Genomic DNA, 72,089 nt, shown 5'->3' with positions numbered 1-72,089 from the left:
AATTACTATAAATAAGAGGCTTGGGCTCTCATATTTCTTGCACCATTCTCTTGATTCAAGAGTCTTTCTCTCCTTATCCCCCGAGCATTTCGGTCCCTCGTGATTCGACTTCTCTTTCTGTAGTTTTAGTATAGTAAGGTGAGCGCTGAAGCGTTGCACGAATCTTTCTTAGAAAGATTCAGCGACGAAGTTCTGCCCCTACAGAGCCCGACTCCTAGCTAAAATCCCTTGTAAGTAAGTTATGCTTACCCTATTTTAAATATAGTTTATATTTAAAATTAGTATTGTTATTATAAATTTATAATAAATATTTGAGCTATTATTATGACTTATATAAGTGTCGTTATAATATCTTTTTAACTACTCGCGGTACGGAGAATTTGGTTTAAAGGGCCGCATAGGGTTGTTGGATTTCAGAAGTGCTATATGCCAAAATGGTCCTGCCCTCCGGTGTTTTATGTCTGGCCCCTGTCTGTACATAGTGGTTGGAAAGTATTGTTTAAACGCTTATATAATAATAATAATAATAATAATAATAATAAGACTAATAATTAGTCACGGTAAATATTAGACTAAAATCTAGTGGTAATAATACTAGGTTTCGTCGAAGGAAATTATTTTAAAGTAAACGAAGCGCTGTCCGAGTACCGAGTCACCACCTTCTCAAGTGAGTGCATAGTTACTTTCATCTTACACATAGATATGAAGTATTTAATATATATTACATGTTGTGAGTGCATAGTTACTTTCATCTTACACATAGATATGAATTATTTAATATATATTACGTGTTGTGAGTGCATAGTCCCTTTCATCTTACACATAGATATGAAGTATTTTATATAAACTACGTGCTATGTGTGCACATTATCTGAATACTTGCTGTCTATGCTGGTTGAACGTTTTATACATGTTTTAAAGGACTTAAACTGTATACATATTTTATATATACGAAAATGTTGGGTATGAGATGGGTAGATGAATGACGAGAGATAGAAGATGACGTGAGTATACATTGGCAGCTACAGATTTAGTGCCTATGGGACAAACACAGGTAGCTATGGACTTAGTACCTTTTAGACGTTGGTAGCTATGGATTTAGTACCTGTTTTGAATTGGTAGCTATGGACTTAGTACCTATTAGTTAGACGCTGGTAGCTAAGGATTTAGTACCTGTAGGAATTGGTAGCTATGGACTTAGTACCTGTTGAACATTGGTAGCTATGGACTTAGTACCTATTAGATAAAGACTGGTAGCTATGGATTTAGTACCCGAAGAATAGACTATAGCAGCTATGGAATTAGTGCTTTATGAACAAACATTGGCAGCTATGGATTTAGTGCCAGTCCCATAACCCTGGAAGTAAGGGACTTCGGAATAAACGAATGCAGGATAGATGACTCTTAGGTTAAATCCTTAAAGAGTAAAGAAGATAATGGGGATGGGTAATTGGGTTGATTGTTTGATTGAACATAATAATTATATTATTGTGGGTTGAAAACCCTATGTACTCACCAGGTTTCCCAACCTGACCCACTCAGTTTATGTATATCACAGGTGACGAAGTGAAGTGACATTACACTGAGAGATTTAAAAGAGATGTAGATCACTAGTGTAAATCATTGTAAGTCTGTTTATGCTTATGTTTCGGTATTAACGATGACATCCCAAACATTTTAAAATGAAATAAATACGTTTCTTCGAAAATGTTTTAATAACGTATTTACCATGTTTTTCTGGGAACAAATTCCGCAACCTTTTTATAAAATGAAGTACTCTGATTTTTATAAAGCATAAACAAAATCGGTCTTTTCTGGCCGTGATTTTGGGGATGTCACATTATTGCTACATAACAATCAAGGTAATATCTTAAACCCATTATTATGTTAATATGATTACTTGTATGCTAGAATTAGGGTTTATAGCCTTGGATAACTTGCATGTACAATAGAGAAACCTAGATCCAAGCATTAGGCCTAGGGTTTGTATGAGCACATAGGATGTTCTTATGGCCAAAACCCATCAATTACATCCCTTAAATAAATGGATTTTCATCTATTGTATTCTCATATAGTCTTGCATTAGGGTTAAACCCTAATGTGTGGCATGACCATATTTGTGACTGCTTTGTGCAACTATTCTCTTTGTGAAAACATTTTTCTTAGTGAAAAACCATCTTTATGATCATTGTTGTTCTTTTGTTCTGTTGTTCTTCTATATCATCTTTTCTTGTGTTTATACTTGTTCGTATCCGTTCAAGTGAACCTTTAACTGGTATCAAAGCAGGTTCTTCAATACATTCAGGTTATCATTTCTTCCTCATATTATCCTAAATCCTCTACCGCTTCCCAAGTTCCACCATTTGATGAAGATGATTTTTCTATGAGAAAATCAAAGGCTAAAGACGTTCTCGAAATCATGGACTATGGCATGTTTTTTGTTTTTAATAAGGGTCCTATAGCTTCCATGCGCCATTCTGGAAGCGATGATGTATCCTCCGGTGGACTAAAGGATAAATATGTGCCTGGCTATGACAAGAAAGAGAAAAAAATCTTAAATCTAGACATGAAGGCAAGCCTTGATGTAGGGAAATCTCTTCCCTATCATTTTTATCGATTGGTTAAAGACTACACATATGTTCAAGAGATGATGATTACATTAACAACAATCGATGACAAGGAAAAGATTTCTAATGATGAGTTCCATAAAGGTAAATGTCTTTTGGCTCGAATTGATGATCTTCACACTGAAGAGTTTAGCAGAAGCATCAACACATTTGACACTGATCTTTCTCGAGCAGCAAAGGATTCAAATTCACAATACTGGGATTCATCCTCAATGTATGAGGTAAAGAATTACATAAATTATTCTTCTAAAGAAAAGGCTAATATGTTTTATTATTTACATTTCAATCTCTCTAACTCTAATCAAGAAAAATTCTCTCTCAAAGATGAATTGAAGTCCTTAAAAGAAAATCCCTTTGCCACTGAGAACTCTCTTTCCCTAATGAGGAAAGAGATTTCTAGTCTCTCGCCGACTAAAAATTTATTCTTTGTAAAAAAGAAAAATCTGATGAATGTGCCAATAACATACAACTTATCATAAATAATTAGGCACAATCTCATTTTAACATCACTAAGTTAATCAACTCTCAAATTCCTGATCAGTGCGAGAAAGTTCTTGGTTGTGATATTGATGATGCTGTCTCTTTATTTAAAAAGATCAAAACTGAACAAATTTTTATAATGCTTATGATCTTGAAAAAGACTTTAAAACTAGATTTTTTTGTACCCATTACATAAATCAAACCTTAATTGATAAAAATTGCATGACTGAATCAAATGGTAATACTAAATGTATGTCTCATTTATCTGCTCTTGATCCTTCTCAACAACCTCATCTCCGTGAATTTGTGTTTCCTTTAACTAAAACCTTGCTAAAATTTCCCATCTCCAATGGTGAAGTTCACTATGTGAATGAAATTCTTAGCAAGCTCCCTGATGGTTCCATCAGTAACATTGACTTAGGATGTCATTCGAAATCCTCTCTCACTGATGTATCCGCTAACTCCTCATAGTGCACTGACTATGTAACCGTCGATAAATCACCTTGGTCTAGAACTAAAGAAAGGGTTTTCAATTTAAAAGAACAAAATTCCTCCAATTCAAATGTTAAGAGTAATCAATGTTCAAACTTTAAAAGAAGGAATCGTGGAACTAGGATATGTTATCGTTTTGGAGATTCATCTCACAAAGTCAGTATCTGCACTTTTGAAGTGAGTTCTAATCGTGCTGATAATATTATTGCTCGAAATAACAAATGGATTAAAAAAGGAAAAATCTTTAAACTGTCTCCCTGAAAATTGTTATGATATTTTTTCTAAGTTACCTATTGCAAAATAGGTCAGTGTGTACTAACTATATATCTTAGCACTTCAGGGTAAATAACATATTTGGTATTTAGACAGCGGTTATCCAAGGCACGTGACTGGATTCAAGTCTCTTATGGATGATTTCATTTGAAAATATGGACCTACCGTTACATATGGATACAATGGGAATGGAGCTACAGAAGGCTATGGCACCATCAAGTGTAAATCTGATGTGTTTAAGAATGTGTCCTATGTCAAAGGCCTCCAACACAAACTCATTTTAATTCGTAACAACCCAAAAAAAAACAATGATAAACTTTTTATTTTTTAAACCAATAGTTTCATTTACCAAATATCTCCAAGTAAATCACCAAATACAATATCAAAATATCAGAGTACAAATATCCAAAAAGTGTGGAAATCGTGAGGGGAATATGTTGTGCCATCACACTGGGCCCTTCCATTTCGTTCCAGATGTATATGAAACCATAAACATAAACTATAAGCACAAGGCTTAGTGAGTTCCCCAAATTACCACATACCAAACATACAACTGAGCCTAGCCCTAAGGTATATTCTAACCCAATATGAAAATATGGGCCTAGCCATGGGGTTTCTTCCAACCTATCATATACTCATTGGCTCACCCTGGGTCTATTTCAACCCAATCATGCAATAATTGGCCTAGCCCTCGGGTCCATCCTTGGGGGCTATTTCAACCTAAACATATAAACATGTAAAGTGAATGGATCCGCCAAACCTGAACATGAGACAACGCAGGTGGCTGGACATAGTCAAGGATTATGACTGCGAGATCCTTTACCATCCTGGTAAAGCGAATGTGGTTGCAGAAACTCTGAGCCAAAAGTCATGTTGATCTTCTATACCAGCGGCATGTATAAGGATATCAGTGGATTCTCCACTTGTAAGCTTGATCAGGGAAGCTCAGGCTGAGGGTGTGCGACACGAGAATTAGAAGCTGGAGAGGATTAGGGGCGAGATCACCAGATTCGAGCAGGATAGTCGGGGATTGCTAAATCGTTGTGGTTAGGTATGGGTTCCGATGTGTGGTGGGGTTAGACAGATTGTACTGGAGGAGGCTCATAAGTCTCTCTTCTCTATTCACTTGGGGGCCACCAAGATGTACTGATATATGAGACTGGGTTACTGGTGGCCGTGTGTGAAGAGGGAGATCACGTGGTATGTTGAGAGGTTCTTGACCTGCAGGATGGTCAAGTCCGAGCATCAGAGGCCGCATGGCAAGCTTCAACCTCTAGAGGTTCCCATGTGGAAATGGGAGCAGATCACAATGAACTTCATCACCAAATTGTCGAGAACGGAAAAGGGCTTCGAAGCTATTTGGGTCATCGTGGATCAATTAACCAAGAATGCCCATTTTCTGCCCATTCGGGAGAGATCATCAGCCGAGAAGTTGGCTGATATGTATATCCGCGAGAACGTTGCTCGCCACGGGGTAGATATCTCTATTTTCTCAGACCGGGATGTTCAATTCATCTCCCATTTCTGGCAGAAGTTCCATAAGGAACTGGGCACACGGCTGCATTTCAGTACAACTTATCATCCGTAGATAGACAGCCGAACTGAGCGGACCATATAGACCCTCGAGGATATGTTACGGTCCTGCGTTATTGACTTTTATGGGAGCTGGGACTCCTACCTACCTCTTGCAGAGTTCTCCTACAAAAACAATTTTCATTCCAATATTGGTGCTCCACCATTTGAGCTGTTGTATGGAAGGATATGTTGCGCCCTAATCTGTTGGGGTGAGATTGGTCACAAGGTGATGGATCGGAAAAAGGTAGTTCTGCAGACTACCGAGAGGATTCAGCAGATCAGGAAACGGCTGCAGACTACTCATAGTCGATAGAAGAGTTATGCCGACCAACGCCGATCTAAGTTAGAGTTTTAGGTTGGTGACATGGTATTACTGAAGGTCTCACCCTGGAAGGGTGTGATTCACTTCGGAAAGAGGGGAAAGTTGGGTCCCCGATACATTGGACCCTTTTGGGTTATTTCCAGGGTTGGCAAGGTGGCAAACGGATTGGATCTTCCGGAGGAGCTCAGTCAGATTCACAACACTTTTCATTTGTCTCAATTGCGGAAGTGCATATTAGATGAGGAGGTAGTGGTGTCATTATATGATATTCAGGTTGATGAGCGCCTAAATTACGTGGAGAGGCCAGTAGCTGTTCTGGATAGAAGAAAGTGAAGGTTCTACGAAACAAGGAGGTACCTTTGGTATAGGTACAATGGGAGCATCGGAGGGGATCCGAGTCGAATTGGGAGCCGGAGGCTGAGATGCGGGAGGATTATCCGAAGTTGTTCACCGCAGCAAACATCGAGGATGAAGCCTAGTTCAAGTGGGGGAGAGTTGTACATTTTCAGGTATAAATTTCAAGAAATTTTATACATCATTTAAGACCTACTTGACGAGTTGGAGGCCCCAACTCGTCATGTAGAAACTGATCAGGCCACATGGTTTATGGAACCTACTCGACGATTTGAGGTTGTGCATGAAAACCCTAATTTTTAGGGTTTGCACCCTATTTAAAGGACCTTAAGTCCCTTCACCGGCCTCCCTTATCACTTTACAGTACAAAGAAACCCTAGTTCTAGCCTTATACCTTCTTGGGTATGTGTGAGAGCCTTGGAGAGTGATTTTGGTGTGGTTGTGAAGGAACTTGGAGTTTGAAGAGGTTGAAGCAAAAGGAGAAGTAGTAGATCCAACATCTACTCTGTGTTAGCAACCATTTGGAGGTAAAAAGTCTTTACCTTGACTTTCTATTTCTTAGATCTCCTGTTATGAAAGTATATGGTCATTTTTGGTGCAAAATGGAGTCATTCTCGGATTTGAGCTTGTCCAGAGGATGTGGTTTCAGATCTGGACACCTCTAGGCTTCCATGAACATAAAGTTTCCCACTTTGTCTAGTCTTGGCCCTCCTCCATGCCCTAAACCTCTTATTAAGCTTAGTTTTAGTGTTTTGATCCCTTTGAGGCCTTACATGCACGTAAAGTTAGCAACTTTACGTGGTATCTCAGTCCTAAGAGGCTAGATCTGTAGTTTGGGGCCTTGGAGTCGTCTGGAAAGGACTGAACACGTTAAGATAGGAAAACTCGACGAGTTTCTTAGCCAATTCGACGAGTTGGATAGGGTTTACCTGCCTTTTGGATACTGAGTGAACTCGGCGAGTCGTCAAGGGTTTTCTTGGTTTTCTAAGCACTAAAGAAGTCGACGAGTTACTCAGGTAACTCAGTGATTTATCTCAAAATTTTTTTGATCTTCTGAGATATGAAGGAACTCGACAAGTTAGTAGATAAACTCGACGAGTTGGGTCAACATGGACTGTTGACCTTGACCGTTGACTTTGAATTTGACCATGGTTGACCAATTTTGACTAATGAGGTTATTTTGGTAATTTGGGATTCTAATGGAATTAGTCATATGGTTGTTACAGGTAGTTGAGTTTGGAGCTGTGAGTGAGGATTCGATATATCGGTTCAACACTACTTGTGAGGTGAGTTTTTCCTCACTATACTAACGGGGTTGAAGGCACCAATGTCGGCCCTTTTGGATTGTTATCCTGGTTATCGCATGATGATATGCTTAGTGATCTGCTAGATTTGTATCCTTGTATATAGGATGATGTTATGTTTAGTGACTTGTTAAGTCGGTATCCTGGTATATAGGATGATGTTATGATTAGTGATATGTTAGATTTATCTGACTGTTTATACATGCTAGCTAGCATTTGATGTCTATGTGTTGATTGTATATATGTGGGGTGGGTTGAGGCGGTATTGCTTTGTGCTATAGGCCAACATACCCAGGGCAACCCGGATAGATTGAAGGCCCAATGGGGCGTACCATTCAGGACAAAGGCCCGGAGAACGGTCCATATAGGCTGAAGGCCTGGTAGGGCGGACCAGACATGTTGAAGGTTCTGAGAGTGGGCCAGACATACTGAAGGTTCGGTGAGGGCGGTCCAGTCATACTGCAGACTCTATATGCTTGCTATTTGTTATGATATTGTTCTGGTTTGTATGGCGTTGGTATTTTGGGGGAACTCACTAAGCTTCGGGCTTACAGTTTTGGATTTTGTTTCAGGTACTTCAGATGATCGCGGTAAGGCGAAAGCTTGATTGTTCACCTCCTTACATTTTATGATTTTGATTTATGGGATACTCTGATATGAAACTATCTTGAAAACATTTTGTAACAAGTAATGGTTCTTGGGTGCTTGAAAATTTTTAAATTTTTATGAATTTTATGGATGTTACACATTACTCAACCATGTGGCCATGGAGGTTCATATGAAGTGACTTCGGGCCTGAGACATAACATCATGTTTGCAGCGAGGGATTAGTCGGTGCGCAAAAGATAGACAAAACCCTCGTTAGGGGAGATATTCTTGAAATTCTTACTAATCAAATTTAGATGAATCAGCGTGGGTTTATTCACTTGAAGAAAGAACACCGAAATTCATTTTTAGTTTTCAAAATTTTGTAGGTACAAGAATTACAGACCCAACTTCAATAATAGAAGACACATTCAACGAACAATGAAAGAGTGTGTTTATAAAGAATGTGCAGGGTCATGACTATATAAAACCATTGGATCCCACCCGCTGAGCCATGTAACTATACAAAACTTAAGATAATTATGTAAAATGTCTACAATTTTTTATTTAAACCTCACTTAAAATAGTACCTTCCGTTTATAAAGACCCATATAATTTTTCTTTGTATAAGCCAAAAAATGTAGGATGGGATATGACAAACAAAGAAATATATATATATATATATATATATATATATATATATATATATATATATATATATATATATATATATATATATATAACAACCTATCCTCCATCTCACAAAATAAACAAGACCTCCTCTCTATAAATTAGGAAGCTACAACACCTTAGTCACATGAACATATATCTCGTATCTTCCATTATTTTTTCAATGATTATTGTGAGATATCAAATATTTATTTATTAGTTGTTTGTTAACCAATAATATGAGGTTTGCTTCATTGTTACCCTAGAACCATTGCTAGAATGTGAAGAGTTCGATGAAATCTGACGAAAAAGAACGTTTAGAGTCTGAAGGCCATCTCTAAAATTCACGCAAGGCAACTCATGACACTACTCATTTGGGTGTTGGAATTAGTTGGAGCAAATATATGCTTATTAAAGTCTAAAATTAGTGAACAAACAAATGATTTTTCTTGTTGTGGAATATAGTGAGCATATGGCATATCATAAAACTTACTATTAAAAAGAAACAAATGTTTACAGGTTGGAGTAAATGTTTTGCTTTCTACCGCATTACATGATGATAAAATAACAACTTAGGGGATATTTTTTTTACCTCTTAATTGCAAAATTAAGAGGCAATATGTTAAAATTTCAGATTCAGAGCGTTTGTTTGCGTATTATTTTTTACCTCTTAAAATTAAAAATGCCTCTTATTTTTTCATATATTAAACAAGGTCTGAAAAATAAAACAAGAGACGCACTCGTTTCTATTTGCCCTAAAGGATCGACCACTTCCTTTCTTTTCTTCCTTTCGTGTTTGCTTGCTTCACATCTTCTTCTCTTCTGTTCCGACGATGCCAGCGACACCGCCTTCCTCCGCCGCTGCAAGGTCTTCCATCTCCAAGTCATTCTTCCGCTGACCGCAGCAGGTATTATTCTGTTTCTTCCTTCTTTCCCCTCGAATTCATTGGTGTTCTTCTGTTTCTTCCTTCTTTCCACTCAAACTTGAAAATAAAAAATAGAAGTTGTTATGCTGTCAGTTTCTGATTTGTTCAATCAAAATCAATATTTGATGTTATGCTCGATTTTGATGTTATATGCTCGATTTTGATGTTATATGATCGAATTCGAATGTGTTCAATGGATATGCTCAAATGTTGATGTTATGTTTGGTTTTTTATACTCAATTTTTTATGTTTAATGTTTTTATATTTGAGTATTATGCTGAAATGTTGTTGCTGGCATAATATTTGTGTTTGATGTTATAGTGAAATCATATATGTTCTTGCTGTTATCATGAAATATCCATTAGTTTTGTTGAATTCTGCATTTGTTTTGTTGAAATGGTTGCTGAAAATGTGCCTTTATATTACTTAAATTGTTGTTGAAAATGTGTATTTGCAATGCTTAACTTGTTGCTAAAACATACATTTTTTGTTGAATTGATCAAAGAAATGGGAGAAAAGAAGAATAGGATTAGTTGAAAGGTTGAAGGTATAGAGAAAACGTTTCTAGAAGCTTGTTTACGTGAAGTTACGATCAATAGACGGGAAAGGAGTAGTTTGAAAGCACTATCTTGGAGGAATGTAGCTGAAACATTAAAAATGGAACATAACTTTATTGCCGACCAAAAACAAATGAAGAACCGCTATGACTACTTAACTTCAAAGTTTGGTGCTTTTTTGAAGTTAAAAAACAAAACCGACAATGCGTACAATTCAACAGTCAACACCTTTAATCTTTCAAAAGAAGAATGGGAACTACAATCGAAGGTGTTTTATTAAGTTATAAAAAATATATTATCATGTTTAAATAATAAAATATTTTTTCCAAACAGTCAAACAAACATGTGGATTCTTTTAGATGCACGCCACTACCGTACCCTGACCTTTGCACATAGTTGTTTGAAGGGGCGACTGCGACAAGCATTCATAGTTGGGGGTCAACTTCTAGCCTTCCCCGTCCTACTCAAGATTCAAGCCACTATAGTTTGCATGAATTTGACGACATCGATTGCACTCAACAAGAAACTGCAGGTCTCAGTGACGAGTCCTCCGCTCAATCAAAAAAGCAAAAGACTACAGATACGACAAAGAGTCAAAATAAAAGTGAAGATAAGGGCAAAGATGCATCGAATTCAAGATTGCTTGAAATCGGGGAAGATATTACAACACTTGCTAAGATATTTGTGGAGAAGCATGCTTCTTCAAATTTGGGTACATGTATGGAAAAGTTGGAGAAGTTAGGATGAGGAATATTTAATCGAAGATACACTATTGATGTTGATCTTTTTGTTGAAGGTGCGGATAAGAGGCACGCGTGGTTAACCATTGATCCAACTATTTGTGAGAATTGGGTCAAGACTGTCGGAGCACATTATGGATTGTTTCGCTAAGTAGATGTTATGAATGATTTTATGGTTTTTTTTGGATAAGTTGATGTTTTGAATGACTTCATGTTTTGAATGATTTGATGTTTTTTTTTCTTTTGGATAACTAGATGTTTAGTCTTGATGTTTCGTATTACTTGATCTTTGGTTTGAACTATATTTTTATATGACATGAATGACTTGATTTTTTGGATGAATTTTTATTTTATATGTTGTTAATATAATTGTTATGTATTTTCAAAATAACAGATTGCATATGGATTTGGATGAAGAAATTGCATTTTTCATTTTACTATGTTGGTATTGGTTGAATCTAGCATCCAATAGAACTGGAAGGGCATTGATAACGATTCAGAAATGAGCGGTCATCAACATACACAAGAATTATTACATGGAACTTCTACACAATGTCATGAGTTGATGCATCTTTCACATGAAGCGAATGTACTTTTATGCAATCATTTTAGACGAAACAAGTGGTTGCAAAGTAGTAGGCATATAAGCGTTGAAGAAAAGATGACTATGTTCTTGACAACTATAGCAGAAAATAAACGGTTCAGGATTATCAAACGAAGGTTTCAACACTCCAAAAAAATTGTACATAGATGCTTTCATGAGGTGCTAAATGCAATGATACCTTTTTCAAGAGAAATTATAGTGCCAACGAATTCAAATGCAACCATGAATTCCTTAGAGAGACATCGTAGGCTGAAAGAAATATTTCCTGGAGAAATAGGTGCGTTAGATGGAACTCTTGTACATGTAGTTATGCCTGCTCATCAACAAACTCGCTACAAGGGAAGAGGAAAACGTGAATGCTTTCAAAATGTTTTAGGAATTTGTGATTTTGATATGATATTCACATTCGTATGGGCCGGTTGGGAGGGTATAACACTTGAATCACAAGTTTTGAAAGAAGTTGCATTTAACCCGACTTCAGGCTTTCCGTTTCCTCCTTTAGGTTTGTAATTCTTTTTTAATTTATTCTAAAATACGATTTTAATTTTTTATATATAATACTTCCTTCACTCATGTGTACATATATATATTACCTTTACGATGCTGCATACACCAACACTTGTGGATTTATGACTCCTTACCGCAACCCGATGTATTGGTTATCCGATTATCGACGACAACGTGCATTAACTAAGGAAGAAAAATTCAATCATGCACATGTGCAACTCAGAAATGTTATTGAACGTGCCTACGGTGTTTTGAAGGCGAGATTCCCACCCTTAAAGCGAATGGTTCCTTTTCCTTTTTCAGTGCAAAGAGATATAGTCGTTGCTTGTTTTGTAGTCCATAATTTCATAAGGAAATGTGATATTCATGATAAGTTATTTATGGCGTTCGAGGAGAACAATGGTCAAGCACATGGGGGAGAGAATGATGGCCAAAACGTACACGATATGGAATGGGGTTCACAAGGCAATGAATACATGAATAATTTGCGTGACTAGATTGTGAATCAATTATGGTCAAATTAAATTTGTAGGATTTTATTTGGATTTTAGTATGATTGTGTGGATTTAAAAATATATATGTTTGATTTGGATTTGTGTTTAATTTTGATTTATGCTAAATTTGGATTTTATATGGTGTTTATATATTTTTAATACGTATTTAAGAAATCTATTAAGTTATTTTCTAAACAAACACTTGAATTCAATAAAAAATAAAATAGAAGGGTAAAATGTTCATTTAATAATTCAGCACAAAAGTTGATAGGTCCCAACCAAACAACATGTTAAACATTCAACTTTTAAATTTCAGAACCTCTTAGAAATTCAGATCTCTTAAAAATTCAAATCTTAAAAATTCAGATTTTGCCAAACAGCCCCTTAAATAACCTAAAGACACATAATATTTAATATTTAAAAAAATAAAAAATTAATCAACAATACTTAACAAAATAATAAGGGATGGTGGATATCTACTTTGATAAAAAAAATAAGGTAAGAGAAAAGACATCTCATCACCCATACCTTTAAATCAATGAGAGAAGTATGACAAAATGATGGATAACTCATCTTTCCTGAATAGAAAGAAAGATAATGATCTTAATAGGTGTGTTGGATATGACAATAATAGGACAACTCATCCATAAGGTCATCCGTTATACTCACCACTAATCACTATAGTGGTGGGTGTCACATCATCACTACACTCCATACCACTAACCATAGGGTACCTACCACTAAACACACCACTCCACCTTATTTTTTTTATTTAAATTTAATTCAAAAATACATAAAAAATTCATATAATTTTTTTTAAATATTAGTTTTCATTAATTTAAAATACCAAATTTTATTAATTAAAATAAAAAAATAAAAATAACATTAGAAATAAAAATTACACTAATTAAAATAAAAAAATAAAAATAACATTAGAAATAAAAATTACATTAATTAAAATAAAAAATAAAAATAACATTAGAAATTAAAAAAAAAACTAAAATTACCAAGCTTAACTAAAAAAATGATCCCTTATTCTTACGTCGCACTCGAATGGACTCCTTCATTGCAAGCAATAGCTCCAAATCTTCACCTTCGAGGTTGTCCGCTTTCATTTTCAAGATTTCCATATCGGTTTTTGTTTGAATCACCGATTGTGTTTCTATCATTTTTTGTTCTACCCGATTCAACATCTCTGCCTTCGTTTCTTGAACATGCACATAACAATCAAATTTCTCTCGAATTGATCCATAAAACTAGATCCAGTAGCCGTTGAAGCCGTTTTTTTGCTTTATTTCTTCCAATGGGCCAACGAAGAGGTTGCTCGTCTTCAAGATCGAGGCGTTTTTCGTTGATGTCGAAATGTGTTCGGCCGTCTGATTGTTGAGACGTTCAGTCAGGGTTTCTTGAACGCTTTGAACCGAAAGATTGTGAACTTCCTTCTGTTTGCTCTTTCCATTTCTGAGCATCTTTCAACTTTAGCCAAAGTTTCACATACAGAAAAGTTTTGCGGGTTGCCTTTGTTTTTTTTTCAAATTTGGTCCAAAGCCGCCATGAAAACATCAAAATCATTTGACCAGCTTTTCGTATGTTTAGGAGGTTGTTGTAAATTCCTCCAAACTCGGTGCATTTGAGTCAAATATCGTGCCACTTGGAGCTAATTTCATTGGGATTTCGACTTTCACTTCCCGTTAACTCATAAAACACTGCATAGACTTTCTCCCAAAAACAACCGAATGTTTGACTATCACCTTCAATCGGGTCTTGGGAAGCCGAAATCCATGCCTCGACGAGCTTTTCCTCTTCGTCTTTTGTCCATGGGACCCGTTCTTGGGTGGTGTTGGGTCGTGCTGATTTTTTTTAGGTTGAGGTGGCGGTGAAGGTTGAGTTTTCGAAACAAAATTCGGCGAATGAGAGGGTTGTGATTATTGTGGTTGAAATTGCTGTTGTTGGAGTTGTTGGAAAGCTTGATATTGTTGAAGTTGTTGTTGTTGGAAGGCCGGGAAATGTTGATATTGTTGTTGGAAAAGTGTTGTTTGTTGGATACGGGAACCGGTTTGAAGCAAATTGACAAAACCACCTTGAGGTGATTCCATGGTCGGGAATTGGCGAGGGGTTGTGTCTAACGAAAAAACGTTATCGGGTTTGCGATTTCTAAAGTTTGGAGGGGGGTGTGTTTTGGTTGGGATCCATTTTTGATTGATATGAAATTGTTGTGTATGAAAGAAAAGAATGGTGTAAATATTGAGTGTAAAAATGTAGAATTTATAGATAAAAATAGAAGTCGTTTAAATTTTTATTTATTTATTTTTTAAATTAGCCGTTCAATGGCTAATTGTTTTCTCTTCCCCCATTGGTCATTATCCCACAACCAATAAGATTCTGTCGTTTCAATTCGTGATACATACCACAAGCGACCACGAGCACGAGCACGAAGGACCACGAAGGTTTGGGCTAGTGTGCACGAGCCACGGTCGTGGCCACCTAGACCACGGAACCCTTCGTGGTATACATACCGGAAGGTCTAATGTTGTAAAAACTAGGTTGTACATGTCACCTTACCGATTTGATGGTTCAAATGGTTTGAGATGTCAAAAAAACGGATGATGTCATTATTACATCATAATTAAATGAAAATTATAATAATTTAAAGTATACAATAAAAACCTCCAAAATTAAAATACTAATATATATATGAAACTTATATAAAAAAAACCCCGAGAAACAAGAAGGCTGCATAAGCATTTTAGAACGCCCACTGTTTATTTAATTAAGTAGTTACAAAAATAATTAATATAATTAGAAAAAAAAATTGGTCTTCGTCAATTTTATAGGGTGATTATGGTAGTGTCTTGATTTGCTTTAGTTCCTTTAGGTTCTTCTAGTTCTGGTTATGGTTTTTGTTCTTTTCTTTTTGGTATGATTTGGTAAATTTTGATTTTCAGCAAATAATTATTTTATTGTTGGTAAGTAAAAAGAGTAAAGATTGGATTGTAGCAATATGGGAGTTGGGGCCAAGAAAAAACAAAGGGAATGGACTTTAAGGGTGTTTGAAATTGTTTTTTAAAACAACTTTATTGATTTATTGGATTTTTGAAAACTCAATAAAAAAATGTGACAATCTCAAACGAAGCATTTTTCAATACAGTTCAAAAAGAAGATTTTCAAAAGTAATCTGACATTTCAAAACTGTTTTTGGCATTTTGATTTTAATTTACCAAACTACCATTCATTTACTTACCCATCTAATCTATCTAACCATTTTTTTAAAACCAAACCAAATACTTTTTTTAATAACAACTTTGACTTGTTGATTTTTACAACCATAAAAAATAATCTAAACATTTTCGTTTTAAAAACTCATTTTGTTCCTATTCAATAAAACCTTTTTTCCAAAAGCTCTTCTTTTCAAAAATTACTTATTTTTCTTTTCAAAAACTAAGTAAATCAATAAGTTGTTTTTGAAAAACCATCACAACCACCCTCTTACAAATATGAAACAAAGGTCAACCTTCCACATGGCCACACCCATAATTTTGGGTCGTAGACACATGGTGATATGTGTGTTGAGTCCAGTGGCAAGGCTATGTAATGTGAAGATGTGTCACTAGGGGTGAGCAAAGGCGGGTACCCGACCTAATTCTTTGGAACCGGAATCGGCGGTTCCGGTTTGGGTATCCGGTTCATAATTTTCTTTTTATAATTTAATAATTAAAAACCGTAAACTAACAATATATTATTAACTAATATTTATTAGTAAGTGTTTATTAATAAAAAAACTCTAACTTTCGTATTTCATAAAGACCCAAACTTTCATACTTGACAATATATTTACTTCAAAACATGCTACTTGCATATTCATAAAAACAATATTTTACATTGATAAAGAGGTTACAAACTACTGGATACAAACTGACTATTACAAAGTGTTATATATTACATAACTACCCAGGATATTGTAATTTATACAAACATAAACTGAAGTACAAAAGTACTATTACAAACTATTCTAAATCTTCGAACAATATACGATCATACTGATTACTTATCTTCTGCAATTGTTAAACATTGATAGGGTAAGTGGTGACGCTTAATGAGTTCAATAATAGATACAATATAATGTTATGTCACATATATACTTCAATATGGCAGAAGCAAAGAGAAACAAGGAACAACAAAAACATATGTGAATCATGTGTTAATCTTTCCATATCAATCAATGACTTGATTCAAGGTATATAATCAATGAGACATAACAATTTTCATACTTGATATACATCAATAAAGCTTCGGCCCAAATGACACAGAAGACATAAGATTTCTGATTAACATCTTGGTAGATTTCAGGCTTATAGCCCTGTCTAACCATTTGCCAATGCCATAGAATAGAAGTCATTCTCTTACGGAGACATGCTCTACATGGCCAGAGGCTACGTACCAGTACCAATGTGAATCTATGTCCTTTCACTGATCACATGGTCAAAGGTATTACTTTTGCTATAAAAATAGCGAATAAAATAACATGGGAAAATAACCCGGAATAATAATACTTAAAAGCACATGACACATATAACACATAACCGGGGGTCAAAATAATAATTTGTGCAGCATTTCGGCTTTAAATATGACTTTATTCGTTGAAAACTAAGAGATTTATTGAATCCGGGCTCTACGAAGGTAGGGCTTCAAAACCGGAAAGATAAATTTTTTAGGCTTCACGAGCACTGCGGGGCGTGTTTCGGGTGTTAGAAATGTTACCCGGGCTTCGGGGAAAGTGGAGATACTAAAAATATGGAAAAAGGGGCCAAAAATGGCAATTTCTTAAAAATAACCGGGAGATCTCGCATCTCCTATTTATAGGGTAAGAGAGCTCGGATCCAGAGGGGTGAGTCAGCAATGAAGCAGCTTGGTGGCAGCCAGATGCGAGGTCCAGCGAGGCTCGGCTCCGGATGCAAGGCAGTACGGTGGAGGGGCGAGGTTCGGACACGCGAATGGCATGCGACGTTCTCAGATTGGACCAGCGAGGCTCGGAAGGTGACACATGTCGCACCTCGGATGTGGCACATCTCGGTGATGTAGCTGCTTCATGCGAGGTGACGTAGCTGCTTCGTGGCCGGTACTATTCATGCGAAAATTCTCGGAAAATGTGTCCCAAACGTCTAAAATCCATTACTTTCGCATACGGGCTCCGTTTTTGACGTTCTTTATATGCACGCGTAGGCGAGAATAAATTCTACAACTTTCGTTTAGACTTCGTTGGCTAATTTTGACTTTATTTTTAATATTATTATTTTTAACAGACCGGGATTGAAAAATCCGTTAAAAATTCATAACTTCTTCATCCGACATCCATTTTCTTTAGACTTTTCACCGTTTTACTACAAATGAAAAGACCTTCGATTCTCGTTTAGGTTGTGTTGCTAAATATCGCTCAATCTAAAATTCGAGTTTTTAGCTGTCTACTTCTATTCCGAAACTTAGAAAAATCATAACTTCCTCATACGAAGTCAGATTTTGGCGTTCTTTTTATCGAACTTCTCGGTTTAACGAATACTAAGAATTTCATTTAGATCACTAAGGGTAAAAAGTAGTTTATCAAAAACTCACTTTTTACGTCATTCGGCGTCGTGCCGGTTTTGTTGTGGATCTTCGATTGGTCATAATTTCTTCGTTATAACTCGGATTTCGACGAGGTTTTTGCCTACAAGTTTCTAACGAGATTATCTACAATTTTCAATAATAAAATTTTACTTATTTCAAATTTTATATTTTCGTTGAATTTTACCATTGACATTTGATTGGAATCTCATAAGACTTCTAATACTTTCTGAATGACTTTAAGCATAGTTTTACTTCATTTTTAGTAAAAACCATCAGTTAGAACTCAACATTCAAATTCACATAGTATTTCACAATATTATTCCTTATAAAACACGATTTCAAAACGTGTATGTTACAATTAATAAACATTATAAATTACCTATCAATACGATTATCATTTTATATATATGTTTATTACCAAAAGTCGTTAATAATGTTAAAAATCAAAAGAAAATTATTAACAACTGCTTAATATTATCACAATTTATTCATCTAAGTCTCAATGTAGTAACACACATCAACATTAAGACATAATAATTACCATTTTATTAACGGACCATTTAAATTATTAATCATAGTGGGGTTTCTATGAATGAAAATGTCTTAACTCTTCAATGTCGAAAAGTTTAGCCAGAAACAAAGTAATAACACGTTTTAAATTATGTTAGAGTATTTAACATGCTAATATATATATATATATATATATATATATATATATATATATATACACACACACACACACACATCGGTGCCGGTAGATACCAACAGGCAGCGGTTCTGGTTTCGGAACCGGCGATTCCAAAGCGATTTCGGTTCCGAAAGCGGTTACCCAGTTTCTTCGCTCACCCCTATGTGTTACATGACCTACCTTTTTTTACTTGTATTTTAGATAGAAAAAAAATTAGGGCCTGCCGTATAGGATTGGACAAATAGAGTAAGAAAAAAATAAATAAAATAATACAATAGAATAAATATCATATTTGGTAGCATACAAAGAATCACACATTGACTCCATAAGAAGAAAGTAGTGGGAGAGTTTTCATCAAAAATAAGTGTTTTCTGTTACTCATTTTAACATCCTAGTCATAGTGACTTATTTCAAGGATAAACTGGTTTTAGTAAAAAAAAAAAAAAAAAAAAAAAAAAAAAAAAAAAAACTGATTTAGGCTCCGTCCTTTCACCATTGTTTTTTTTATACACATTGAAGCAATTATTTTTCCAATGAAACTTGATTTTCTCTTGAACAAATTTGGTTGAATCCGGTTAAAAAACTACATAGTTTTTACTATAGTGTGATAACCCGAAATTTTCTATCCTGTTCAGTCTAACACTTCTTTAAAAGTCAAACTCATTCCTGCTATCATTTAGCACAATTTGGAGCATATTTGAGTGTTCTAAGCCTTATACACTTAAGGGATAAGTGTCAGGGTTTATCTGGTGGATCTATAGTACAAAGAACGAGCCTGAAACACCTTGACCAGGAGTTCACGACCACCACAATGGAGTTTACGGCCGAAAATTCCATGTGGACCGTAAACTCCACCTTATATGATGAAATGTTGGCCATTTCTTCATTCCTTTCTTTTCCTTGGCTGATTTCCTCTCAAATCCTCTCAACTATCATCCCGATCTTCATTCCCGATCTTCAAAACTAGTAAGTTTCTTGTCCTAATTAGTTGATATCCTACTTGATCTAGTAATCTTACATGATTTCATCCGTGAAATCATTCCATTTGTGTAGATCTCCAAGTTTCACCAAGAACACACACTAGTATTCTTGGCCAAAACTGACCATTCAAGCTCCTAGATCGTAAGTACTCTTGTTCTAACTTGTTATGTACTAGGTTTAACATGTTTAGGCCTTAGAAACATCAAGAATAGAGGGTTGAATGGGAGTTTACGACCAAGGATCTCCCAAGGCCGTAAACTCCCTTTAAGGGTGCAATGATGCCCTCTTGTCCTTCCTTATGCTCAGAACTTAGCCTAGAACCAACCACCAATGAACTAGGGACATTAAACTTCGAGTTGGTACTTCATACCATGAGTTTACGGTCGTAAACTCATGGGGAAGTGGTCCCCAGGCCGTAAACACAAGTTAAGGTCAATTCTTGGACCTTAAACTCACCTAGCCTCTTGTTTATCCTTGGAACACTTAACCACTTAAGACATCATACCTTTAAGCCTCAAATTGAGACCCTTTAGAGAGTTTACAGCCAGGAGTAAACTCCCTTGGGCCGTAAACTCCATTAAGTATGGTCAACGGGCCATAAACTCCATAACAATGCCTTGCACTCCTTTGTTGCAACCCAATGGTCTCCTAACACTTTGATCAAAGTGTTTTCCACACATTAGGTTGCTTATACTTGTCTAATTAGTGTTATAATCACTAATTGTTTACATACATACGTCTTTATATGTTATTAGGATCTTTGTGTGTGTTCAAGTCTTCACTTGACACCTAGCACTTGTCCGACACTTCCATACGATTCACTCACTACAGGTGAGTTCATACCCCTTAATTAACCTTTTAAATGTTTATAAATGCTTTTATAAGGGAATACAAGTTGAATCATGCTAGTTATTATATCAATCACATGTGATTAATAACTAGCATACAAATGGATTTACTACACTTTTAGCTGTTTTACTAAACATATTACTTCAAATGACTTTCTCAAACGTTTTTACATGTTAAAACTCTTTATCAAACTGTCTTACATACCGTATGTTTCCTTTCAAACTCTGTTATAATTGTGTTTCAAACAAAGGCTTTTCTTATACTTAAAACTGTCTTATCAAACAAACTACTTTTAAATCGTTTTATAAACTGACATCAAGTCATCAATTCTTATTTATTAAACTTTTACGAAACTTCTTTTATACTTTTATATTGTCAAATGCATGCCTATATATGTATAATTATATAAGTAATGTTTAAAGGACTTAGGACTGCTAGCTCGCTTTAATTCCTTTTCCTTGTTTGGATGTGGCCTTAGGGTATCAGTTATTTGTCCGAATGTCGTCTAAATATTAGTTATATATTATGTATACTTATATAGACATAAAAGTTCCATCAGTCAATTCAGTACCTTTGGGTAGCAAAGGCATACTTTCGGTTATATACGTACATTACTAGTAACTATAATAGGTATAGTTAGGAGATACTACTTACTATTCCAAGTACAAGGAATCACAGAAGAGTCAGTTCATTCATGAGTCTATACTAATACATTACATACTATATGAAGAGATACTATTACATACTATTACCGAAGTGCAATTACAGAAATACTATTACATACAATTACAATAGATACAATTACAAGAGATGTAATTACAAGAGAGACAATTACATATATACTATTTCATAGATACAATACACGATAACATAAGAGAACACACAATAAAGAGAAATAGGGAGGAAGATACAATACACGATAATAGAACAAACATAATAAGGTGCTATAACATAGAACAATTACAGGATCTAACTATACCAATGAATCACTAGCGCATTGTTCTAAACAGAAGGTGATAGTTATATTGGGTATAAATGATCATAATCTTAATGTGGATGTTCACGGCTTGCAATTATTGCAGAGGTCGCGTTTGGTTCCCTGAATCTCTTGACAGGGAGAACGTTTAGTATGAGATCTAGCCATCACATTATACCTTAATACTAAATTTAAGGCAATTAGTACAATAGTAGTCACTTCATACAATACTACAATACTTACACTTTACAAACGACAAATGCACATCGACAGGTGTCTACGGTTGTATTGGTCGGTGCGTTACCACGCCGTGATTATCCTAGTACAAAAGGATACGATTTCAGTTATTAAATTATTTTTCTTATTACCTTTATTTTGTGTCACATTCACATAATCGATGTGGTATATTAGCTTTGAATAATAATAGTTGTACAAGGGACAAACTTTCTCTTATGTAGAGGTTCAAACCTTCAAAACAGTCGAGTCTTGGTAGAAGACTACATTTTTATACTAGTAGGAAATATGTGATTTTCTAGGGTTTTCATACTTATACAAACTTTTCTTCAAACATTCACAAGGCTTTTCCTTACAGTTTTTACAAATCAAAGACATTAAAATACTTATGAATTCACCAGCTTTATTGTTGATACTCGCTTTCAAAATAACTTGTATTCTCAGGTCACAAATAGACAGGTACGACCAGGGGCGGAAAATGGAATTTTTTACACGCTTTCAAGTATACGCTTACAAGTCTACTGTTCTTCAATTTAAATAAAATAAAATGCTTTATAATATTATTATTGAGGAGGTCTATAATCTCAACGCTAAACCAAAACAAAATTTTGATCATCATTTTTTATCTTGGTCGAGTAACCTTACCTTAGCTAAGCAGCTTATTTTTTTTTTCCAAAATCTCACTAAATGGGAATTTTTTACACGCTTTCAAGTATACGTTTAGTATTAACCAAGTGCTTTCTCTATGTATTACTATTTTATTTATATATATTACTATATTGAGATTGAGATGTTTAATTAAACATAAAAGAATAACCAAAATATTTATAAAACGTGGGAATAAATGCAAATAAAAAAACTGAAATTATAGTCTTAAAAAAGGAGAATGCACTCGGTAGGCCCAAGTTGGCCCAAGTTGCTTTAATGAAATAAATAAATAATACTCAACTTTGAGATATGTTAGGCCTACTCATCCAATTCAAGTTTGCCAACGAGTTGCAAATATTGGAACTTATAACTCAAAAAAGCAAGGGGGCCATGGCCCCCCTTGGCTATAACTGAGTTCCGCCATTGGGTACGACGACTAGGTTTTGTGAAGACGAAGCAGTCAAGACTCATCTTTTATTTTGATTATTCATTATATGTTGTTTTATACTATGAAAGAACACACTTGTATTTAAAATTATACTATTAATGCAATAAATGATGTTGTTGCTTGTTTACTACTTTACACTGTTGTGATACTTTACATGACGTCCTCTGCCTTAGAACGTTTCCGCCATTCTCGGTTTGGTGTGTGACATATAGACTCCGAATCAGGTTAAGATTTAACTAATGGTCAATGAGTTACACATCAAGTTACACTCAATCATATCAAATACAACAACATTGTATAAAAGATAAATATACTCCACATTATATAAATTTCACATCAAGTTAACACGTAGTTCTATAAAACCAAACACACACACACATACACACAAAAAAAAATGAAAAAAAAGAAAAAAAACACTTTAAATACAAAAAATTGGACTCAGATTTTGATGTTGTGATTATTTGATATTTATCTCTTCTGAAAATTGAATGATTTGATGCAATAAGCAAATATAAACCCAAAGACCACAACCAATCCCACGTGAACTCCGGCAATTGTGCCCAGAAAATCGTGTTTGTAGCCTAAATACCGATCCAGATACCCTTTCACTGTCTCACCGTTCGTAAGCACATCGTCATAGTCGCCAAACTGCGACACCACCATGCCGTAGATGGTCCACGCCATCGGATTACACCAGTAGTACCACCGCCACCACACCGGAATTTTCTGTTGCAATTGGAACAAAACCCTAACGATCAGCGATGAAGAATGAAGGGTTAATGTTATTCACAATTGAGATGAAAAGATTAAGAAACTTACGGGTCGTGGAATGATGAAACCAGAAAACAGGTTGAAAAACCCGTAAAACGAAGCTGCGATAATGGCGGCAATGTTGGCGTTGGGGGTGATTGCCACCGTCATCATGCCGTAAAACGTCATGTAGAGTAGACAACAGAACTGGAAGAAGAAGTAATAGAAGAATTTGGCGGCTGTCCATTCAAACCCGATCATGGCGTACACAATCAGACTATAGAAGGCGGTTTGTGCAAAAACGTAAGGTACTTCGACCAGAACCTACGTAAACCAGAAAATGTTCAGAATCTTGAACAGATAATCACTGGTAATCATTCAAGCCTGTTCCTTTTTTTTTCCCAACAATTTTTCTTTTCCCAATTAGGTCATTAAACTTAAGGAAAGTGGTTATTTGGGGTCATTTGTTAACAGGAAATTAGATTATCTAGTTACCAAGTACATAAAAATGTTAGTTTAATTGTTTAGTTGACAAAAAGTAACATAAAGATTATGCAAATATATATAGCAAACCGCCAAGTGTGATTTAGGGGTTGTTGATATGCGTCTTACTGCCTCTTAAACTTGTTTTTATACCACAATTAGAAGCCTCTTATTCGACCTTATAAACTCTTAAAGACTCTGGTATGCCTTTTTATTGGGTAGAAACTGGGTGATTTAGACCGACTCAATCAGATTTGACTTAATTAGTAACAATCAAACAACCCATTAATTGACAAAAAAATAAGTTCCGTATCCAGATTATGAGAAATAAGAGATGTGAGTAAATTAACCCTAAATAAAAGGTAGTTGGTATAATCACCTGTGCGAAAGCATATGGTAAAGCCGAATACATTCCTGCAGCTCGTTCTCGGTAAAAGACGGTGCGTTCGACATCCACAACAGGCTGCACTGCCGATGCATTTTGGACTCCTAGGAAGAGAACCGCCATGTACATAGAACCCATTGCATTAGTTAGCTGTTGTTGGGTTTTCCTGAATACACAAACAAAATATTGAACATATGTAACAATGTAACAAAAACAATTGATTAGGGTTTAGGGTTTCAGTTTTGGATTTTTACCGTTTACCACCAAGATCCCAAAACATGGTCCCAAACATGACCCCGATAAAGGTGGTGAAAGCAAAACGGACAGCAGTGTAAGGAGGGTTCCGCCAGTAGGACCACCGTTGTTTCCATAGGCATGCGATACACTGGACCATGAAAGGTTGCGCGAATTGGGTTGGGAAATAAAGATCTTTTGTATCGGGACGTGATATGCTTAGTTCAGCAATAAGAGCCTTGTTTCTCCTGTGAAGTATATGGCGATCTTGATCAGAAACTTCTGTTAAACTGACTAAAACAAACTTGTACTGTTTTTGACATGTGAAGTAATGGCAATCTTGATTAGAAACTTCTGTTAAACTGACTAAAACAAAATTGTACTGTTTTTTGACATGTATTAGACAGAAACCATGCTAATGGAAAAAAAAATTGTAAAAGTTTGTCCCACCAAAAAAGGCGGTAGAGGGACCCGCTCTCGATCTCTAGTCTATGCGAAATACGTGGATAACCTCTTTATTCTCATTATTGAAAATAACCCTAGGAAGTTTGTCAAAGTTGTTCTCAATGTAATGAATGAGGTTGTAAACATAGTGCAATTGAAGTACTCACCGATAAAGTTCGGAATTCCTATAGATTTCGGTGAAATCAACTCCAAGAGACAGTTCTTGAGCAGTGGTACTCACTTCCAACATCCATGTTGCAGGGTTATATCCATCTTTAATCCTACTTACCCCGTTGATATCCTAGTTCACAATAACAAATGGGATTTTACCACTTTAGTTGCATATCGCTTGTCATTAGCATATATACACTCGGTATGTTGAATATCTTACCTCAAAGTATCTTATCAGCTGGCAAGAATGACGACCCACAGGTCCCACGTATAGCTCTTGTCCTCCTCTTTTCATCAAGAATAGCTGCACAATATGATTAGATGATAAGCTAGCTGCTTAAACGGTAGTGAACCATATTTCCCTATAAAAATTAGGTTGTACTGTGTTTGACATGCATTTGATTAAGACTTGAGTTAATGAAACAAAAAATGAAGACAAAAATATGGATTTTTCAAATGCACCTCATCAAAAGCTTCAAATATATCGATGCTAGGCTGATGAATGGTGCACACAACGGTTCTACCCGTGTCCACGGTGTTCCTAACAGTTCTCATCACAATAGCAGCCGCTCTAGCATCAAGACCGGATGTTGGTTCATCCATAAATATTATAGATGGGTTAGCCACCAGCTCAACCGCTATGGTTAACCGCTTTCGTTGTTCCGTTGATAGCCCATTTATACCTGGCAACCCAACTAGTGCATCTCTCAATGGAGTTAGTTCCACAAGTCCCATAACTTCATCAACAAACATCTACAAACAACATTCAAATCTTATTATCCTGAAAAACCCAAAAAGAATGTAATCGACTTTCAGCACACTAACCTTTCGAGTTCCTTCATCATCAGTTGATAACCTTAGCCAAGCCGAATATAGCAAAGACTCGTAAACAGTTACATAAGGCGAATGAATGTCGTTTTGCTCACAATACCCGGAAATCCGAGCAAATGTTTCTTGTTTCTTTGGATACCCGGAAATCCTGATGTCACCTTCTATATAACCACCCGTTTTTCGACCTGCGAGTACATCCATTAAAGTAGTTTTGCCTGCACCACTCACCCCCATTAATGCGGTCAAAACCCCTGGTCGAAAAGCTCCACTCACTCCCTTTAGTAGCAGTAACCGATCTTCATTCAATCCCTGTTCTCTCATTTCCTATAAAAACATCAGAACACTCTTAGGAATTGAAATTTTTGCTATTATAAGTTTGGATTTTGTAAAGGAAAAAAAAGTGTCTAGCAAGTTACCAGTGGCATGTCGACTGAGTATTTGACATCGTTGAAGGTAATGCAATGTGGTTCGAATGGAAGAATCATTCCTTTTTTCTTCTTTTGATTGCTCCCACCACCTGGTGATGTTAACTCAACCGCTCCTGTGCCACTCTGGGTTTGTGTTGATACGGTTGATCGAGATTGCCCAAAAGCTATGAATTGTACACTAAATGTTACTGAATGGCTACTACGCTTATAGTGGTATTTCAGTATGAAAATGTAGAAAAAATACTCACGGTTGAGAAAAGCGAGAGACAAAGCAAAACAGAAATTGTAGACCAAAATGAATCCGATCATTGCCACCACTGCAATCCAATACCAGTAGTCTTCCGCAAAGAATCCTCGAGCAGTGATCACGGATTTCCCGAGTGTCGTATCGTTTAAAGTCTATAACACGAAAAGCATATAGAAAAATTAAGCTTTGGCTGATCAATACATTGATGTTGGAAGCATATTGTAATATCACATCGTGGGTGCACTTGAGATGTTACAAAAATAGTATTACCTTTTTCCACTGATGCCCAAGAAATTCATTAGCGACAATGCCATTCATGGCGTACATCATTGGAGATGACCAATAACCCCACAACCACCATTTCTTTATATCATCTGTAACAAGGAAAACATGGCTGTTATACGTAAAGGGATAAAAAAAAAAGATGGGATTTTTTTTGGTTTTCAATCAAGTAACTTGTAAGTACCTCGTGAAAGTACAAAACCACCCAACGCAAAGACTAAAAGAAGTGCAAATGAACCAAAAGTGTTGGCAACAATCATGTTCCGACCCAATGCTCCAATAAATCGAAACAATGCAGAAGACATTTGGTTAACAAAAAGCAGTAAAAAATACTGTCGGAAGAATCTGTAAAACGCAAAAGTTGGGTAAGAAGGGTATAAAAGATGAAACAAGAACATGAAATTTGTAAATCTAGTAATGAAAAATGATTATACCGATTGATATTAGGATCAAATCCTATGACATAGTAAGTAAGAATCGTCCACAAAGCAGATTCAATAAGGGAAACAGGAATCTTGATGATCCATGATGGAAGAGCATACGCCCATGAGGGATAAAATAAGAAGTCCCGTTGCTTGTAGTATACAGGAAGCTTTGCAATTGTCATAGAGATCTCAGACATCCCATTAAACATGATCATAACCACACCGAAAAACAGAGCACCCGTATATAACCCTCCATCTTCTACACTACCTCTATGCAACTCAGTCCGGAAAAACACCGTCATACAGACTAACGCCATGATAAATAACTGAAATAACAATCTTGATTAGAGCTAAGCATAAAAAAGCAAACATTTGTAGCAAAATTGATACTCACTTGGGACAATTTGAAGATGTAAACAAAAGAATTTCTCTTCATTAGCAATATTTCTCTATGGGTGCAAGCTTTTAAGAGGTCTTTCTTGTTTATTCCGTATTTCTTGCTTGTAAGGGCAGCAGGGTGGCTTCTTGCTTTGTCATATGTGGAGGCAATATCTTCCCCTAGTCTTTTCCCTACATGGAAGGAACGAAATGCATCGGAGAACTCCTTGGCTGTCACAAATCTGTAATGCTCGTTTCTTCTCATCCAATATTGCTGCTGATCTTTCTTCGATGTCACCTATAACATAATTATCCACATCTCACAATTATATAAAAAAACATATGCTAACCAGATATATATGTGGTGAGGTAGAATGGAAGTAAATAACAAAAAAATGTTTCGGGTTCACTAAGAGAGAAGTTTTAGTGATCTATATTTGATATGTATTGCTAAATTTCCAAAAATTAAAACTGACAACAAATTATTCAAATAAAATGCGTATTTAGGGAAATCATAGAAATCACATATGGTTAGAAAATTCAAATTGGAGTCCAAAACAGTAAAATTGGGTCTGATAAATGTGACAAACGGCCTGTGGCGGGTTTTATAGAAGCTCCACCCCTTTAAAAGCTTTCAGTCCATATAAAGTGAGACGCCTAACTATTGACATATCAAAATTTATGCATTTTTTAAATTAGGCGTCTTTCCACCACAGATGTCTCCAAAAGAACCCCTTAAATTTTCCCTCTAAAGAGTCTTTATGGAGAAGGTAGACTCCAAAACATATAGAAGCAGATGAGGATGTGTCCAATGTGGGACGTTAATAACTTGTTAATGTGAGATGAACTGAATCAAGGGGAAAAGAATGAGAACATACTTCTTGCAAGAAATCAGCGACACCTTTCCTCTCAGGGCATTTAAACCCCAAAGATTCAAAAAACTCGAGCACATTATCACGTGGTCCTTGGTACACGATTTTCCCATCTGTCAAAAGGATAATGTCATCGAATAAATCATATGTCTCGGGTGCAGGCTGGAGGAGGGAAATGACAGCTGTTCCTTCAAGAATATGAAGAAATTGTCTGAGTGATTTCACTATTTGGAAAGTTGTAGAACTATCTAAACCAGTAGAAATTTCGTCCATGAGAAGAACATTTGATGGCCCAACTATCATTTCACCCGTTGTAACTCGCTTCTTTTGGCCACCAGAGATCCCGCGTACCATTTGATCCCCAACCATGGTATCCGCACAAATGTCCAAACCCAACAACTTCATGAGAAACAACTTATATTAGATTTTATAAATAATTAATGTTTGTAAAAAGTTAATTTAAAGTTCATACCTTGAGAGTGTAATCTGTCATCACACTTGCCTCTTGACGTTCTGATGCTGCAGCCTTAATAAAAAAACAGAAGTATCAAATTTAAATCATAAAGAATTACGAAACAAACAAAAGACAAAATTGACCAAAATGGTTTGTTGTGGTATGGACATTTCAAGAAGCAATTTTGCAATTCGAAAAATCTCTATTGTGAATATCCCTAAACAAAAAGTTTTTTTCCCTATAACTGGAGATGGGTCCATACCTTCATAAAAACGTCGATGTCAGGATCAGGCTTGATGTTTGCATCTTTCTCTCTTCTTGACAACTCCGCCAACATCTCTGCAATTTATACGATAAACCCTTGTCCATTTTAATATTCTTTTTGAAATTTTCCACAAATTGTTATATCCACAATTAAAAATCAGGACAAAATAATCTCAATCTAACCATATCGTGATCCAACCCCTTGACATTGTGCAGAAAAAGCCAAGGTTTCTCTAACAGTCATTTCTCCAATATGGACATCATTTTGACTGATATAAGCAGAGGTTCTTTCGGGTACAAACTCATGCAATTCATGACCATTGTATGTCACCTTCCCAGAGCTCTACAAAGATTTACCAAATGTCAAAAATAAAGAAAATGGAAATTTTTTAATCTTGAAATCAAGTCATTCAGAACAAGATTTTACCTTAAGATCCTTATCAAGCTTCCCAGCCAAAGCTAACAATAGTGTCGTTTTCCCAGAACTCGGAGGGCCCAAAAGTAATGTCATTCTAAATACATGTTTTATTATGTTAGATTTAATAAAATGATTATAATTAATTATAAATTAAGGATGGTTAATGTTTTTTATGCTCACCTGCTAGGCTTAACTACCCCGCTAACATCATCAAGGATGGTTATATGTTTTTTCGAATTTGGAAGCATATGGAATAAGCTCAAGAACCCCTAATGGAATCAAATATGGATACATATTTTATAGGGATCGAAAACTTATTTAAAAACATTCAAGAAAGTTGCATGTATCAAATGATTGGATTCTTAACCTCAAATATATCAATATGGAAGTTTATAAAACTAGGTAGAGCTCTGCTTCCTGTATTGATATCTGCCTCCACAGTCATATGCTCAAATTTGACTTCAATTGTTGGCAAATCAATGCCGACCCTGTAACATTCCCAGTGAAAGTTACAAAATGTAAGAAAATAGAATTCAAAATTAAAAGAGAGAACAGTCTTTTTCATTTTTTGAACGTAACGTGTTTAATTAAATGAAAGGATAAACATAAATGAATGACATATTTGTAAAAAGTTATGAATTAATGGAAAAGCTTCCATTCGTTTCTTTGACTTTTCTTTATTAGATGTTTATTTTTTGCTTAAGGGGGTGTTTGAGATTTCATATCTAAGATGTTAATTAGCTTGTTGCGATTTGGCCGCTAACAAGTAGTTTTTAGTAGTGTTTGGATAGATTTAAATCATAAGTGGTTATTGACTTAATTGAGGAGTTTTTGAGAAGTTAGTGGGTTCTAATTTATCTAAAATAGCTTATGAATTATTTAAACAAATTTACCTTATTAAACATATTGTAACTATATGTCTATCTATATATGGTTCTTATTGGTTATTTTACATCTATAAGCAGTAATTTTTAAACTCTAAAAAAATAATTTATCAATTTATTGCGTTTTTTAGAAATTAATAAAGATAAGTTGTTAGCAATAAACAATCCCAAACACACCCTAAAAATTAATGAATGGGACACTTGATAAAAATATAAAAAGAAAAAAATCGAGACAAATTTGTAGAAGATTATGACTCAATAGGAAAGCAGCCACGTTTTGGAGAAATGTATTAAAAAAAAGAAATCATTTATATATAACATACAGATTAAAGTCATGTTATATAGTTTGCTAGATTAAATTCATCAATAAAGAAACAACACCCAATGCTTTCAGATTCGTTACAAACAAACAGTAATACTTGTTGAATGAAAAAGAACAAATAACACAAGTTGTCAAACTTCAATCCGTTTTGACCGTTTGACCCGTTTTAGCATACATTACTATTCGTTACGTTGGTACACTGATTATGTTTCAATAAAGGTGACAAAATGAACAGTGTACTTGATCAAAATCAAAACGATTGAATTTTAATTCTTGTTAAAATGGTTAGCATCATGTTAACCCCTCTTCCATCCTTTTAATCTAATATTTACTTATTATATTAATCATTAAATATGATTACGAAATTGATACCATTTATTCAAATAGTAATCGATATTTTTAAGCATTAAATGTCAATTTCCACCCGCTTGACATCATCATATCGTTGGAGAAAGAATACAATCAAACTTTAAATCAAACAACAAGAAAGAGGAATTTAAAATACCTATCGATTCTGTTCCTGAGCTTCAACAAGAACTTTTCATTATCTTCATCAGCAATCCTTACAAGCCTATCAAGCAATCGTTTTCGATCATTGTAATCAAGATTATCCACATCAACTTCATATGAAGGTCCTCTTGATCCAAAAAGCAGACCTCTTTTCAAACGATCAAAAGTTGGAAGCTTTTCAAGAGAAGCCCATTTAAGAGCTTCTTCATCGTTTTCTTCACGAGTAGATTTTGTAAACACATCCATCCCAGAATTCCTCCACACAGAAGTACTTGCAGATCTTAAAGTCGACATCATTCCACTACCACTACTACTTGCTCTCATACTACTACTAGCTTTATAAATATCACTTCCATCCATTGTAAGTCAAAACCCTAAAAACCGCTAAAAGAAATCAAAATCTTCGAGGGTTTTAGACCTCGGACACACACTCACACACACAAAAAGACAGATTTCCTAAAAGGGACGTGAAATTTGATCTGGGTATTCACTATTGATCAAGAAAAGCTTGAAAGTAGAAAGAATCCATCAATAAAAACTTGAAAGTAGCAAGAATCGATCAAGAACAAAAAGGGTTCTTTTATGAATTTCATTCATAAAGAAAGTGTTTTCTCCACAGAAACGTATTCTTGGAGGATCTTGAGAGTTCGTACACTTCATGCAGGGTCAACACTTAAGTGGCACAACGATTTAAAAGTGTTTTGGGAATCTTCTTGTTCTGTTGGATTAAAGTAATACTTTATTAGCCATGAGTTTAACTAATTAAAATATGATTGCCACGACTATAATAAATTCTTTGGTCCAATTAAAAACAAAAAAATTACATCCTTTTGTGTAAAACAAATATTTTTTTTACTTGATGAAATAGTTTAATAAAAGTGTGATTATTAATTAAGTATTTCTTGATAAAGGTTAAATAAACAACTTTTTATATTAAAGTAAAACACAGTTAGTAATGATAGATAAGTTTGATTACATTATCATCATGTATTAAACCATCCAAAAAGGTTGATATAAAATTGTATAATGTCGTAAGATTTTGAAATATTACTACCACACCGTAGAAAGATAGTTTTCACTAATATTGTAAATAATGTTAGACATGACTTGGCGGCAATATCAAGCCGACCTTAAGTTTTTATGAGTCGTGATAAGCCACGTCGAGTTAAGACGACAATTTTTTTATATAATTAATAATTTTATATGTATTTTCTATTATTATTAATTTAAATATACATATAGAACTTAAGACCATATTTTGTTATAGTTTGACCGTAAATACAAGCCTTTGAGTCATGTCGATCTTTTTAAAATCTTGGTTTTTACTAACAAGTACAATTTAGTAATGATTATTATCTTAATAAAAATAAAATAGATCAATTAACAAATGAGATGTGAACAAAATACAAGCATGACAATAATGATCAGTAATTGATAAAAGCGAAATTTGGATCAACCGTCTATAAGAAAATTCATATTTTATAAAAGTGTCCAAAAGGTTGATTTTAAATATTAATATGATTTCCTTTTTAAAATATAATTAAGAGCACATAATGTGCAAAGTGGGCCTCTGGTAATGGTGGATTCAGAACAAAATTTTATCGGGTTCATTATAGAGTTAATATTATATAATAAATAAAATAAAATAAATAAAAATAATAAAGTACCATAATATTTGAGGTTTTTTTATGAATTGTTAAATAAAATTAAAAAAAAGTAATCATATGCATATATGATGCTTCCTTTTGAGATTTTTTTCTACAAAAATGATAAATAACTCTGTAGAAAAATACAGAAAAATAAGTAAAAATGAATATGATCAAAAGAAACTCTAAATATATGCTATTTTTAGTGGGGGCTAAACTATAATTTTCTATTTGTTTTCTTAATTTTTATGTATAATATATGTGCTGGCTAAAATGGGGTGCATGCACCCCACTACTAACATACTAAGAGGATGTTTGTTTACCTTTTAACTGCAAAATTAAGAGGCAATGTATTAAAATTTCAGATTAAGAGTGTTTGTTTGTGTATTATTTTTTACCTCTTAAAAATAAAAATGTCTCTTATTTTTTCAGATAGCAAACAAAGTCTGAAAAATAAAAACGAGAGGCGCGTTTCTATTTTCCCTAAAAAATCGATCGTCTCTTTTCTTTTCTTCCCTTCGGTTCTTCTTGGTTTCCATCGTCTTCTCTTCAGCTCTAACCAGTGACGCCGTCACTGAAGACACCATCGACGGCTCCAGCGACGACGCTAGCAACGCCGCCTCCCTCCGCCGCCGCCCATCTTCTTCTATTCACCAATTCATTACCGACAACATGTATATTTTCAGTTTCTTCCTTCTTTCCCATCGAATACATTGGTCTTTTTGTTTTTCTTCCTTCTTTCTCCTCAAAGTTGAAAATCAAAAAACGAAATTGTTATGCTATATTTTCTGATTTGTTCAATCAGATTCAATATTTGATGTTATGCTATATTTTGATGTTATATGCTTGATTATGATGTTATATGCCCAATTTTGATGTTATATGATCGATTATCATGTTATATCCTTAATTTTGATGTTCATTCTTGATGTTATGTTTGATTTTTTTCTATTCATATATTTATGTTTGAGTATTATGTTGAAATGTTGTTGCTGATATATCCATTAGTTTTGTTCTTGATGTTATCATGAAATATCTATTAGTCTTGTTGAATTGTGTATTTGTTTTGTTGAAGAACTTGTTGAAAATGTGTCTTTATATTGCTTAAATTGTTGTTGAAAATGTGTATTTGCAATGCTTATGTTGTTGCTAAAACATACGTTTTTTTTGTTGAATTGATCAAAGAAATGGGAGAAAAGAAGGATATGATTAGTTGGAAGGTTGAAGGTATAGAGAAAACGTTTCTAGAAGCTTGTTTGTGAAGTTATAGCCAATGGACGGGAATGGAGTAGTTTAAAAAAACTATTTTGGAGGAATGTAGCTGAAACATTAAAAATTGAACATAACATTATTGCCAACCAAAAACAAATGCAGAACCGCTATCACTACCTAAAGTTAAAGTTTGGTGCCTTTTTGAAGTTAAAAAACAAAACCGACAATGTGTACAATGCAACAACCAACACCTTCAATCTTTCCAAAGAAGAATGAGAACTAGAATCGAAGGTATTTTGTTAATTTATAAAAAATAGATTATCATGTTTAAATAATAAAATATTTTTTCCAAATAGTCAAACAAACATGTGGATTCTTTGAGACGTACACCACTATCGTACCCGACCTTTGCACACAGTTGTTTGAAGGCGCGACTGCAACATACATTCATAGTTGGGGGCCAACTTCTACCCTTCCCCGTCCTACTCAAGAGTCAAGCCATTATAGTTTGCATGACTTTGACGACATTGATTGCACTCGACAAGAAACTGTAGGTCTCAGTGACCAGTCATCCGCTCAATAAAAAAACAAAAGACTATAGTTTCAACAAAGAGCCAAAATAAAAGTAAAGATAAGGGTAAAGATGCATAGAATTCAAGATTGCTTGAAATCGGGGAAGATATTGCAATAGTTGCTAAGATATTTGTGGAAAAACATACTTCTTCAAATTTGGGTGCGTGTACGGAAAAGTTGGAGAAGTTAGGATGGGGAATATTTGATCCAAGATACACTACTATTGTTGCTCTTTTTGGTGAAGGTGCGGATAAGAGGCGCGCGTGGTTAACCATTGATTCAACTATTTGTGAGAATTTGGTCAAGACTGTTGGAGCATATTATGGAATGTTTCGCTAAGTAGATGTTTTGAAGGTTTTTTTTTGGATAACTAGATGTTTGGTTTGAACTAGATGGTTTTTTTTTTTGGATTACTTGATCTGTGGTTTGAACTAGATGGTTTTTTTTTGGATTAGTTGATCTTTGGTTTGAACAAGATTTTTATATGACATGAATGACTCGATGTTTTGGATTACTTGATGTTTTGGGTTACTAGATTTTTATATGACATGAATGAGTTGATGTTTTAGATGAATTTTTATGTTATATGTTGTTATTATAATTGTTATGTATTTTCAAAATAACATATTGCTTATGGATTTGGATGAAGAAATTGCAATTTTCCTTTTACTATGTTGCTATTGGTTGAATCTAGCATCCACTAGAATTGGAAGGGCAATTGATAATGAACGGTTCATGATTATCAAATGAAGGTTTCAACACTCCACAAAAATAGTTCATAGATGCTTTCATGAGGTGCTAAATGCAATGATGATTTTTGCAAAAGAAGTTATAGTGCCAACGAATTCTAATGGAACTGTGAATTCCTTAGAGAGACATCGCAGGCTAAAAGATATCTTTCCTCGAGCAATAGGTGCGTTAGATGGAACTTTTGTACATGCAGTCGTGTCTACTGATCAACAAACTCGCTACAAGGGAATGGGAAAAGGTGAATGCTTTCAAAATGTTATAGGAATTTGTGATTTTGATATGATATTCACATTCGTATGGGCCGGTTGGGAGGGTATAACACATAATTCGCGAGTTTTGAAAGAAGTTGCATGTAACCCGACTTCAGGCTTTCTGTTCCCTCCTCCAGGTTTGTAATTCTTTTTAAATTTATTCTAAAATACAATTTTAAATTTCTATATATAATACTTCCTTCACTCATGTGTACAAATAAATATTACCTTTGCGATGCTGCATACACCAACACTCGTGGATTTATGACTCCTTACTGCAACACGAGGTATTGGTTAGCCGATTATCGACGGCGACATGCGTTAACTAAGGAAGTAAAATTCAATCATGCAAATGCGCAACTCAGAAATGTTATTGAACGTGCTTACGGTCTTTTGAAGGCGAGATTTTCAATCCTAAAGCGAATGGCTCCTTTTCCTTTTTCAGTGAAAAGAGATATAGTCGTTGCTTGTTTTGTAATCCACAATTTCATAAGGAAATACGATATTCATGATGAATTATTTATGGCGTTCGAGGAGAACAATGCTCAAGCATAAGGTGGAGAGAATGATGGCCAAAACGTACACGATATGGAATGAGGTTCACAAGGAAATGAATACATAAATAATTTGCGTGATCAGATTACGAATCAATTGTGGTCACATTAAATTTGTAGGATTTTATTTGGATCTTAGTATGATTTTGTGGATTTAAAAAAATTTATGTTTGATTTGGATTTGTGTTTAATTTTGATTTATGTTAAATTTTGATTTTATATGGTGTTTAGATTTTTTTAAATACATATTTAAGAAATTTATTAGGTTATTTTCTAAACAAACAGTTGAATTCAATAAAAAATAAAAAATAAAATAGAAGGGTAAAATGGTCATTTTACTAATTCAGCACAACAATTCAGAGGTCCCAACCAAACAGCATGTTAAACATTCAGTTTTTAAAATTTCAGACTCTCTCTGAAATTCATATATCTTAAAAATTCAGATCCTGCCAAACAGCCCCTAAATCCGTCACTACTCTTTGGTATCGATAGGATCAAACACCGCACCACCCACTTGGTACCATCCTAAACCGAATCATGGTCATCCTAATGCAAAATTCGTCTAATTAATGCCGCTCCAACTGCTTACTTTGGGAACATTTAAATAAAAAACACCTTAACTACCTTTTAAACGTTCTTCATTTTCACACCATTCTTTTACATGACCTTCTTATATACTCTTTGAACCTATATTTTCAAGTTTTTAAAACTGTTTCCAATCAACACAAGATCCAAGACAGGGCAGTGCTAAAAACATGGGTTCAAGTCGCGACAAATAAAAATGGAAGGACATGAAAACGAACGTCACCAAGTTCAACGGTATTTACAGCAACAAACTGACCCAACACCGAAGTCGTCAACCGAAAGCCAACCGACGCATTCATCGAAGAGGATAAGGGGTTTAATGTTGAAGAGTTGCAAAGACTGCAACAAAGACGGAAGAAACCGACATCATCATCTACAAGATAGGGATGAACAAATGCAAAGGATAGATTCTTAATTTACACAATTCAGTCATCATAAAAGATTTCGAGGACAAAAAACAGCATTGAGCAAAGTTATAGGATAATCAAGGAGGAGAAATTATGCATCATGGAGGAGCACTTGTAGGAAAAATGACAAGATAAAGGTTTGTTGTTCTATCTTCAGCCGCATGAACATTTGAGCGGAACATAGTTAAATGTGCTACTAGAACGTACGCAAGCAATAACACGATGTTGGGGTTGGGAATGGAATGTAATTTTATTAATTTACTACTAGTTATTTGTTATATTGCTATCAATTTTTTTTAGTTTTAAATTTTAGTCTTCTAATATTTATTAAACAAAATATCTTTTATTAGTTGATATATTTCAATTTTTTATTTTGGAAAAAAGGTTGTGAGAGGCGAGGGATTGATAAATTTGATGTTTGATTGATGGTTTATATATGAAATGAAAAAAGATAAAATAATTTGATTTTGAACTCATGGGCGTTATGAGAAAGAGAGGGTCTCCACCCTAACATTCAGTTTTCGAGTTCAACTTAATGAGGGAATGGAAGAAAAATGGATGAAATTGAAAAGAAAGAAAAAAAATGGTATTCTTGAGTTTTTAATGAAAAGAATGCGAAAGAAGTGGAAGAATAGCGGTTCTTCGTAACGTTCCTCCGATTTGAAAGGATTAAGAGAGAATAGAAAAAAAATGTTTATTTTCTTTGTACTTCTTTCCAACCCAGCAACACAAAATACATTTTCTTTTCTTTCTTTTCTCTCCTTAGCTTCCTTACTTTTTTTTTTCTTTTCTAAAAATCGAGAACAAGGTGAAAAATATATGATTGTCTTGCCCAATTTAAAATAACATATATGATTTCATATTTGATAAAAAAAACTTTTAGAAAACAAATTTTAAATTAATGTTATTATTTAATATATATGTAAAATTAAAATAAATATATATCAAACTAATGATAGTGTTTACGGTTAATGTTAAAAACAAGAATCAACATTATGATAATAACATAATTCATTAATAAAAGAAAACAAATGAAATTATTCACTAAAATACCCATAAAAGAGGTTTATATTTCGAACCATCCCTATAGAAGCAGACACAAAATGGATTCAAAACTAATACAAGAGCTAGAAATATGTTCAAACTACACATCATATGAAATACATTATTAGTGTCTAGCATATGTGTGGATGGGTTTCAGTTTGGTGAGTCCGATATGCGAGGGAATGTAGTTTTGGCTTGTATCATTGCTTCTTTACATAGTATATGTAACATCCCAAAAATACTAAGTAAAAGTTTTCTTTAATTCAACCAGAAACAACCATTCGTTCATTCCACATACCCAATCAAAATGTAAGGAAAATGTATCAAAAGTTATCAAAGTACAAAACAAAATCATAGAATGCAGAACACTAGTGGATGTTGTGCGATCATGTCGGATCCTTCCCCTTCGAACCAGAGGTAGCTGAAAACATTAAACCACAAAACCGTAAGCACAAAGCTTAGTGAGTCCCACAAAATAACACATACCACATACATATAAACAGGCCTAGCCCAAACTGCATAGATGCCATACCTAAAGTACATACGGGACCCGCCTACAACACAACGGACCCCACTCAAAATGATATATAAAACATATATACACATGGAAGAGTCACAAAGACAACAAACACATACATGCATATCAGCAAGTGTCACAAACACCATTATCATCCTACAAACATAATCCAGTAGACCATCATTGGTGCCTTTGACCTACGAGTATAGTGAAGAGATCCACATAAATTGGTCAACGAATAGATCTCACACACGAGCCTTTGATACTGAAATCTTTCCCATTAAAAATATCTAAACACCAAATCCTAATTACCAATTAAGGTAATTCTCCAACTCAGCAAATCTATATTGCAAGATAAATCCTCATTTGGGAAAAAGACCATTTTACCCTTTCGAGTCCTCAACACCTCGCAGTTGACCAAAAGTCAAACTAGTCAAAAAGATAACGACCAATCTTTCGTTGACTTACGCGCTGCGTGTAACATACTCTACATAGGGCGTATAGTCTTATTCCCGAAAACGGGCCAAAATCGAGCGACACTAGACGTAGCTCAGATTACACCCCGCATATAGAGCTGTTAAGCCAATTTCACTTCAAGCTCCTAATCCACAAAGACAAGCCATCAATTGCTCAGATCTGGTTCCATTAAACGTCTAGCCTGATAAATTTGATTATTTATGCCTTTTCATGGCTACATGGAACTCAGAATCAAACCATAGATTCCTAACTTCTTTTAATTCCAAAATCTATTGTACGGAAGAAAGGTAGCTACCAAGATCCCATTTCTATGACATAACAACCTTAGAACAATAGAAAAATAACAACCTTGAGGTCTGGAGTATCTTATACACATAAGAATCAAGATTATGGGATAAAAGGGCATGAAAATCAAGAATCTAAAGATATCTAGCACATGGATCAACAAGTTACAAGCTTTATATATCCTGGAGTTGAGAAATGCAATGTAGTTTCAAGATACACAAGCTTGAGCTTTAATAATATTCAAGCTTGGATTTCTCCTTCTTCAAGATGCACCAAAAGCACATAATAAGGCTCAAGAGTTGCTTTAAGGCATTAGGTTTTCATGCTATATGCTCAAGAGGGTGGAGGATGGTGGTAAGAAGAGCCTTAAGGAGGTTAAGACCCTTAAATAGGGTCCAAGACCCCGAATTAGGGTTTATACCCTGAGCAGTTTGCCCTATGTAACCTGGGTTTCTCCCTGCATGGGGAAATAAACCCATGTGTCCAATTAATGAGTTACGCCCTGCGTAACTAGGTAACTACGCCCCGCGTAGAACCACGATTCTAAAAAATAATTAATCTTAAAACATGAAAAAATGTACCTGAGAATCGAGTGTTACAACTCTCCCCCACTTAATTCAGATTTTGTCCTTGAAGTCTGTTGTTGTAAATAACTCGGGGTAATGCTCTCTTATCTCCTCCATTGCACCTTCACCAGCTCCACTACTTTGTTGCATAAGGTCTTGGTCTTTTTATCAAGAATCGTCACTGGTCGCTCCACATAGTTCCAATGCTCGTCTACCTGAATATCATCTAACGGTACCTATGCAGAATCATCGACCATGCACTTCTACAAGTGGGAGACATGGAACGTGCTATGGATTTCACTCAACAAGGCTGGTAAATCCAACCGATATGAAACCTTGCCCACCCAGGCAAGGATCCCGAAAGGAATAATGAATCTGGGGTCCAACTTGCCCCGCTTCCTGAATCGAATGACACATTTCCAAGGCGACACCTTACAGAGCACAAAATCCTCGACCTGAAACTTAAGGTCCGAATGACATCTGTCTGCATAACTCTTCTGATAGCTCTACATAGTCTTGAGTCTCTCGCATACCTGCTGAATCAACTCGGTAGTCTTCATTACCACTATTAGTGTGCAAAGTCATGCTTGGATGCTTCTAGTAGCTTACCCTTTTGTTTGTGTGTAATTAGTTGTCTTTCCTTTATAAGGAAGTGAGTGACACTCATTTTATGTAAGTAAGAACTTGTGAGAGATTAGTCTAGTGAGAGTATTTTTGCATGACCCACTTTGTAATACTTTCTAGACTAATGAGAGCTTAAAATAAGATTATTTACATCCTTGTGTTCTTCATGTTCTTGATTTTTTCATGATTCACTAAATCATTTTATATTCCGCATTCATCATCACTAAATCATTTCATCCCAAGTTGGGGAGAATTGATTATTTATGGTAAGGGTACTAAAGTTGGTTCAACTTTTTGTTCAGCTGTTAGGGATCGACAATATCTTCATCATGGTTGTATGGGTTATCTCGTGTATTTGGTTCACACTCGAGTAGAAAAAGGGGCTTCGATTTCGGATGTGCCTGTAGTGACAGTATTTCCAGATGTGTTTCCGAAGGAATTACCTGGTGTGCCTACTGCGAGACAGGTTGAGTTTAGGATTGATTTGGTTCCTAGCGCAACCCTGATCGCCAGAGCACCGTATCACTTAGCACCGTCAGAGATGTTAGGTAAGCAGTTTATTAGACCAAGCAGCTCTCCTTGGGGAGCACCAATTTTTTTTATCAAGAAGAAAGATGGGTCATACCAGATGTGCATTGATTACTGGCAGTTGAACAAGTTAATTGTGAAGAACTGTTACCCACTGCCATGGATTGATGATCTCTTCGATCAGTTGCGGGGTGCATCTTGGTTCTCTAAGACCGATTTGAGGTCAAGGTATCACCATATGAGTGTTAGAGAGCAGGACATAGAGAAGACAACCTTCCAAAGTCGCTATGGTTACTATAAGTTTGTGGTGATGCCATTTGGGATCACCAATGTGCCTGCGACATTCATGGATTTGAGGAAATCTGGTATGCAGGCCGATACTCGATCGATCGGTTATTGTTTTTATTGATGATATCTTGTTATATTCTAAGACCAGGGAGCAGCATAAGGAGCATCTTCGAGAGATGCTGGGAGTTTTGATGAGGAAGTGGCTTTATGCCAAATTTTCGAAGTGTGAGTTCTGGTTACGGGAGGTCCAGTTCTTGGGAAACATCGTTAACCGGAATTGTATATTGGTCGACCCAGTCAAGATTGAGGCGGTTATGTAGTGGGAGGTCCTGAAGACTCCTTTGGGGATCAGGAGCCTTCTGGGTTTAGAAGGGTATTATCAGAGGTTCATTCAGGATTTCTCCAAGGTTGTTTTATGTATCACTCGTTTGAGGAGGAAGGGCGTGAATTTCCATTAGGGGCCTGAGCTGTAATCTACATTCATGACGCTAAGAAAGAAATTACGTGAGGCCCCGATGTCGACCCTTCCGAAGGGTATGGAGGATTTTGTTGTCTATTGTGATGCTTTTATCACCGATTGGGGGCAGTACTCGTGCAAAGAGGGATAGTTATTATGTATGCTTCTAGGCAGCTGAAGCCACATGAGGTTCAGTATCCGACGCATGATCTGGAGTTAGGGGAAGTGGTGTTTGCCCTTAAGAATCAACGACACTATCTACATGGGGTTCGGTGTACCACGTACATGGATCACAAGGATCTAACATATCTCATGGATTATCCGAATTTGAATATGAGGCCGTGTAGATGGCTTGACGTGCTCAAGGATTATGACTACGAGATTCTATACCACCTAGGGAAAGTGAATGTGATCGTTGATACCTTGTGCCGCAAATTGGCTACTATTATGTTGAGGGTTTATGAATGAGCATTTCTATCAATTCTAGGGATGTAAATGAGGAGGGTTTGGGGAGGGATTGACATTCTTGTCCCCATCCCCGAGTATCTAACCATGTCCCCATCCCCATCTCCATCCCCGACGGATGTTGGGAATCAAATCCCCTCCCCTTTGTATTTTGTGCTTTTCCCCAGCCCATCCCCGGCCCATCCCCAATCTATCAACATAATAAACTCAACTTACACAAAAAACTATGTTTTATAAGTGATCAAAACCATATGCCATAAACATATTTTGTTTACGTCAATCATAGTGTTTAACAAGCATCAAAACAAAAGGTGTCGATTTGGTATACAGATCGACGAACAAAGTGATGATTGATGAACTCTTGGAATTGGGAACATAATTTGGTATATGGACTCTATCTCTAATGGTCTAATATAGATCAATTCATTTTAGTGGACTTAATTCAAATTCAATAAATGATCGATATTATATATATATATATATATATATATATATATATATATATATACACACACACACACACACACACAAATACTATTATTATAATCATCAAAGTGGGGGCGGGGCGGGTTGGGGATAGTTATACCTCACCCTGGCCCCATCCTCAGTTTTAGCATAATAGGGATCCCCGGTCCCATACCCGGTACCCGTTTTGGCGGGGAATACCTGTCCCCGATTAGGGCGGGTCAACCGGGTTCCCCACCGGGTCGGGTGGAATTTACATCCCTAATCAATTTGCTGCTTGTGGAGTTAATCAGGGAGACTTAGGCCGAGGAGTTAAGAAGGAAATTTGGAAGCAGGAGAGAATCATGGGTAAGATTGACATAGTTTCTATCGATAGCCGCGGATTGTTGACCCGCTGTGGTCATGTTTGGGTACCAGATTTTGGTGGGATCAGGTAGAGTGTAATGGAGGAGGCACATAAGCTCATATTTTCTACACACCCTAGAGCCATAAAGATCTATTGGGACCTAATACTTAGTTATTAGTGGTTGTGCATGACAAGGGAGATAGTATGGTATGTTGAGAGGTGTCTAACTTGTCGAATGGTCAAGGCCAAACACCAAAGACCGCATGACAAGATTCAGCCTTTGGAGGTTTCCATGTAGAGATAGGAACATATCACCATGGATTGTATCACCAAGTTACCCCGGATGGCTAAGGGGTTTGATGCAATATGGGTTATTTTGGATCGTTTGGCCAAGAGTTCCCACTTTCTAACTATTTGGGAGAGCTCCTCGGCCGAGAAATTGGCCAATGCACATGTGCATGAGATTTTCACCCGACATGGTGTTCCAGTTTCCATTGTATCCGACCAAGATGTTTGGTTCACTTCTCGATTTTGGCAGACATTCCACAAGGAACTGGCCATGAGATTTAAATTTAGCACTGCTTATCATCCACAGACTGACTGCTAGTGCGGACAGACCATCCAAATGCTCGAGGATATGTTGAGATCATGTGTTATCGATTTCAGTGGGAGTTGGGACTCCTACCTTCCTCTGGTTGAGTTTTCTTATAACAATAGTTATCACTCCAATATCGGTGCACCGCCATTTGATCTTCTTTATGCGAGGAAGTGTCGTACCCATCCTATTGCAGAGAGGTTAGTCACAAGGCCATCGGAAAGACCGAGGTAGTCCTTCAGATGACATAGCTTATTCAGCAGATTAGCCATAGGTTGCAGATAGCTTAGAGTCGGCATAAGCATTTTGTTGATAGGCGACGGTCAGATTTGGTGTTTCAGGTCGGGGATATGGTACTCCTGAAGGCGTCTCCTTGTAAAGGTGTTATCCGATTCATTTAGAGGAGCAAGTTGTGCCCTAGGTATATTGGACCTTCCAAGGTGGTTGCTTGGGTACGCAAGGTTGTGTATCGGTTGGATCTACACGAGAGTAGATTCAAATCGACAATAGTTTTCACGTCTTATAGCTGCAAATGTGTTTGGTTGATGATTCTGCAGTGGTTCCTTTGGAGGACATTCAGGTGGACGAGCGCTTGAATTATATAGAGAGATTGATTTCCATCCTCGACAGGAAGACGAAGACTTTATGTAGCAAGGTTGTGAGCTTGGTAAACGTGCAATGGCAGCACCACAAGGGTTCAAAGTAGACATGGGAGCCCGAGGAGGAGATGAGGGAGCATTACCTATAGTTGTTTGCAACATGAGACTTCGAGGATGAAGTTTTGCGGATCATTTAATGATCCCCACGATGTGGCATCTATTAGCCACGCCATGGAGACCCTCTACCGTGAAAACCCAAAATTTTCAAGTATTTAAAGGAAAGTGGGGAGGCTACGATTGCCTAACTTCAGACTCTATCATTATCAAGCCCCAGAAACCAACCCCTAAACCACTTTGAAGCTTTTGAGCTCATTTTCAAACCTTTTTGGTGATTTTGAAGGAAGTAAAAGAAAATTGAGTGCATGAAGCAAGCAAGCAATACTCTCTAATCTTTGGAATCATTTTGCTAGATCATTTGTAAGGATCTTTAATCTAGCTTTTCATCTTTTCTCTATGGATCTAGAGTTATCTTGCATGATTAAACTCTTTGATAGATTTTGAGTGAAGCAAAGTGATAAAGCTTGAAAATTTATGACTTTTTGGACTCCCAATGACACTATACTTTGTAGAACTGAGAAATGGTTGTGGTTTGGGAACCTTGAATGAGTTTAGGGAGTTTTGTACTAAAACATAGTACTTTTTAAAAGTATTTACAAATATATAGTAGTTTCAAATATAATTACCAAAACATAGTATTTTGATATTTACCACTTCGGTCGATTAATTTAAGTGATATATAAGTAAATATCACGCCATATTTTGTAATGAATTTACTTACAATTTAAACTATAGATAATATCCATGATACATCTACTGTAACTTTTATATATTAATTATTTTCATTTTTTATTTATAATATAAAATTGAAAGAAAAAATATCATATCATTATTTAAATCTTTTTTTTTTAACCAGGAGCAGGTTTACTCGAGTAAGTAATAAAAACAATTTTAAGCTTAAATCAAGTTACAAATACTCAAGATGCTATTTTTTCTTAATCATTTAATTATAAACGTCCACTTAATTTTTGATAAAATAACATCTGATGTTTTATTTTCTAAATTTTTTTTGAATAAAAGCATATACAAAGAAATAACAAACCTAAAATAGTAATCAAGATTAATGTCATTAAAATCCAACAAACTTTTGACAAAAGGTCTTTAATTAATTAATTATTATTATTATTATTATTATTATTTTTGCGTATTATGGATAAAGATCTTTATATACATCTCACTTACTATGATGTAATTTTTTTACTTCAATTCAACTACTTGTATATTTTTGGCTTTTTGAGTAACCATCTCAAATATTCTTTTTGCCCGATTATATTATTTGAGGGTATGTGCACTAGTTTTTGCTATTGACGTTACTTGTTTTGCAACCATTAGTGAAGGAATGCAAACCAAATTGTAAACTAAAAACTATTAGTGAAGGAAATACACACAAAATTGTAAACTAAAAACTAAATTTGAATTAAGATTATAATGGATAAGGAAAATATGAACTATTGGTGTAAATAGATATCAGATGTTATTTTGTTAGAAAATTAAATGTACGATTTACATTAAAATGATTAAGAAAAAAATTATCTCTTTAATATTTGTAACTTGATTTAGCTTTAAAAATATTTTTAACAAATTCAGGTGATTTTATTAATTACTCGAGCAAACCTATGAACGATTTAAAAAACAAAAAGTAATATAGTAAATATATGATTTTTTTTTTCAAATTTATATAATATAAATAAAAATAATTAATATATAAAAATAATGGTAGATAGATACTATCTATAGCTAATTTTTATTCTAAAAATAGTTTAAACTGCTAGTAAATTAATTATAGAAAGTCACACGATATTATTTACATTTCGCTTAAATTAAATGGTGATAAATACTAAAATATCATGTTTTAGTAATTATGTTTGAAACTACAATACATTTGTAAATATTTATGAAAAGTACTATGTCATGGTACAAAACTCGAGTTTAGGTCCCTTTTCTACTCTTGTGACCTAGATTTGATGGAGGACATGCATACGACATGTATGTCCATAAAATTTACATTTTTAGGGATCAATAGGATCCCTAGATGCTTTCTGTAAAGTTTGGGCAAAAGGTTTTACAGATTAACGACCTTGGAAAGAATTCTGGCTTTAGACGATTTCCATTGACGTGGCAGTAGGGTGCTACGAGCTGGTGATGGGGTTTTCTGCGTCTCTTTTGAGAATGTCTCTGCCACGGAATGGTCCTTTGGCGACAAAACATGGCTATGTATTTTGGTACATATTTGGATTTATCCGAGACCGGCTTCTGATTGGTTTGAACCCATCAGTCACGACCTGGCCGTAGAATGGCCACGACGTGGAGGTCGACTGAGGCTGACTTTGACTTTGACTTTTGACTGACCGTTGACTTTGACCAAGTTTGACTTTAGGACTTTTGGGATATTTTGAATAGTAGATTGAGGCTTGGTCCTAATGTGTTATACATGTAACCCATAGATCCGTTAGTTGGATCAATATTCAATTTAGCTATATTCCTGACATTAGAGTGAATTTTCCTCATTATATTTGTAAGTCGAAGGCACCAATGTCGGCCCACTGGATTATGTATCTTGGTATACTGGATTGATATTGTGTTGGTTATATGTTAGATTAGTAGATTTGTATGGTTATCTGTGTTTCATAGAGTATGTGTTAGACTGGTAAATCTATATGATTACATATACTTGCTGGTTATCGATTGTTGTTGTATATGTCGACATGTTATGGTTGGTGCGGTTGAGGCAACCCTGCTTTTTTGTTGAAGGACAAGATAACCATGTCGGGCCAGATAAGCTAAAGGCCCGAGAGGCGATCCGTACAGCCCGAAGGCCCGGAGAGCGGTATAGATAGGTTGTAGGCCCTGTGAGGCGGTCCAGTCAGGTTGAATGCTCATACATGCATGTTATTATCTATATGGTTGTGTGTGGTATTTTGGGGAAACTCACTAAGCTTTGGCTTATAGTTTGACTGTTATTGTTTCAAGTACTTCAGAGGATAGGGGCAACATGAAGGCTTGATCGTGAATATCTTTCGGATTTTATGAGATTTGATTTTGGGATACTTTGATTTATGATTTAACAATTGGAAATCATGTTTTGTAAACAATTATGGCTTTTGGTTTGGTTTTAAAATTGAAAAATTTACCTTGATTTATGGGATATTACATAATAGGAATCTAAAATTATGCTAAATTGGGTTGATTGGTTTAAAAGAATCCAATCAATTTCATTCATATATAATTGTTTGCTTGGTTATCTAGCACCTTGGTGTGATCATTTTAAAGTGAATATTTAGTTGTTTAAAAAAAAGAAGAAAAAAACTTAATACTTGTAATTCTAATTAACAATGTATTTTATCTTTATTAACATGCGGTAATCAATTTATCATGGGTGTTTCATGAAGGATATTATTAATTTTCCTCAAGGTTGGAAAGGTATATGATTAGGTGGAAAAATATTTCAAACATTTTCCAATTGATGCTGATTTGTAGATAACATATCTTTTGTCACACACAATAATGACTTTTTTTTTTTTTTTTTTTTTTTTTTTTTTTTTTTTTTCTTTTTTTTGCTTATTGCACAACCTCTTTAAAGTATAAATTATTGTATATGACAAAAAAATTTATTGTGTACAAACAAACTCTCATATTCAGTCATATTGAGAATATATTCTACCTAAATTCTCATATTCAGTCATATTGAGAATATATTCTACCTAAATATCTAGCCAAATCGATTATAACGAATTTTCTTATTAAATGTTTTTCAATAAACCTGATTGTTTAAAGTAACAACTATATGAATAATTACTTTTTTAGTAAGAATTATAAACATTCTTGATTGAAAATAATCTCATTTACTTTTCATATGGAATTAGTGTAAACGTAAAATAGTTAATAACAGCTTAATTTTAGATGAAAAGATATTTTAATTTATTATAGAATATTAGTAAACTATTTGATATAAACGAATACATGTTGGTGGCAATATGAATAGCTTGGATTATTGGTGTGCTTTGGTACAAAAAGTTGTGAAAAAACTTTCTAATAAAAAGTTAAAACTTTTTGGAGGTAGATTCTTTACCTAATTACGTCAGTTCATATCTATAAAGCTGCTATGAGAACTTTAAAGAAATTAGAAGCATTGCACAATAACTTCTTTCTAGGAGCTGATTTACAACAATGAAAGTTGACTTGGATTTGTTGGAAGAAAAGTGTTAACTCAAAATAAAATTGGTGGGTTAGGTATGAGTACCATATTTTCTCTTAATCGTGTTCTCCTCTTTAAGTGGATGTGGTGTTTTTACTTGGCTCATCATGTGTTATGGGTTAAAGTGGTGAAGGCCATGTATGGGCCTAATGCTAGCATTGACAGATTTACCTTCGAACAGAAACACGGTTTAGTTGAATATTATTAGATCAGTTAGGAGTCTTATTCGCAGTGGCATTAATGTGGAACAGTAACAGATTTACCTTACTTGTCTCTCCATCCCCTACTCAGTGGGTTAAGGTGTTTCCTATTAAATTCAATATTTTTGCTTTGCCGTTGTCACTAGATAAGCTCCCCACTATAGCTAATCTTATTGGTAGAGGTATGAACATTCCTTATTTGTTTTGTCCTCTTTGTGATGGAGGTATTGAGAGGCTCTTTGTGATGGAGGTATTGAGACACGTGTTCTTTGTTTGTCCTATAAAGAAGGAGATTATGAATAAAGTTTTTTTGATGGTGGTGTATGCTGCTTCCGATCCTAGACTTGTATTTGGACTCGTTGAATTGGTTCACCCTTCTTCACCTACGTTGTCGAGTGAAGACTTGTCAGGTCTCGAAGGGGTTTTCATTATTCTTGGTGGCATATTTGGAACTTTAGGAATTATAGGTTGTTTGGTATTTCTAAACCGAGAGCGACAGATCTTTTTGACAAAATTGTTACTCGATCGTTATTTTATTTTTTATTTTATTTAGAAAACCTTTTTAATATAGTTCAATACATATCGATATAGTTCAATACATATCGATATAAGGTAAATGATAGTTCGGTACTCTACATGAGACATATGCTGGCCAAGGCCATCAATAGTTAGCAGAAAACCAGAGAGCTCTCTACAATAATCCTAGCGCTTTTCTTATATATTTGTTTTCTTTTTATTACTTGTTGGTCCGATGAATAGGGATGGCAAAAAGCCCCATACCCAATGGACAACCCGAAACCCGCACCCGTTTTGACCGGGGAATCCCCAAGTTGACTGGGGATGGGGAATACCCGAATAAAAAAAGTGGGGATGGGGATACCCTTAATCCCCGACCCGGACCCGCCCCCGACATATATTAATATATAAAAATAATACATAACGTATATTTATAGTATAGTTTATAATACATAAAATTTGATCTAAGTAACCTAACTCATTAGTAATTATTTGGTTGAAATTATACCTTTTGCTTTTTCTTTTATCTAATTTAAACTCGTGTATATATATATTTTTCTCTTTGGTTGATCTATTTTACCTTAAATATCAATTTGATAATTTTTTTCTACTTGATTTTTCATGTATGTATTTAAATTTAGTAGAAAATTTATTTATATTTTTTATGCAATTTATGGATACTTATATATTTTATAAAATCTTTAAACTTATGTTGGTAAAATTGAAATATATAGAGTTTTTTTCTTACGTAAAAATTTGCATGTTAAAAGAGATAAAAAAAATCCCCATTTCCCCGTTGGGGATCCCCAGTCCCCGTTGGGGGTGGGGATGAGGGATTATTTATATTCCCCGATGGGAATTGGGATGGGGATGAGGATGGAGATTAGGGTCCCTGTGTTCCCCGCACCCGTTGCCATCTCTACCGGTGATCCCTATTTTTAATAAAATTTATATCTTCTAAGCCGGTACAATTAATTATATTAAGTAAAAAATATTTATATATGATTTTTTATGTTTTTATTTAAAAGTAGTTCATTCAAGACCGAAGTTTTTAGGTTGGAACTTAAGAGTCACTTTATTTTGAAATGATTAAATCAAATGATCATCATTACACCACATAACCGTATCCGTATGCATGATTTTTAGATTAATTTAGGGTTTGATTAAATCTATTCACTAACAAGAAAACTCATTTGTGGTTAACGTAGATGCCCAATTACCTAAGGTGCTAATATCATGATATGATCATAAGAACAAACAAACGATCATAAGATTATATAAAATAAAGTATTCCAATCTCATAATATATACGTTACTTTCTGATGCACATGTTAGTCAGCTTTAATGATTAAACTAATCATATTATCTTAAACTTTTAGAACCAGTACATTTATTCGTTAGAGCATGTGTGGGAGATTTCATTTCCCATGAACCTTTTGAAGAATAAAATCAATAAATTCCTCAATTATATGAATACTAAATAAATGGTTTATTGCATGTGGAACTGTTCCTTTCTTTTCAATGAAAAGTTATCTGTTTTTGTCCATATCTAAAAAAGTTAAAGTGTAGTCAGGCTGAATCTTCTATAGGTTGGCTACAACGAGTTTATAAGAAATAGCAGCCTATCTTTTACTATATAATACGAGATGCTATTCTCTGATTAATCCACTAAAAGAAAAATACAAATAGTGACGAAGATGATATGGTCATACTGTAGAAGAGTTGTAACTTAATTTAATGATAGTGACCAAAATATTGATCTTTCGCTTTTCGTTACTATAGGTCTAACAAAAAAATCAGTGACAAAAATATATAAGGGGCTGTTTGTTTGCCTCTTAATTTGAAAATTAAGAGACAGTCTCTTAAAAATTCAGATTCAAACCGTTTGGTAGCCTATTATTTTTTGCCTCTTAATTTTGTAAATGCCACTTAAACTTTAAGAGGTAGAACAATGTCTGAACTTTTAAAAGAACACGTCTTTCCCCTTTGTACCCCCAAAGATTACATCGCTCTTTTCTCTACCTGCTTCTTTTCTCCGCCTCATACTTCACGTGACCGACACCCCCTTCTCCCTTTCACTTCCTCTCCAAGCTGCCTCCCTCCACCAACGATTTCGCCGTCTCCATCACCGCCGATTGCGCCGCCTCCTCTATCTCCGCCGGTAGCGCCACCTTCCTCGTCAAAACACCTTTCTTGGTAAGCTTTTTTTTTCCTAAAACTCGATTATATTTGCGGGAATGGTTGTGATGTTGGTAGAGATCAAATTATTTGCTTGAAATCATATTCTTTCCCTACTGCAAACACCCTCTTAACCTTCTGAGACCTAGCGCTCGGGCGATTTCGGCGACCCTACCGTCGGTGCTTCCTTCTCATCCTCGATGATGCGTTCACCTCCGTCAACCAATTTGTGATTTTATATTCTACTTCTAGATTTTTGTTATGAATTTTTTGTTTTGATTTGTTGAAGGTTAGTCCACAGACTCGCAAAATGACCTTCCTCCCTGTTCCCAATTTTACTTGACATTTGGATGTCGTGACTGATCTCGGCAAATCTGATTTCATGATTTAGAGCGAGGGTATTTCTAATGATGTGATTTTTTTGAATATGCTTATTGGATTTCCTTCTTACATAATATGCACGCATATCTCTTGTCTTGTGTGATTTCAGAAGCCCAACTATAGGACTGCTTCAAAGATTGATTGGTCTTTTGTTCTACATGATGTAACATGGATATGGCTTATCAATTGTAGTTGTTCAATATGGTTGGAACCTGACATTCATCCAATTTGTGTTGCAGAAGGCTATAGGATTGCTTCAAAGATTGATGTTGATCATATGCAACGAATCTCACACATGAAGAAATCCAAGATAGGAAAGGCATCAAAACGGAAGGGTTCAATTAATTTTAGAAAGAACAAATTGGAATAGTTTTTGTGTTGTTTATGTTTGGATTTTATTTGAATTTTAGTATTATTTGGTGGATTTGAAAATATTTTTGTTTGATTTGGATTATGTATTGTGTTTATATATATATATATATATATATATATATATATATATATATATATATATATATATATATATATATATATATATATATATATATATATATATATTTTATAATCATTCAAAGAGTTTGTTCAGTTATTTTTTAAAACAAAAATATTGAAATAAACAAAAATTATACAGAAGGGTAAAAATGGTCATTTTTATCATTCAGCATAGCAATTCAGATGTTCCAACCAAACAGTATGTTATAAATTCAGATCTTAAAAATTCAGACCCTCTTAGAAATTCAGACCTCTTAAAAATTCAGATCTTAAAAATTCAGACTCTACCAAATAGCCCCTAAGTGTCGCTAAATAGTGACAAAAGTGTTGTGGTTAATTGGGGTGACCAATGTCCCCGATCCGAATGGAATCGAAACGGGAAACTAGAAAAAAAGATTTACTAGAATCGGATACCAGATTGGTATATAAGTATCGGTTCTGGTTCGGTCGAGACAGTGGCGAATTGAAGATCAAAGTAAATGGGAATAAAGGGATATCCCAAAAAAATTTCTGAAAAAAATTACACTATTGAAAAAAAAAATTCAAAAAATATTACATCATTGAATCATTTTTGAGGGACATATCGGGCTACCCTAGGAACCACCTAGATCCGCCTATAAGGTACGAGACCGAGTAAAGTCGGTCTAGAATTGGAAAAACCGAAAATGTCAAAGTAAGTAGTGTAGAATCGGATAAAGTGGGTCTAGAACTGAAAAATCAAAAAAGTTGGAAAGCCCGAGTAATGTGTAATTTGCGAAACTTTTAAAATTATAATTCATCAATTTGAAGTCGAATTGGCATGCGATCTTTTCCGAGCTTGTACTTTCTAGTTGTACTTTAGTTTAGGCTATAATTTCATCATTTTTTTCCATAATAAATTAGTTACAGTCCCCCAACGTCAGTGTACACAATATGAAGGTTTTTAAGTTTTTCAACTTTTCTATGTAATCTGTGAAACTTAAAAAAAAATGCATAAATCATTCGTTTTAAGTCGGATTGATATGTGATTTTTCGAGCATGTAGTTTATAGATTGTACTTCAATTTAGGCTATAATTTCATCATTTTTGATTTCATATTGAAAGAGTTACAATCACCTAAGTCGAGATATCAAAGCATAAATTAATCAGCCATTTAAACTTCCGGTTTTAGTTTTCTCTACCCGTTTTAGTTGGGCCCACTATACCCAATACTCATTTTAGGTTTATATTAATACCTAATACCCAACCCACTATAACTTATACAGATTCTAACTAGGCCGGACCGAATTTCCGGGTTTAGTGCTCATCCCTAATGATCATTATATATGACGACTTGTTCTGTCACTAATAAATAAAGGTTGTCACTATTTTATACAATGAATTACATACCTATTTTGGTGACCACAATTTTGGTTACTTTGTTAATGAATCATGACCAAATATTTGGGCACTTTATTTATTCTCACTTATTATTTATTGTTAGTGACCAAAAAAATAGTGAATAATTATGGAATTAAGAGCTGAGTAGTTTACTGTTCTTTCAAATCCATATTTATGTTTACCCTCTACAATATAGTCACTAAATCTAACTGGCATGTGAACACTACGTCCAGATCTAGTGACCCTAGTTGACAAACTATCAGAAGGATTAGTATTGATTGAATCATTTTCCTCATTCACAATAGAAGAACTTGGAAGCATCTCACCAGAATGAGGCTCATATACCTCACCAGTACGGTTGCTGACATCAGAGGGACAAGTCTTATCCAGGTCATGGTCTTAGCACTATCCAGCTGATGGTCACTTCTCAAGTTTTCTAACCTAGTCTTATCTAGAACCATACTAGTGTTTAGTGACTCATCATAGGAAAACAGGTCATTTGAATTCACAATGACAGCTGATTTATCAGTCAAAGATGAAGTTTTAAGCTTGAAAGGAAACACTGACTCATAAAATTTTACATCTCTGGAAACAAAAATAAGATTGGAATCAAGACTAAGAACCCCTTTTATAAGAAGAATAACTAAGAAAAATACATTTATCAGCCCTTTCAAAAAACATATCAGAATTATTCAACTTAGTGGCAAAACACAAACATCCAAATACCCTAAGTTTATCAAAAACATGTGCACTATTATAAACAAGTTCATAGGGAGAAGCACCATTCAAAACTGAAGTAGGTGTTCTATTAATCAGAAATACTGAAGTCAAAATTGCATCTCCCCAGTACTTGATTGCCATACCAGACTGAAATATTAAAGACCTGGCAACATTTAAAATATGCCTGTGTTTTCTCTCTACAACTCCATTCTATTGTGGAGTATGAACACAAGATGTTTGATGTAAAATTCCTTTTGACTCAATCAAATGTCTCATTTTATTATTCACAAATTCAGTACCATTATCAGATCTAACTATTTTGATTTTAACACAAAATTGATTAAGTAGGATATTAAAGAAAACAAGAACACAATCATAAACTTCATCTTTGGACTTTAATAGATAAACCCAAGTTTCCCTTGTATAATCATCCACAATAGTAAAAAAAAATACCTAAATCCTTCTGTAGTTGTCACTCTATAGGGACCCCAGACATCTAAATGAACTAACTCACCAAGTTTAGAAGTAGTATGTTGACTAACATGAAAGGGTTCTCTGGTTTGTTTAGCTTTATGACAAATTTCACATGGTGGTAGAGTTTCATTTCCAATTGTAAGTTTATTTTTTAAGGAACTCAAAGCTTGATCAGAAGGATGACCAAGTCGATTATGCCAAGTTAGTTTAGACACACAACAAATAGAAGAAGAACAAGAAGAATTAGAAAGATTACTTGAAGGTACACTATTTATATAATAGAGACCTCTAGACTCTCTACCACTCCCCGCCATCACCTTTGAATGTAAATCCTGAATATTGCAGTTATGTTCATTAAAAACCACTTCACAATTACTATCTTTGCAAACCTTATGTACATATAGCAAATTAACATTGAAATCAGGAACATCAAATACATCAAACAAGGTTAAGGAATTAGACAAATTCATATTACCAAGTTTTTCAATTTTAGCTGATGTACCATTAGGATGACTAACAAGTAAATCTAACTTAGACACATCTATAGTATCATGAAGTAATGACTCAAAAGCAATCATATGTTGATTTTCTCATGAGTCAATTATCCACTTTTGACAGTTTATAGAAGCATTAAAGGCTTTAAACAAACAATTACCTGCCATATTTGCACTAACTGCAGCTTCTTCATTGACTTGCTTATCACCAATAAGTTGTAAAAATTTTATATATTGATCCTTAGTAAGTTGATGAAACTCAAAATCCCCAATAGAATCAGAAAATTTATTAGTACTAGTACTCCCAGAGGAAGTAGTAGTTGAATTTGCAAAAAAGTTTCTAACAAAAGTATTTGAATTATTAGAATCATTTTTAGACTTAAAATCCTTAGGATATCCAATTATTTTGTAACATTTTTCTATAGTATGACCTTTAATACCATAGTTCTTACATTGAACAAGTTGATTCTTATTCTTATTACCATTGGGTCTGTTATTAAATCTGCTATTAAAAGCAGAAGTCTGAGACTTAGTCACAAATGGAGATGACTGCAGAGAAGACAAAGAACCGTTTCTTTGAAGAGATTCTTCTCTTGACACAATAGAAAAGGCAGTTTTCACATTAGGTAAAGGATCCATTAACAAAATATGACTTTTGACTTGACTATATGAGTCATCAAGCCCAGACAAAAACTGCATAAGTTTCATGAGATTAGAGTGATCCTTCAGTTTAATAGAAGCATCATAGGTACATTCAGTTAAGCTAGTGAGACCATCAAACTCTTTCCATAAGGAATCAAGCTCATTGAAGTAATCTGACAGAGGAATACCGTTTTGTTTAAAAGAATTAATCTGGTGGTGAATGTTAAAAACAACAAAACCATCAGACTTATTGTAAGTTTCAAAAAGATTTTCCCAAATATCCTGTGCAACTTCAGAATAAGCTTGACTCTGATAGATGGAATCATAAATAGAAGACCACAGCCAAAAACAAACAACATCATTAGCTCTATCCCATTTAGTTTTCTTTTACTCATCAACACTACTCTTTTTAAAAGTACCATCAACAAAACCTAATTTATTTCTTGCTTTAAGAGCCCTAGAAATGGAGCTTCTCCATAACCTAAAATTTTCATTACCAGTTAACTTGGTTATACTAATAGAGGTAACAACATTATCAGAAGGGTGAATATAGAGAGGATCATCAAAATCGATTTGATCATCCTTTCCACTTCCACCAGGTGAATCAGTAGAGCCACCCGTCATGAGAAGCAAGCAAAAACAACCAGGAACAACAAAAAACTAACCAGTAAACTTCCCCTTGTACTGATATTTTGTCCAGATGGTCACCACGTATGTTTAGGCCCAAGACAATCAGCACAAAGAAAATACAGAACAATATAAACCCAAGAAACAGATGTACACACAAACACCTAGAAAATAAAACAATAGCAAGAAAAAATAATCAAGAAACAATAACAGGTGCACACAAGACACCAGGATCTCCTAGAACAAATAAAAAAGAAAAAAGATAAAGGAACAAGAAGATCCTCATAGAGCTTTTAAGACGAAACAGAAGGAATCGACTCCCTTTTTCCGTTCCATACTAGGGTTTATCGGTGATCAAATCCGATCCCTATAGAGTTATTTCAAACTAAAGAGATTAATCGATTAGGTTTTCAACATATGAGACTGTTTCGCAGTCGACTAAATCACCACAGCAGAAACCAGCAAGAACCACAAACGATCTCGCAGTACCAGGATCTAAAGAAACAAATATAGAGATTCAATTTGATTTTCAGAAGGAAAAACCCTAAATCAAATTGAACATCCAAGACGACACAGTTTATGAGGAAAGAAATCTGAGTTCAGAAGAACCCTAAGATTACTTCAACAACTGTGTTAATCAAATCAAAAGGAGATAACGGAAAGGAAACATAAGATACCTGAACGATCGTGAGATGAACTGAACTCAGCGAACGTCACAAGAACAACAAGGAGCCTAAGCTCTGATACCATCTAAAAAAACGTAATCAACTCAATATCTTCCCAACATCATCATTTCATTCACTATGAAACAGATGGTTTACATCAATAGATTATAACACAAAACTACCTACAAATCTCTCACACTCATATCTCTAAACTCTCAGATTATACAAGAATATGACGTATGAACAAACCCTAGGATAGAAACCCTAATAAGAAGTAGAGAGAGAAATTTGATCGATCATCTAAAAATATCTCAACTAACACAAATGAACACGTTTACACAATATATATCTCGGGTCTCTAATCTATTGGGTATGATCCAATGACCCGTGTGTTTATTCGATAACCTGCAAGTAATATACACAATACATCACTACAAATATACAGAAATACACATTTTACCCAATAATCTATAAATTAATGTTTATGTTTGTAGAATTCAATTATTCTTTTTAACACATTTGGATTGCTATAAATATTTAGAATGATGATTTGAATTATTAAATTTAATTCTAAAAATACAAAATCCATACATGTAATCCAACATTTCCCAGAAAAAACATATCAAATAAACTTTATATCACCGATATCACTTACCTACAAAATAAAAGATATTATATCATTCTAGATATGTAATATGGTATGTTGTAACAATAAAAAGAATAATGAACATATCCACATATCTCCAACCATAAGTCTCAAGATGGAGATCACTATAAAATCTCAAGAAAATCAAACACCAAATATAGTAATAGATATCAATAAAAAAAAGATATTTTTTAAATGCAATTATTCTTTAAAATTCCAAAAATTTCAACCAAGTAAAGCTTTTGAAAACAATCCATTTACTGATAAAAGTGTATATAAAAATATTGTTTCCAAAAAGATTATTTAAAATCAGTGTCTCCCAAGATCAATGACAAATCAGGATGTGTACGGTCATGCCATCGCCTTGCCACGATTCTTTGATGTACCTGAAAACATAACCAAAACTGTAAGCACAAAGCTTTTTGGGTTTACCATTAAGTACCAGCACAAAAATAGATAACATATACAAAATAACAACATGCAATGAATCCAGAGCTAAAAGACTGGATTACCCCTGAGCCCATAGTATGAGTCTGGTGTACCTTTCAGGTCCACAACTCATATCTAGCTTGCTCCCGAGTCTACAACATAAGTCTGGTTTGCCCTCGGGGCCCATAACTTATGTCTGACTTACTTCCTCAGTCATCGGACTGAAATGCCAATGTTTAGCCCTCAGTACGAGTCTGGCATACCACCTGATCCTCAGCTCATATCTGGAATGCCACTAAGCTATTAGTATAAGTCTGCTATGCCCTACTCAGTCCTCAGATCATATCTGGAATGCTCCAATACCCTCAAGCCCTCAATACGAGTTTGGCATACCACTCAGTCGTCAGCTCATATTTGGAATGCATTTGAGCCATCAGTATGAGTCTGGTATACCATCCGGTCCTCAGATCATATATGGAATTTTCTAGGGTTTGTTGGCTATAGCATGAAGTAGTGCAACCTCAAACCAACACAATATGTTTACCAATAATACATACATAGATAATCATGCAGACAGAATCACATGTAGTCCTACAGATCTACCAGAATAGCATATCGACAACTAGCATAATCATGCATATCTAATCCACACTCAACATATCAGAGGATAACAATATATCAAACCGATGGCCCGACCTTGGTTTCTTCGACCCGTAAATACAGTGAAGAAAACTCACATCAACCCGCTGATACTCCAATGACTGCTCGCACCACCGAACCGTATAATCCTCACGCTAACTAACAAAATACAAATATTAAATCAATTATTTATTTAAAATTTGTATTTTGTTAGTTAGCACGAGGATTATCTGGTTTGGCGGTACGAGCAGTCATTGGAGTATCAATGGTTTGAGGTGAGTTTTCGTCACTGTATTTATGGGTCGAATGCACCAAGGTTGGCTCATCGGTTTGATATACTGTTATCCTATGATATGATGAGTATGGATTAGATATGCATGATTATGGTAGTTGTTGATATTCTAGTCTGGTAGATTTGTAGGACTACCTGTGATTCTGTCTGCTTGATTATCTGTATATGTATTATTGGTAGACATATTGTGTTGGGTTTACGTTGTAATGCTTCCTGTTGTAGCCAACAAACCATAGAGCATTCCAGATATGAACTGAGGACCGGATGGTATGCCAGACTCATACTAAGGGCTCAGATGCATTCCAGATACAAGTTGAGGACCGGCTGGTATGCCAGACTCGTACTGAGGGCTTGAGGGTATTGGATCATTCCAGATATGAGTTGAGGACCGAGTAGGGCATGTCAGAATCATACTGAGGGATCAGTGGCATTCAAGATATGAGATGAGGACCAGGTTGTATACCAGAATCGTATTGAGGGCTAATTAGCATTCTAGTCCGATGACTGAGAGAGTAAGCCACACATAAGTTGTGGGCCCTGAGGGCAAGCAAGACTTATGGCGTGGACTCGGGAGCAAGCCAGATATGAGTTGTGGTCCTGAAAGGTAAGCTAGACTCATACTGTGGGCATAGGGGTAATCTGGTCTTTTAGCTGTGGACCCATTGCATGTTGTTATTTTGTATATACTATCTGTTTTTGTGATGGTACTTTTGGGGGAAACTCATTAAGCTTTGTTCTTACAGTTTTGGTTATGGTTTCCGGTACTTCGGAGAATTGTGGCAAGGTGATGGCATGACCGTACACATCCTGATTTTGTCATTGATCTTGGGAGACATTGATATTAATTAATCTTTTTGGAAACAATGTTTTTGTATACATTTTTTTTAGTAAATGGTTTGTTTTAAAAAGCTTTAATTGGTTGAAATTTTTGGGATGTTACAAGTTGGTATTAGATCCTTGTTTTGAGTGAATTGGAGGAACACTCGTGTGAATCCAGTCTCAAACTAAGGAAAAAGATTTTAAAAGTTATTTTCAAAATAATCAAAGAGGATGCGATGCGTACGATCAACCGGAGTTAGTAAGTAGACCCCAAATTACAACACTATTAATTGATCTTGTGATATGTTAGAACAACATGCTTCTGATAGAATTTCCTGATTATATGATGCCTTATCTCTTATATAATCCCTGATTGATTGTTGTATGACTCTTTCGCATGTGAACTGGCTACTAAGTGAATATGCTAAGTCACATGCTACATGGTTTAAATGATCATAGGATAAGGGATTTTGTCCTGTTGTGCAACTCTTGTGTGAGTCCAACCATTGTGGGATTAAATCTTTTAGCCTAAGGTTGTTTAAACTGTGGGGCATGTGATTTTATTCATGCGATAGTCATCTGGCACCAATGGAGGCTCACATGGCAGTTAGTGGTAGGGTGAGTTGTATGGGGTCATCCGCTGAGTTGCTTTATTATATGAGGAGGCAGTGGTTTCCTTAGAGTGGGGGGCAGGGCAAAGGTACGTTATTGTATGAGAATCTGTATGATTTCATTGTGTTTAGTGCCAGTCGGCTCCTCTGCTTGAATGCAACTTGCTTTATGCTTTGTGGGACCCATGTCGATAAGAGTTAACCATCAAATGAATACATTAAATTACATGTTATGAAGGTTAACTAATCTTAGAATGAAGGACTTCAACCTATTACGCAGCTCTTGTCTGAGTCCAACCATTGTAGGGTTAATTCCTTTAGTCGAAGGATTATTTAAGCATTGATGTAATTGTATTCATGAAGTGGTTAGCTTACATTGGTAGGGGTTCTTCAATAGCTAATGGCAAAGGGGGTGTGGGTGAATCCCAGGAGAGCCTAGGAAGTATTTTAGTGCAGTTGTTTCGCTGTAGGGCATGTTTTGGGAGTATTTTATAAGTAGGTCTTGGAGGACCCGAGAAGATCCTTTAGGAAGTATGGATAAGTGTGGAAGGTAGTATTGGGCCCGTACTACTGGAAGCACAAAGTCCATACTTAAATCCAGGAGAATTTCGGGGATTCTAAGGGCTGGTCAGGGAGGATAGCATGGTTTGATACCATGATTCGTAGTAGTGGTCCCATATTTGTCGAACTTTTGGTTTTGGTTACTTTATCGTGAGGATGGGGCTAGTATTTGTGTTGGGTCGTAGTGACGAGATTGATTTGGGTTGTTGGTGCAAATCCGGATGAGTTTGTTGGTTTTGAGGTCTCAAGGATTTTGCTCGAGGCCGTACATTCGAGTCACGGGACTCAAGAATGAAATGATGGTTATAATCGGCTTAGGATTTGCAGCTGGAAGTATGATGGTTGATTGATGGATTGGAATTTTCACTATATGTGGCAAGGGTTATTCCCTTTCAATTTTTGCAAGTTCGGAGAAGGAGTGAGTAGGCTCGTGACTCGCAGAGTTAGGAATGGTGGTACCTGCTAAAGTCGGTTTGAGTTATGATTTGGTTTCAACGCCAAGGGGTGGTGGATCGAGCCCTAACTGGGGGAGAACTGGGATTTTCATGTTGAGTATCAGTCATTGAGGGTTTTTTCAGATCGCTGTTCGAATTGTTGCTTTCAGATTAGTTTGGGCAGATGTTGATCGATGAATTATCTCCAGAGGCTGATATGTTTAGTTCTAGGTGGGTTTTTGGTTCTTTGGATGAGGTGTCAACGCATCTTAGATCGTTGGTCTTTTCGCTCATCATTCAACGGAGGGTGTTCGACTGCTCAAGTTTAGTAAGTTATATGTTCCTTTGGTCTTTGGGTATGTTTAACCTCAATGGTGGAATGGGAACTTGGTTCATAACAGACTTAGATTTTGGTAACTTTCGGGATCACCTTGGAATTCTTCTCGAGCTAGTTTCATGTTGGTGGAATCTTTTCAGTCTCAATCAAATATGGGATCCTGTTTCGACCGATCATGAGGATGTCTTATGTTATTGATTGTGGTGGTGTTTTGATTTAACATTGGTATTTCTTCCCTTTTTGGATGAGGATATGGGTTTCCTAAGGATGTGCATTGTGTTAAATTTATATATTATGTCGGGAGGGGCGTATGTAAGCTGGGAAAGATAGCATTGGAACACTTGGTTCAAATTATGTGCATGGTTCTTTTAGATTATTGCGTTCGAATGGGATCAAGGGTTCGACCGTTATCCTATTCTCGGGTCATGTGCAACCATGTTTTCATAAGATTTTGATTTGGTAGAAACATTGTTATGCTCGGTTGGCGTTGTGAGGGACGTAGATTAAGTTCCTTCAAGGCACTGGAATGAGGTGAGTATCTTTAGTCCTGGAGTGTTGGGTGAATGATGTAATGACGACAAGGTCGGCATGATATCAGGAGCATTACAGACATAGGCTAAGGGCCAGTGAGGGCATTCGAGACTCATGATGTGGGCTTAGAGGCAATCCAGACCAATGATGAGGACCTTGCAAAGGTATTCCATTCATCAGTTGTAGGCCTAGTGAACATGGTTGTTCATTTCTTCTGCTTGTGATACTTTCAGTGTTGACATGTTGATGGAAGTCGGGAGACCAAAAAATTAGTTGGTTTGAATAAAGGGAGCGGTTAAGCGTTGTTGGGAGTATCAGTATGGTATCAGAAAGTATATGTGGAATGTATGCATTATATTTTTCATTGTTTGCAAATTGTTGCTAGGGGTTTGATTATCAAGTCATAAATTGGGTTTGAAGCCATGAATCATAAAGTTCCTCATGAATGTATTGAGTGGGTTTTCCAAGTGGGGGTGTACCTGAGCTGATAGGGGTTGGATGCAATGCGGAAATTCATGGATTGATCATCTTTTCTCGTCGGAGCAGTGGTTGGTAATGGCATGGCAAATAGTCAAGGGTTATTTAAGTTTTTGGTACATCATATGGGTTTGGATTGGGAGAGGTTCGCGATCGATATGTTTTGAGGATCTTTTCTACATGCTTGGGTGGTGTGTCATGTAAGGGATTAGGGGTAGATTCATGGATGAACGCTCATCAACCTTAGGGAAGAATTTATGAGAAATTTTGTGAGTGGCCATTTTCGAGCTGGCTTTTGGTGGAAAATCGCGTTGGGAATTGCGAGTGTCTTGTGCCATGCCTGTATTTTAGTGAGATGTGGGATAAAGAATATGTATGCCTAGGGAATCAACTAGAGGGTTTAGGGTAATGTGACATCCCCGTTTTCACGGCCAGAAAAGAACGATTTTTATTTTGTTTATGCTTTATAAAAATAGAGTATCTCCTTTAATAAAAAGGTTTCGGAAATTGTTCCCAGTAAAACATGATAAATACGTTATCAAAGCATTTCCGAAGAAAAGTATTTTTATTCCTTTTAAAACATTTGGGATGTCATCGTCAATACAGAAACATAAGCATAAACAGAACTTACATTCATTATCACTAGTGATCTACATCTCTTTTAAATCTCTCAGTGTAATGTGACATCATTACAACACCTGTGACATAAATAAACTGAGTGGGTCAGGTTGGGAAACCTGGTGAGTACATAGGGTTTTCAACCCACAATAATATAATTATTATGTTTAGACATTCAAACAATCAACCCAATTACCCATCCCCATTATCTTCTTTAGTCTTAAGGATCTACCCTAAGAATCAGGTATTCCTCATTCATTCATTCCTAAGGATCATCCTATGGAATCGGCACGAAGTCCATCACTGCCATGGTTTACACAACATAAACTAAGTCTGCATAGTCGCTAGGGGTTAGGCATCAAGTCTGCATGATCGCCAAGGTTTACACAATGGGCACTAAGTCTACATAGTCGCCAAGGTTTAGGCATGAAGTCTGTGTGATCACCAAGGTTTAGGCACCAAGTCTGCATGGTCGCTAAGGTTTAGAGTACACCGAGTGAACACATCGTTCACAACACTTACAGGTTGCGAGTCTGCTAGTGTTCCGCTGGACTGTCTAGAATAGTCCGTGGTTGTCATCCATACTCTGCTGAATGACGAGGCCATCGTTTGGGAAAACGCTTCTCACATAGTCCACCTCTCACCCTCACCTTGTGGTCTATAACACCTCTCAACTCATCATCCAACTCATATTACATCTACCCATGTTTTACCACAACATTATCGTAGATATAAAATACATATACAATTTAAATCATTTAAAGCATGTATAAAATCGTTCATCCAGTATAGACAACAAGTATTCAGATAATATGCACACATAGCGCGTAGTTTATAGAAAATACTTCATATCTATGTGTAAGATGAAAGTAACCATGCACTCACCTGATTAGGTGGTGACTCTGTACTCGGACAGCGCTTCGTTATCTCAAAACAATTTTCCCTCGACAAAACCTAGTATCAATATCACTAGGTTTTAGTCTAACGTTAACCACTAATTAATAGTCTAGATATTATTATTATTATATAAGAGTTAAAAAAACGCTCTATATAGCTCATAATAATATCCCAAATAATTATTTTAAGGGACCTAATAACATTACTATAATTATTTAAAAGCTATATTTAAAATAGCGTAGGCGTAGCTCACTTACTGCGGGTTTTAAAGAAAATCAGGCTCCGCTGGAGCAGCGTTCCCGAGCCGAAAGGCTCTTCTTCTTGGAGTCGTCAGGCGCTCCGGGGCTTCCGCATCGTGCTAGGGAGGTTCCCTAGGCTATTCGGGGAGTTTTGGGGTTAGAGAGAAGGTGTAAAGAGAGAGAGGGAAGTGAGGGGAGGTGTGAGGAATGAATGGAGGCCTCACCACTTATTTATAGGGGCTGGAGGAAGGTTCACGTCGTGAATTTTTAATATTCATGTCATGAGCCAGGCTGGCTATAGCCTGGTGCTGACACATGGCATCGCACATAGGGTAGAAATCAGTCGACTTTCAAAAATTCATAACCTTCGCATACGAACTCCGTTTTCGACGTTCTTTATATCCACGCGTAGGTAAAAACAAGATTTACAATTTTCATTTAGACTCCGTCGGCTAATTCTCGACCGATCTTAAATTTAACAGTAGGAGGAGATTAGACTGCTAAATGACCGCGAAAAAAATCGTAACTCCTTCATACGGACTCCATTTTCGTCTATCTTTTTACCGTTGGGTTCCTATTAATGAGATATTCAACTCTATTTAAGGTTGCGTAAGCCAAAAACCTCTCGAACTAAAATTCGAGTTTCGGGCCGTGCACTGCTATGCCAAATCTTAGAAAAATCATAACTTCCTCATACGAAGTCAGATTTGGGCGTTCTTTTTTTTTTGTATGTTCTCGGTTTAATGTATACTACAAATTTTGTTTAGATCACTAAGGATAAAAAGTCCTCTATCTTAAATTCACTATTTACGTCTCCTGGTGTCGTGCCGGTTTTGCCGAAAAACTTCGACCGACCATAACTTCTTCGTTATAACGCGGATTTCGGCATTCTTTATATACACAGAACCCTTGAGACATATTATACAACTTGGTTAAGATTATTTATTCTAAATAATATTTTGTCGAAAAGTCATTTTCGACCCCTATTATCTCTAAATTGACTAGCCTGGATCTACGGGCGTTACAATTATCTCCCCCTTAGGATGATTACGTCCCGGAATCATCAACGAAACAAGGCTCGTATAATGACTCCATACTTCATCTCTCGATCCTAGGTAATAATTATAACTTCTATATTCCTTCAAGTCTATCTCTTAGACTTATTGACTATAAGTAGTACTCGATCGTGCACCTGCTCTCTATCTCAGGTTAGACTCCAAATTATGACCTACCATCATGTGATGCACATTTAGACTCAGGTCTCTTAGAGTTAAATTCCAAAACAGACTATACCTTCCTTCATGTTCTAATGTGATATAATCACATTTTAAAAGGTAGCATTTCTAGCTACAAGCAACTTTTCGTGATACCTCTACTGATCGCCTTTTATTCCAATCTTCCGTCTTAAGTCAGATGCTACATCGAACTTGATTTTCTAAACCACATAGCATACTTAGCGTAGTCGGACTCAATCTGATGTTACCACTAGAGTCGGAATATCAACAATCTTCTTAGTCATTACCAAAACGATGGTAACGACATACTTGAATAAAACGTAGTCAATTACTAGCTTCTTGGTAACCTTGTGACTTTCCCGGATCCAAGCGTGAGTCCTGTGCTTCTGGTAGTATATGCATCTACTACCTTTCACACCTACTCATACTCGTCCCACGTATTGTCTCGTGTAACATCCCCAAAATCTCGGTCAGAAAAGACCGGTTTCATTTATGCTTTTTTAATAATTTCAGAGTATAGCCTTTTGATTTGAAAGAGTTGCGGAATTTGTTCCCAAAAACAAAGTATGATAAAATAATATTTACCAAAGCATTTCATGAAGAAATGTATTTTCATTATATAATCAAAACTCGGGATGTCATGTTCCGATACAGACCATAAAGCATAAACGATAACATTACAAGTCATTCAACAAATATATACATATACAGACTTGTAAACAAAACAACTTGATGATTCATCCATCTTATGCCCTTGCGCCACTTCCTGTAATAAAAATAAACTGAGTGGGTCAGGCTTGGGAGCCTGGTGAGCATATAGGGTTTTCAACCCACAATAAATAATTTAATTAATATTCATCAAAAAACAATAACCCGATTACCCATTTGCGTTATTCTCACTTTATGTCCCTAAAATAAGTAATACAAGGGACCTAGTCTAAGAATATTTCATCAGGGCGACAACACATGCTTTCGGGGGTTTCCCGACAATATATGTCAAATAAGGCAACCATGGGGGGATGGTGTACAGCGAATGAACACCCAAGTTCATTAACACCTACAGGTGGCGAGCCCGCTAGTGTTCCACAAAATTGTCTAGAAAAGTCTGTGGTCGTCATCTAAACTCCGCTAGATGACTAAATCAAAACAACATTGAGGCCTCTCATATGTTTATTACACACCAACTATCTACCCATGTTCTACCCAACATATTAGTAGATAAAAATATACATTTTTATACATAGTTTAAAACCTGTATAGCATGCTTTAATCAATACATATTCCACATAACAGATGAGGCACACACACATAACACATGTTTCATAGAGAATAAATCAGATCTATGAGATAGAAAAGAGTGAATATACATTCACACATATAACAGCAAAATATATACATGTAGCACGTATTTTATATAAAATACTTCATAAATATGTGTTGGAAGAAAGTAACTACACACCCACTTGATCAAAAGATGATCGGACAACACTACGGCTTGCAGAAGTAGTGTTTCTCCGTAGATCTGGAAGATTTTCACAAAAACCGGGCTCCTCGCGGGCAGGGCTTCGGCTCGGGAATAACGCTCTTCGGGATCCTCGGGACTTCGAATCTTGCTTCGAGGCTCCGGAATGATACATGGGCTTCGGGATATGATTGGCACGCAAATCGAGGCAAAAACTAGAGAGAAGAAAGAGTTTGAACAAGAGAAAATGGCTGATCTCGGTTTCTATTTATAAGCTGGGGATCTGGGATTACGTTGGGCATAATTTCAATTTACGCTGGGCGTACTTTGACGTCACTGGATGCGTCAATCGGTGGCACTCGAGTAATGGTCAGGCAACTTGCATCCTCCTGAGTACGTTGGGCGTACTCAAATTACGCTCGACGTAATTTGACTCGTCAAACTTCTAAATTGTGTAACTTTCGCATACGAGCTCCGTTTTCGACGTTCTTTATATCCACGCGTAGGTGAGACTACGCTCTACAACTTTCGTTTAGACTCCGTCGGCTAATTTTGAATTTATTTTTATTATTTATTTTTAGTAGGCCCGGACAGGAAAACTCCGTTATAAATTTATAACTTCTTCGTCCGACGTCCATTCTCGCCTAACTTTTCATCGTTTCGTTACTAACAACGAGATCTTCGATTCTTGTTTAGATTGCTTCGGCTAAAATCCGCTCGATCTCAAATCGAGTATTCGGGCTGCACACCGCTAAGTCGAAACTTCAGAAAATCATAACTTCCTCATACGAAGTCAGATTTGGGCGTTCTATATATATTCGGAAACCTCGTTTCGGCCACTACAACTTTATGCAAAGATATCGGGCTTATCTCATACTTTAATTTTGACGCTTATTTTATTCTTAATTCATTAAATTATATTAATTAAGAAAATAAACACATAATTCACATCATTCACATAATACTCAAATATTTCGTCATTAATACTTCAAAAGAGTTACAAGGGTTAGCCTAGACTATTACATCAATGAAAATGCCTAGCCTGGAAACACGGGCGTTACAATTCTCTCCCCCTTAGGATGATTCCGTCCTTGAAATCACATATCGACAAACAACTGTGGATAGTGACTCAACATGTCACTCTCCGTTTCCCAAGTGAGATTTGGCCCATTCGAATGTTTCCAACGGACAAGCACTAATTCGACCATCTTGCGTCGAAGCTTCTTAGTCTTACGGTCAACAATTTCCTCTGGTTCTTCAATTAACCTCTTGTTTTCATCAATCCTCAATTCAGAAATTGGAATTATATCGGGAACTCCTCCCATAAACTTCCTCAAATAACACACATGAAAAGTGTTGTGAATTCCATTCAGTTCTTTGGGTAACTCGAGCTTTTAAGCTTGGTTCCCAATCCTCTGAAGAACTTTAAATGGTCCAATAAACCTTGGACTCAAATTTCTCCTCTTACCAAATCTTATAAGTCCCTTCCACGGCGAGACTTTAAGTAAAACCGAATCCCCAACTTCAAAAGTCATCGGTCTTCGCTTCTTGTTAGCATAACTCTTTTGACGATCCTGAGCTGCTAACATTCTTTCCCTGATCACTTTCAACTTCTCAACAGTCTGATGGACCATCTCGGGTCCCATAAACTGCTTTTCCCCAGCCTCAAGCCAATAAGACGGCGTACGACACTTCTGCCCGTATAAAGCTTGATAAGGTGCCATCTTTATGCTCGAGTGGAAACTATTATTGTAGGAAAGTTCTACCAAAGGTAAATGTTCATCCCAGTTACCTTGAAATTCTAAGGTACATGCTCTTAGCATATCTTCAAGTGTTTGTATCGTCCGCTCGCTCTGACCATCAGTCTGTGGATGGTAGGCTGTACTTAAACACAACTTGGTACCCATTTCCTCTTGTAGACTTTTCCAAAACCATTAGGTGAAACGGCTGTCACGATCTGACACAATCGTTAATGGGACACCATGAAGCCTCACAATTTCTTTCACATAAGAATTCGCAAGCTTATCCATATACCATTTCTCCTTGGCTGCTATGAAATGCGCACTCTTAGTGAATCGATCAACGACCACCCAAATCATGTCGTGACCACTTTTCGTTTTGGGTAGTTTAGTGACAAAATCCATAGCAATGTCTTCCCATTTACCCATAGGCACAGGTAAAGGCTCTAAACTCCCATATGGTTTCTGATGTTGTGTCTTGACTCTTGCACAGGTTACACACTCGGCCACATACTTTGCAACATCAAGCTTCATCGTTGGCCACCAGTAGTAGGGTTTCAGGTCCCTATACATTTTAGTACTACCAGGATGAATTGAGTACATGGTTTTGCGAGCTTCTTCCATCAGAAGATCTCTGACTCCTCCTTAGGTATCCAAATCCGATCTTGGAACACCTTCAGTCCATGACTGTTTATACCGAACACCAACATTTTGCCCAAACGTTCCTCCTTTCGGTCATTCTTCTCAGAAGCTTCCTCTTGAGCTTTCTTTATACTTTCCACAATGGTTGAGACAACTTCTATTCTCAACGCTCTTGGCCTTTTTCCTTCAAGATTGACTTTCCGACTGAGAGCATTAGCAACAACATTAGCTTTACCAGGTTGGTAAAGTATCTCACAGTCGTAGTCCTTAAGTAATTCTAGCCAGTGTCGTTTCCTCATATTCAATTCTTTCTGACTAAAGAGATATTGGAGACTCTTATGATCAGTGAAAAGTTTGCACTTCGTGCCATAGAGGTAATGCCTCCATATTTTTAGAGCGCAACTACTGCTGCCAACTCCAAATCATGAGTAGGGTAGTTCTTTTCATGCTCCTTCAACTATCGAGACGCATATGCTATCACCTTTTCTCTTTGGGTCAAAACACAACCCAATCCAACCCCAGATGCATCGCTATAAACAGCGAAGTCTTCAACTCCATCGGGTAGAGAAAGTATTGGTGCCTCACATAGTCTTTTCTTTAGCTTCTCGAATGCTTCTTTATGCTTATCACTCCAAGCATAAGTAGTTCCTTTGTGCGTCAAAGCTGTTAATGGACTAGCGATCAAAGAAAAGCCTTGGATAAACCTTCGGTAATATTTGACTAATCCTAAAAAGCTTTGGATCTCTGTGGGACTTTTTGGTTGTTCTCACTTCATTATAGCCTCAATCTTTGCTGGATCGACCATTATCCCTTCCTGGTTGACCACGTGACCCAAGAATTGGGCTACTCGAATCCAAAAATCACATTTGGAGAATTTCGCATACAAATTCTCCTTCTTCAAGAATTCTAACACTTCTCGTAAGTGTCTGTCATGTTCCTCTTGGCTTTTCGAATAAATCAGAATGTCATTTATGAACACTATCACAGATTTATCAAGGAATGGATTACAAACCCTATTCATTAAATCCATGAATGCTGTCGGAGCATTGGTTAGTCCAAACGACATAACCAAAAAGTCATAGTGTCCATATCATGTTCTGAATGCAGTCTTCTCTATATCTTGCTATCTTATTTTTAGCTGATGATATCCTGACCTTAGATCGATCTTCGAGAAATAGCTCGAACCTTGCAATTGATCAAACAGGTCATCAATCCTTGGCAACGAGTATCTATTCTTTATTGTTGCCTTGTTCAGTTCTCTGTAATCAATGCACATTCTCATGCTTCCATCTTTCTTCTTCACGAATAACACCGGAGCTCCCCAGGGTGATGAACTAGGTCTAATGAAACCTTTGTCCAATAACTCCTGAAGTTGCATCATCAGCTCCTTCATCTCCGTCGGTGCTAATCGATAAGGTTCTTTTGCTATTGGCGTGGTCCCTGGTAACAAGAAGATCTTCGGGAAATACTT

The 72,089-nt window shown here is 35.7% G+C and overlaps 2 protein-coding genes across 3 annotated transcripts; one reads left to right on the top strand and one right to left on the bottom strand.

Moving 5' to 3' along the window:
• Positions 1–11,406: 11,406 nt before the first annotated feature.
• Positions 11,407–12,018, top strand: LOC111910175 (uncharacterized). Its single transcript, XM_023905950.1, has one exon. It carries the CDS (start codon positions 11,407–11,409, stop codon positions 12,016–12,018), a length of 612 nt encoding a protein of 203 aa, XP_023761718.1.
• Positions 12,019–22,737: 10,719 nt separating this feature from the next.
• LOC111910237 (pleiotropic drug resistance protein 1) lies at positions 22,738–32,372 on the bottom strand. Of its 2 annotated transcripts, XM_023906035.3 has the most exons (22): positions 31,712–32,372; positions 30,368–30,488; positions 30,181–30,269; positions 30,010–30,094; positions 29,766–29,925; positions 29,581–29,657; positions 29,337–29,390; positions 28,871–29,263; positions 28,009–28,290; positions 27,624–27,940; positions 27,374–27,534; positions 27,178–27,281; positions 26,909–27,059; positions 26,649–26,824; positions 26,227–26,556; positions 25,864–26,154; positions 25,622–25,705; positions 25,398–25,531; positions 24,807–25,034; positions 24,547–24,718; positions 23,754–24,008; positions 22,742–23,660 (listed from the first exon to the last, which is right to left on the bottom strand). In XM_023906035.3, the coding sequence occupies exons 1-22, from the start codon at positions 32,074–32,076 to the stop codon at positions 23,403–23,405; spliced, it is 4,287 nt and encodes a 1,428-aa protein (XP_023761803.1). In that variant the 5' UTR covers positions 32,077–32,372; the 3' UTR covers positions 22,742–23,402. The 2 variants fall into 2 exon arrangements, with proteins under 2 accessions (XP_042758861.1, XP_023761803.1); XM_042902927.2 differs by having other exon boundaries at positions 22,738–23,660; positions 26,649–27,059.
• Positions 32,373–72,089: the final 39,717 nt, after the last annotated feature.

The sequence above is a fragment of the Lactuca sativa genome, chromosome 5 (assembly GCF_002870075.4).
Source record: "Lactuca sativa cultivar Salinas chromosome 5, Lsat_Salinas_v11, whole genome shotgun sequence".
NCBI classification, from domain to species: Eukaryota; Viridiplantae; Streptophyta; class Magnoliopsida; order Asterales; family Asteraceae; genus Lactuca; species Lactuca sativa.
Note: the sequence above shows the minus strand (reverse complement) of the source record. Positions and strands in the feature narration are given on the sequence as shown.

Coding starts and splice junctions, on each gene's coding strand:
- LOC111910175 (XM_023905950.1), top strand. CDS start 11,407: ATGAGCGGTCATCAACATACACAAGAATTATTACATGGAACTTCTACA.
- LOC111910237 (XM_042902927.2), bottom strand. CDS start 32,076: ATGGATGGAAGTGATATTTATAAAGCTAGTAGTAGTATGAGAGCAAGT. Junction 29,658..29,765: donor AGGGGTTGGATCACGATATG/GTTAGATTGAGA, acceptor TATAAATTGCAG/AGATGTTGGCGGAGTTGTCA. Junction 23,661..23,753: donor GTTTCATCATTCCACGACCC/GTAAGTTTCTTA, acceptor CAATTGCAACAG/AAAATTCCGGTGTGGTGGCG.